The following is a 56,398-nucleotide window of genomic DNA, read 5'->3' on the forward strand; positions in this document are numbered from 1 at the left end:
CCAGACTTGTACTGACTCAGAATGAAGACTGCCATCCCTTGAAAGACAAACACAAAACTTTTCCAAGTATTCAAGGGTGTTGCTTAGGTTTTGGATGCGATATTATTTCTCATGTAATTTTAATTAGCCAGAACCAGGAAATTCTTACTTCCTGCAACAAAGATTTATCAAGTGATTCTTCACCTCAGACCATACTATTGGTTAAAGTTTACCCATCCCAACTTGTTAAACTAGTTTATTTTAAATCCTTAAGCATTCTTTCTTTAGTCAGCCTACAAGTCTGAAAGAAGGCCCAGGACGCTACTCAGTTGCCGAGAAATCAGAAAGCAGCACAGAGGTGGAGGAGTTCGCATTCTCAACAGTGTATAATGTATCAGTAAGTTTAATTTTATTTTGTTTGAAAGATTTACTTTAGATTGTGGTTTCCAATTCAGGAAATTATTCTGAATTGGGAATTCAATAGCTGATTTTTTTCTCTACTGTTGTTGGAGAAAATAATAACACAGTAATGTTAATACTTTTTATTTCAGGAAACCATGCTAACAATTTTATATTGAGGATCTGAAAAGTTTAACAGGTTGGATATTAATTGGAAAGTTTAATGTGAAGTGAAATAACCCCAGACAGAGGGAGGAAAAACAGAGAGCCTGAGGTAAAATTATTTAAGTTTGTAGGATTAGAAGGATGCAGCAAGGAAGAAAGTGTTTTCTCTCCCTGAGTCCAGAGTTTAGAATATCTAGTGCTACTCAAGATCTTTCTAAATTATGCATTTAATTGATACATTGAAAATAGAGGAAATATACAAGTGGAATAGGAAGTATTATGTTTTAACCTCATCTTAAAATTGATAAATACTATTAAATCTCAAAAAAAAATAAGAATTTAAATATCCTTTGAGAAATTCTTTGCCTTTTAAGATAAAAACTTAAAGAAGAATATAAAAAATTAGTACATAAGAATATAAAAAGTGAGAAGAAAATAAATAGTTCTAAGATTTTTATATTTTAATAATTTGGAAGGAAGTCTATAGAAAATAAATCTTAAATGCTTTTTAGCCCCCACTCCCCTGTCTGATCCATTCTGCATTTTTCTACATTTTGAATATTAATTCTTTCTGTACAAATATGATGTCAATTAGTACAAATTATTAAAGATAATGAGGGAATTACAAATGTCTTTTCTAATGATGTTTAACCAGAGTTTCAAGTTTGTTCAAAGGAACTCTTTGTTTCATTGGTAATAATTGGACATTGTGTATAAAACTCAATTAAACACACGCAGATTTCTAAACCACAATTCCCGCAACAGATTTAATTCTTTACAGTTGTTCAAAATGGTCCCCTTTTTACCTGCTCACCTTCCAGCCACAAATTGTTTAGGTTGTTAAAAGACAAAAGAAAATAAACAAAAAACCCAACTTTTCACAAACTTAGTGATATTATTTCTAGAACTGGCACACATTAGGATTTACTTTTTAAACGGAATGTAATGAAACAGGAAGACTATTATTAATATTATTTTTATTTTTACTTAAAAGTATCTCCATTCTGTATGGGAAAAAATGGTGATTCCAAATCCATAAAGATAGTCCAATTAATTCAATTTTTTTTGCTGTTCAATATCTGTACTAGTCACATAATTACTCAAGAACTATGTACCAATCACCATTTTTTGCATCAGAGGCATAGGGATGAATAAACATATAGTTTTAATTCAATTTCTTTTAAGGCTTATGTGAATGTCAATTCTGTATTATAGCTGGTTAAAAGCAAAAGAAATCAACCAGAACGGTAAAGAGAGAAACGAAAGTGACATAAAAGGAGAGAGAGGGGAAAAATACACTGAAATAAAAATCTGGGAAAAGCAAAAGACCTACATCTGGTCAATAGACCAAGAAACCATTTAAACTTCTCCATTTCTATTACTTTCTATTTTCAAGATTTTCAAAATTTTCCCCTCCAGGTCCGAAATCCTTAAAAATTCTATGGTCCCTTTCCCTCTTCAGATAAATCAGTATGCCTACTTTGTAGATTTTTGCTGTATTGCTTTGACTTTCCTTGGCTTTGTGGCTCAGAGGAACAGTAGGGGATGAGGGTGGTAGGAGGGGCGGGGTGGGTGGGTGTTGTTGAAAAGCTATTCCTGCTCTTCCCATTGATAACCCATGCCTCAGTGTAATTAAACCTCAGAGGGTTTTCTCCATTTGGAATACACAAATAAAACTTTATTAGTTCTTGCCACCAGTGAGTAATGTGAAGAAAACAGACTTTATTTTTTGTTGTATAAGCCAGCACCTAGTAGAATATTTGGGACGTCATATGTTAGTTGAACTGTTTAATTGTTCTTCAAATTTATTTGGGACTAACTAATTTCCAACTAACAACCTATCAGCTGCTGGTTGTTAGGTCACCTCCATTTGACTTAACCAAATTTCATACCACTTTTAAAGACTCTTTTTAACACAGAAATATTTTGTTAACTTTTCTAGAAAGCTGCTTTGTATTTAGATATAGCGATATAAATGAGTGTAAACACATTTATAATATTTAGTCCTTGATTTCTTACCTAAAAATGAATAAATATAAAATAAATTCATTGGATTATCTCATTCCTACAATAAGGTACAGATTAATTTTACATGTCTCTGCACCTCACACAGAAATATCTCTTTTTTTAATTGAGATATAATTGACATATAACATTATATTCATCTCAGGTGTACAATATCATGATTTGATATTAGTATATATTGTAAAATGAGCACCATAATAAGTCAAGTTATCTGTCACCATACATATTTACAAATTTTTTTCTTGTGATGAGAACTTTTAAGATCTACTTTCTTAGTAACTTTCAAACATACAATATTATTAACTGTAATCACTATACTGTACATTACATCCCCACAACTTATTTATTTTATAACTGGAAGTTTGTACCTTTTAACCACCTATACCCATTTCACCCCACTTCCCACCCCCGCTACCTCTAGCAATCGCCCAGAGTCTCTTTCCATGTAGAAACACTCATCAGTGGATTTTAATTTATTTCCCACATTGATTGTTAAAGTCAAATTTGGGTTTTATAACAATAGGCATAAAAGGACGTTATCAAGTGAAAACATATAAATGTAGAAAACAGGACCTAATGACTTTAATTTGGAAACCAAACTTGTCATTTGAATGAGAGGCTTCCTCCATCTTCTGGAATAGTGCCTTGGGGTCTAGGAGTGCAGCACTGTCAATGTAGGACTAGGACTAAATAGAAAAATATGAGAAGACGGAACGTCCCTAAACTGAATAAGTGTAATTAGTATCTCTGAAGTAGCATAATTCCAAGTTTAAAAATGCAATTAAAGCTTTATCAGAACATATACACACACATTATATACATACATATTCATAAATTCATGCTTTCTTTTTTATCATATTTTTTAAGTAAGACAGTAACACAAATGTATCTGTTTTATCCATGGCTAAGTATTTTTTTACAGGAAAATGTCATGATAGATCATCCTTAATCGAAACCTCTTCTATTTTTTTATTTTTCAATCTTGGTAAAATTGATGCACATATTGTAAACAACACTCTAATAATGAACATCCCTGTGGCTAATTTTTGCACACATTCAAAACTGTTTCCTTAGAATAAATTATCATCTGCATTTTCACAATTTCTGGAATGCCATCCCATGATGGCAAACTACTCTATATCCTAAACTTTTTTTGCTGAATACTCCCTAACCCCTGGACAATTGAAAGAGAGTTCTTCCCTCAGGACACAGTATTTTTTACAGCCATTTCCAATAAGGGTTTATTATTGAAGATTTAGTCTTTGTCCTCCTCACTTTCTAATGCTACCTTGAACCATTACTCTCCACATCCTTGTGAGTTACCTTATTTCTTTGAGGCTCACATAATTCTGCTCTCTACCCTCTTTCCTTCCTCTTTGCTGTCCTTATGATTATGCCCCTCGTTTATTGAAGACTGACTCTTGCTTCCCTATCTTCTCCTCTACTCTAAGTTTTACATTTACCCTAGGTAGTATCGGTGCCCATGTTGTTGATCTCCAGCATCCTAGTCATTTATTTCCTGATCTTCTCATCTCTATAATCTTCTCTTCAAATACTGCTCTCATGTCCACACCCTAGATTTTGTCATGACTTGAAATTACTCTCTCTGAATCATAACTTTGAACAACTATCACTATCCTAACCTTGTAAGGCATCAGGGTTTTTTAATTCATTGGCTCTTCTAATCTATGAATTAGTCATATCCATCAGTTTCCACCTCCACACACACACACAAACACACACATATTCATCTTTGTTTCTCTTGTGATCCTTATGTTTGTCATTTCAACAAATTTTTAAAAAATGTCTTAAACTCCACTAAATTCTCTTGTCCCATATTTCTTTTATCATTCTAGATAAATTCTAGAGAGAATATAACTATCTGAACAATGATTCACCTCTGCCCAGACCACTGAGGAGTGCTACAGAAAATCTCACAAATGTGCAGGAGGTGCCAATTCATCTGAGCCTTCAACTCTACCCACCATTCCTACTACACCTCCTTAGTCTATACTCTCATTTCCACAATGATTATTTCCAACTCCTCCAACTTCCTCAAATTTCCACTTCTCACCACCTGCTCTCTCATGTTTCCACTACTTCTAAGAGATAATGTGATTGATCAATTAGATGAGAATTCCTTCAACTTTCTGACATGGAACCAACAAACCTACTCATACCCATTCATGCTCTTAAGAGGATGTCTACAATTTGTCCAAGTTTTCCAATCTGTTAGGTTGTTCCATATGAAAACGTCAATATATGATGACTTTTGACCTACACAAATGGCAATTTCATATGTCTGAACCTAATAGTTTAGAATCCATGATCCTTCAAGTATGCTCTCTACCCAATCTTCATCCCAGTCTCAGGATCTCTGCTGGCTCATTCACACCACTGTAAGTATACTCAAAACTGTCTCTTTCACAAGAAAAAAAAATCCTCCATCAACCCCATACACCTTGATGACTCGTCTCTCTCTTGCCATCCATAGAGAAACTCATGAAAAAAATTATTGATATCCACTGTACTTCACCTCACTTCCAATTTTTCCTCAAACCCACTATAAGTACTCTAAATTTTTGTTGTACTTGATTTCTAAACAGCATTTGAAACTGTGCATGAATCCTTCCTTGAATATCCTTTATCCTTTGTTATCATATCACGCTTATTTTTCTCCTTATTTTCTTTCCTCTGGTTTTCAGGATACTTCATTCTTTGCCCATATCTTAAATGTTAGTCTTCTTTAGGGTTCTTCTCTGAGTCTTCCTCTCTTCCTATTATTTAAATAAAAAAGATTCTTGAGCATCTACCATATTTCATATGTTAAAAATACAATGATGAATTCGACACAGTACCAGGCTTGTTCACTGCTATAATTTCAGTGACTAGCCGCACTAGTATTAGTATAAACTTGGTAATCATCTTTGAATGATAAAGTAAAATTGCTAGATTAAAAAGAATGCATATTTAATGGTTTTTTAATTCACGTTGATAAGTTAACCTATCCCTTTTCATATTTGTAACATATAACTTCCAATTTGCTACTTAACTTCTATTTTATTTATGAAAATTTGATAAAAAGAAGATTTAATGCTATCATTAGTTTTTTTCCCCTCCTTTGTTTCATGTAATCAGTTTTTTAGTGTTTCCCTTGATAATTTCTGCCTCCATATGTCATTTTTAGGAAATGGATTATTCATTAGTAAATATGACGGCAAAAAGTGAAAATAAGCCAAGATCATATGGAACTGATTTATCTAATCTATTAGTTCCAAGAAGTTTGTAAGCAAAGGCAATAAATAACTTAAGAGTGAAAAATACACAATTAATACAACTAAGGCAGTTTTTAAAAGAAGAGTTCTTCTCCTTGTGTAGCATTTAAGTAAAACAGTGTTTTTTACTTTTTTTAAATAGTGTTAACATAGTAAAATATTTAAACGTCACTGTAGGAATAAGTAAAGTACAGTAATTATTTTATTTTATGGACTTATAAAAGAGTAGTTTGTAGCCTGAAATTACTATTGCCCAATCCATCCACAATTAATCTCATTTCACAAATTCATGGCACAGGCTATATTCTTTTCTCCAGCTTACTAGTCATCTAAGAGGAAATGCCTTCCAAATTTCCTAGGTATTGACATATTACTGACTTAAAATGCAATCTTGATCCTCAGGTTTGATAAATGAACCAGACAGATAATTTCAGGCTCATAAACAGTGGTCATAGTGAGTGAATACTGCGGATATTTCTTACGCCAGCCAAGAATCTAAATAACAATAAGATGAGCTCAATGTTATTTCAACAACAGCAACAACAAAACTTACTCAATTACTACCAAGGACAAGAGTTATAACTGGGCACATGGTAGAAGGATAAAGGAAACATGATCTCTAGTAAGAGGGAGAGAGACAGAACAATAATTAGTAACAAATGTAATACAACTTAGAGTTTAATCAAAGTTAAGCACAGATATAATCAATGTTCTTTATCAGCATTACGTAAAAGACCAGTACCCATACTGCTGGTGATATATGAGATGACTTTAGGTAGGATTTATTTTAATGCATATTAGAGAAAATAGAGCTAGTATAGCAAACTCAGTATTTGGTGGGTATTATTGTTTGGGGATTGGCTATATTAAAAATGAGTCCATTTTAAAAAGTTAAGGAAATTGGTTTAGTGGTATGAGTGGATATGGCAAAAAATGTGATGATTGCAACTGAAATTTACAAAACGCTAACAACTCAAAGAAAGAGCAATTTTAAGCAGGACAGAAAATGAATACTTCAAATAGAGCACTTGGGTGAGGTTTTAAAGATGAGTACATTTTTTATAAATAGAGAGGTAGGATAGGATAATTGTAGACTGGGATTATTAAACTAACAATGCAAGATGCCTCCTTCTTAATGTAATAGGTGTTTTGTTTTGTTTTGTACCAGGTTGACATCCTCAAGAAAAAATGCAAATTATAAGGCCTTCTTTTTAAAACAAATGCTCATTGTATGGGTTTATTATGAGGGTACTTATATGCTTCAGCAATCATAATAATATATCACAGACAAGGCAGGGAAAAATTCTATAAAAAATTTAATCAAGTTTTATTGTTATTAATTTTTTTTATAATTACTACAATTAAGTATAGCTTTGACAGTACTTACTGGAATTTGCCAATCCTTTGAAGTTTACACAAATGGAATCCTCTATAATTCTTGCAATTCAAGCTCAAATACCAATTCTTTGGCAAAATATTCATGTCTTCTCTAAAAATTCTCTATTTTATGAAAAACTAAGAAATTATAATCCAGATTACTGAAGTACTCTTATTACAAAATAAATAGCAGTTTAGAGCAAACAGCAAGGAAGAAGCATGGATCTGGGGTCAGAAGACCTGACTTTGAGTCAAGTCTCCACCAGTTACTAGCTATGTGTCATTAGACCACACCCAACATCTGTTTCTACTTCTGTAACGATATTTGAGATAAATGCCATGAAAACTACAAAAGACTGCAAATATAAAAGGTTATCATTACTAATGGGTTCAAGGGAGGTGCCACTGAGAAGAGAGTTCACTACATTAAAACAGGGTTTCACCATGACCCTCGTGCCAGAGGCACCTGTGTAACAAATGGCCAGATGACTTTCTGGGATTTATTATACTTTTTTGACTTAGATTCCTTTCCATGTTTCTGAGAACAGACCCTATAGAATGATTTATTGTGTTGCACTGGTAAGCAAACTAATTCTCTTCACCAAAGGATTTTAGGTCTTTTTAACAGGAATAATCATTTTCTGGCATCCACTTCTTTTGGGGGTGCCCTGAAGGTCACAGCCCAGACAGCTGGGGACTTCATCATCTTGAGACATACACCACATGACTCAGGCATGCCTCTCCCACATGGTCTGCTGGGCAGCTCCACAGTAAGGCCTCAGTTGCCATGACTGCTCCACATGGGACTAGAAGCTCTTAACTGTTGCCATGCTCTACTCTTATGAGGCTTGGAGCTCTTCTAGACCCCTGGATCTTGGCTGAAAATAAAATTATTTTTTAGTACAATTCTACTCAGAAAAATTTACCTCTCTGTTCCCAAGTTTCTATTTTTCTAACATGTCCCATTGGTCTTTGCTGCGATAATTTTGGATTAGAACCTGTGTTGTACAGATGAAAATGTTCATAAGTAGAAGACAGGGAACTCAGGTGGCCTCAACAAATTATGTACTTTCATGTTCTTGGACAAATCTCTTTAGCCTCAATTGAAAAGTGGGCATAATAATATTTACCATATGAATCTTATGTAGAAGTTGGCTGGATCAAGTGTCACAGGGTATGTTAAAGCTCTTCAGAAACTATAAAGCACTATATAAATGAAAGCTATTATCAACATTATTATTATTGTTAGGGTGACCTGTGCTTCACCCTTACACCCTGAAACCTCACCCTTTGGTCTCCCAAACCTGTTTGGAGTAAAGTGGGGCAACCTTGAGTAAAGGACCACTCCCTACCTTTTCAGGGGCTCTAAGGCTACCTAGAACCACCCTGGTGAGGCACTGATTACACTGCAAATTTATCAAACACAAGTAGAAAGAATTCTCCCAACAATTAAGATTGCTTATCAGAGATATATATATACCATTTATGTTTACCTGAAGTAATATAATCACCTCCTGGAGGGTATTTTGCCCCTGAAATGTAAAGGTGAGTAATAGGAAACTGGGGACAAGAGAACAATCTGGACTGAGATCCCTTGATTACCGAATCTCCAAAATGAGTGTGACTTCTACAGAGAGGCTCAACTGCCTTGGTCAGAGCAGTTATTAACTGTTTTATTTAACCAGGGTTGGAGTTTGCCAGATGATTATGACAAAGCAAGAAAGGATTACAGGAACTGAGGATATATGACAGAGAATGAGTATAATGAGGGACCATGGGATTTATGCTAGGTAAGAGAGCAATGCCAACATGAGGGTGATGGGAGACAGTGAAAAGATGGTAGGATCAGTGGATTACAGCTCCCAGTGGGAGTGAAGTTAGGTTACTAAGGCAGTGAGCTGGAAAGGTGAGTGGTGGTAGTTAAAGAGTTGGTTGATTAAAATTTAAACTATGGAGAAATCGAAGCTGTTGGTAATGAAAAGAGATAGAACATAAATATGAGAGTGGGCAGCTGAGGTAGGGAGAAGGATGAGGTCATTGGCACAAATAACCAGAACAGAAAATAGAACATGACCAAGACAAAAAAAATAGACAGCAACAAGCAGTATAGGAAACCTCAAGGTAGCTGCTAACTGGGTGGGATAGCTGTGAAAGGAACTGGCTCTTAAAGGAGGGAGAAGGCATTAGAGCAGCACATTGAAAAGTTTCTAGAAATGGAAATGGCAGCAGCTGGGGAAAAGGAGGCTAGAAATACAGAGGAAGAGAGGACATTTTAGGCAGACTGTGTGTTGTGAGCAAAACAGGTGTGGGTGAACGTAAAGAACAGAATAGTGCGTGTGAAAGGGAGAGCCCAAAAGTAAGTTAGACACAGCAAATGAAAGACTCTTATTTTAAAAATGTCCCTCACGTGTTTAGAATTGTCCAGTGGGTTCCTATAACCTTAGAATTAATAACACCTTGCCATGACCTGCAGGGGTCCTATGATTTGGTCCTCACCTGTCTCTCTTGTTGAACCTTGTCTACACTTTCCTGGGCCCACTGTGAGCCAGCACAGTGGCCTCATTTCTTTCAGAAACTCAACAAGCTCACTCCTGTTCCAGCTCTAGGTACTTGCTGCCACCTGGTTTCTCTTTTCCAAGTTCTTCTAGAAGCTGTTTCCTCACAAGTCAACTCTTGGTTCAAATGGCATCTCTTCAGGGATGACTCCCTGCTACCCAGTTAAGCATCCTCTCCCCCTAGCCTCCAGTAACTCTCTATTCATTACTATGTTTTACCTTCCCAAGTTGAAACTTATTAGTTGGCTTCTTTATTTTCAGTCTCCTTTCACTAGCCTGTGAGCTCCATAAGAACAGGGAACTTATCTGTCTTGTTCATCACAATTTTTCCAGCAACAGAATCAGTTTTGAGCATATTATGGGATCTCTATAAATATTTCTTGAATGAATGAATGGATACTAAGTTAAAGAGTTTACAGTCTATGTAATGAAAAACATCTGAGGATTTTTGAGCTAGAGAATCACATTATCAGAACTGCATATTTGGAAGATAATTCTGGCAGCAACATTGTAGAATATCTTTGAGGGGAAATTATCTGGAGATAAAGAGATCTATTAATGGCTACTGTGATTGTCTAGATGAAACACATTGAATGCCTGAGGTAGGATGGTATTAGGGAAATGCAAAAAAGGGGACAAATAGGAAAGGTAATTCAGAGGTAGCCTGAATAGGTGAAGGTGTTGTGGAGATGGAGATGTCCTATGATTTTAAGTTTCCGAGAGTGAGTAATCTAAAAATTGTGAATAATATTCTTAATATACGCATTTGTTTTTAAAAATATGATACAAAAAAGTGAAGGAAAAGGGGAATAAGAAATGAACAGAGTGAGGTGGAAAAAGTGATGTGATAAGAATGGGGCAGAAGAAACAAATAGATGGAAGAAAAGAGATAAAAACCACTTTGGGACAGCAAAGAAGAAAGAAGAAAACATTAGGGAACATGTGGTGAAATTTCAATATTTTTGCATTGTTGATGGGGAAATTACTTTGGGAAAACTTAGCAGTTCCTCTAAAGGTTAAACATAGAGTTATCATATGACCCAGAAGTTGTACTCTTAGATACACATGCAAAAGAAATGAAAACACACATCCATACGAAAATTTGAACGTGAATGTTCTTGGCAGCATTATTCATGGTAGCCAAAATAAAGCAGAAATTCAAATGTCCATCAGCTGATGAATGCATAAATAAAATATAGTATATCAATAAAATATAGTATATCCATAAAAATATTATTTGGCAGTAAAACAAAATGGTGTCTTACCTCCTACTATGGAAAAAGAGTATGGAGGCACTACATGCTATCACACTGATGAATTTTGAAAATATTATGCTAACTGAAAGAAGACAGATACAAAAGACCACATATTATGTGATCCTATTTATAAGAAATGTCCAGAACAAACAAATCCATAGAGACAGAAAGTAGATTTGTTGCCTAGGGTTAGGAGGTTAGGGGAAAATAGAGAGTGACTATTAATGGATTTGGGGTCTCTGGGGTGATGAAATGTTTGAAAATTGATTGTGGTCATGGTTTCACAACTTTGTGAATCTACTGAAAACCACTGAATTATACACTTTAAATGAGTGAACTGTATGGTATGTGAATTATATCTCAATAAAGCTGTTAAAGAAATAAAGAAAAGAGACAAGGAAGGAAGGCAGGAAGGAGGACATCAAAAGGCTCTAGAAGCTCAAAAATATGTTTTCATTTAATATAAAATGTCCTCACAGTTATTGTTCACTGAAGCTGTCAAAGTCACCTATCTATCATTATTCTTCCCTTTGGGCACTCATGTGACTTCTCCAGCAGCATCAAACAGTTCTTTCAATAGTTCTTTCTGATTCAAAAAAGGCCTTGATTTTCTTTTTTCACATTTCAAATTTTATTTTTTAAATAAAAACTATTTCCCAATGGTCAGATACAGTGACAGTAGGACTTGTTCATTAGAGATTTGTACCGAACACATTCTTTCATGTTTCAATGTTCAAAACAAGCCCCTCCTTCTTGTGGAGGTCAAAATTTGTTCTTAAATAGCAGTAGGAAGGAAGAGAGATTAATAATAAATGATGTTTAACTGAAAACATTAGTAAGAAAGCAGGAAAATGCACCAAGAAAACTGAAGCAGTATTGGCCTAAGTGGGTGGAAATACCTCTCTGGCCAATCACTTTATCTTCAATAGTCCAGGTCAATGACATACGTATTCTTTTTGGCCCTCATCAAGTTTTAGTTACCTCAATGCTCTAAAATTTCCTTCAAGAACTCATGGAACATCACCATGTAAATTTGCATTAATGAGCAGAGGTTTGAAGAGTAGCACTCTTTGACCTTGAATATTCTCTTTGAACTCTTATCAACTAAAACACCAATTATTTTAATTATATTTTAACTATGACATCATCTTTTCATTTACGTAACATGATGTCTATCTTATTTGCATAATGTGGGGTTATATAAACAAGACACACAGCTTGTCGGAACACAAAACATAAAAGGAAGCACAAATATTCATTTAACTTTTTTGCACAACTTTTAGCATTTCTACCCACATCACAGATTTAATGATCATCATCATCATCATCATCATTGCTAAGCCACTACTATTATGAATAACACCACTATTTCCTGATATTTGCTTAACAACAACTTTCTTCCAGAGTTATTCTGTCTTCCCTATTCAAAGGATTAAAACCCCAGCTAAAAGACTCACCCATCTTGTCTTGTCTTAAATTTTCCCATGTTCATTAATTTGGCCAGTAATTCTTTCCCTGTGGATGGTCCAAAAGTGCTCACCGCATAATGCCTGCTTCTGAACCCTGTGATTACCCTTGAAGGCTCTAGTGGTCTCTCTTCCCCCAAGCTTGGAATCTCCTACCTGCTGGAACTCTCCTGGGAGATAATCAGGGCTTTACTAAGCTCCTAAGCTTCTTTCCACCTTGTGCCCAGTGTTGCTACTCAGATTCCATGGTCCTGGGTACCAGTTCCCACCTCTTTACTTCAAGAGCAGCACATCTACCATCCAACACACACTTTCCACCAGCTCACTCCACTCAATCTATGTACAAACTTCTTAGTATTCTTTCTTAGTAGCATTTGATAATAAAAATAATAAAATAACCAAAACTCCTAAGTCCTCGCCATGTTTTAGTTACTATTCTAAGTGCTCTTACATATATTAACTCATTTAGTCTTTGCAATAACCCTACAGGTTTATTACCCCCATTTTACCAATAAAGAAGCTAAGGCACAAGAAGTTTACTGACTGTCTAAGGTCCCATGGTTGGGGAGCTGGGATAAGAACGCAGGTAGGTGGGCTGCAGAACCCACACTGTTAACCACTATGCTGAAGAACTTCTTTCAGAAACCATGAGCCCTTCAAATCACGTGGCCATTGCTGTGGCAGAAAGAAATCTCTTTATTTCTCATCTTTGAATCATTGAGTGACAGCATTTTGGTTATATAAAGCATTTGAAAAAACTCTAGGAAAAATAACAGATGCTAGGAGAACCATTTTAGGGGAAAGGACCTTGGTAAAAGATTGTAACATTGAAGGAAAATGGCTGACATTGAAATCGGCAAGACGATTTCATTCCCTTCTGCTGAGGTTCGGTTCAAGAAATACCTCCCCATGAGACAGTCTGGATAATGAGCCACTCAGAGTTTAAATGAAGATAGGAGAAGAATTAAAAGGAAGACACTTTTCAAAAATGCTTTGACTCTTTGTGAAAGGTTTTCTGGACTGATCTGCTGAATGGGTAGCTTTTGTCACTGCTCATCTTTGCTTTGGCATGAATGCCTCAAAGGTGAGGTCATTTATGTTTTTCTTTTGTTTGAATGTCAAAGATTTCTCTAAGGCTGGATTTTCCTGCACTGCAGTAAACCTGTTCAGTCATCTTGTGGGGATAGTTTGACCAAAGTTAAATTCTTTGAATTGGAAGGATTAAGGGAAGGGAGAAGTCAAGAAGGAAAGAGAAGGATAGATTTATCCCTTAGTGATTTTTAAGTACAAAATTTGTAATTGTATCTTGATTCCAGGTAAATGCTTAATCTCATTTCTCCTCCTGCTATCTGCGAAGCAATTTATCTCTAGCAAAACTCTGCTAAAAATAATTTTTGTGTTGCAAATGATTTAGGGCTGCCTACTACCTTATGACACATTCTTTCATTTAGTAGATAAATATTTACCAAGTACCCATGAGGTGTAAGCTCACCTTTGCATCTCACTGGTAGTCCAATCCGGAACAGCCATGGAAATTAGCCATTGAAATTAGTCGATGTTTAAGGTAAAATTAGATTAATACTAAAAGAAATCAGGAAGAGAAAATTATTTTACTTTTTTTAAACATCTAAAAATAAATATTTTAGGGCATATCTGCATGGTTAAGGAAATGAAGTCAAACAATCTTTCAGTTGTGATCCATACATAAGATTAATTCCATCACAATGATGTTTCTGGTGTTAGAACTGTTCAACAAGAAATGACAGCCTTTTGAAGATGAGCATTTTGTTGCAAAACAAGCTCACTCTTTATGAATTTTATTTTTATCTGACTCAGAGAGGAAGACAGTGAGAAAATGGGTCCAGCACTTTCAAGCTTTAAAAAATTATCATTATTTTTCAGCAATTATTTCCTCCAAAGAGAAACCATTAGTTCTTTGAAATTCTCTTAGAAATTCTCTGCAACTTTGGTAGCAATTTGTGTACACTGCGCTCCTCCTCTATAAGACTATTAGTTCCTTGAGAGGAAGATCTATTGAAGATTCTGCTTTTATTCCCCTGTGTTTCGTACAGAGTAATCCTTAATAAATATCTACTGGGTTAAGTAATAAATACATGCATTAATTAAGTTTACCTCTATTCTCATTCATAAACTCTACTTTCTCAAGTATGTCCTTGAGAAATCCCTGTCCTTGTCTCATCTCCTTGTCTTCATTTATGCTGTTTCCTCTGCCTGTGGCACATGTCATCCTTGCCAGATCCTCCTCCTCAGCCTTCAAGGCCCAGTTCAAAGGACAACTTCTCTAAGGCAAAACCATTTTTACCCACTCCTCTCTCACAGATTATTGGGCATAATTCCATTATGACATTTATCACTTATAGTAGTTACTTAACGTGTCCCTAGATTACACATCTTTGAAGATGGGAGACTATGTCTTATTCATGTTTAAATCTCAAGCTGAAAGTGTTTGGCACGCAGAAGAAACTCAGTAAATGTCAGCCCTACGAGTTCATGAGTGCCCATGATCTTCTATTAAAGAACATGATGAATGTTCATCAGCTTCTGCCTGTGACCCAACAAGATCCCAGCTCTCCTAAAAGATACTCCAGATGTTCGCAGATTGTAATGCTCATCTCTTGCCACTAACCAAAGAGCAGCAAGCCAGAGTCACTTTAGATTCTTCCAGAAACACAGCAGAACTCAGAATTCGCACTACCTAAGATATTTATCAGAGCTCAGGTTGATGGTTCTGGGATAGGGAAACTGCCTCTAGCTTCTTTGCTCGGATCCAAGCTATAATAGGGGCATCCGTACTCCTTCCAGATCATTGATGCCAAAAAGGGCATCTCAGTTGGATATCTTCAATTATTCAGTGGGGGCCTACTTTCCTCTTTACCACTACCAGCTACCAATCCCAGGGAAGGTAACTCCTTCTTCTTCTTTTCCATGTATGATTTAACAGAACAAAAACCAGTACCTTTAACTTTCAGAACCATATTCCCGTTCAGTTCTCTCATGGATTAGATCTCCCTGGACAACCCACGTTGGTCTCATTCTAGCCTGCCTTAATTGTTCACATTTGGTCTTTAGACTGCAAGCTCTGACACTGGGATGGGGACAGAGTTTTGTGACATGTCCCTGCTTCCACAAGTGTTTCCCAAATGTCAGTCATTTGCATACTATCTTCATGCTTTTTGCCATATTTGCATACTATTGGTACTATTATTGTCTTACTATTTTTCTTTAAATTGATTCATTATTTACTAAAATAAATATGGCTTTATCCTATGCAATATCATCTATAAAAATCACAGGTTTGAAATCTTATAATGCTATGAAATAGATATTCATCATATACCACCAGTGGTTCTCACGCCACAGAGTTCCTGGGTCCAAAGTCTTGAGCTATTCCTTTTTATTTGTTTGTTCATTACTATAGGAATGATCTCTTCTTGGATTGCTAATTATTTCTTCCTTATTGTTTTCTTCTATTCTCTTTTCTTCTACCTATCCTATTTTAGAAGTTCTTCATACGCATTTCAGATTACTTGTCTTATAAATGGGGATTATATGTTTAAGAATAGAAGTGTGAAAAGAGTCCTGACAGCCCAAGTTCTAGTTCTAGCTCCCAATATTAACTTTGAGGTCTTAGTAATCCCTCTGAGCCTCTGTCTGTTCATGCTGGAATGAGAGGAGTGACCCAGATTCGCTCACTCTTTGAGGCTTCTTGTGATTTGAAGCACATGAGCCAAATATATGGTATTAATTCATTTACAAAGAAAAAAATATTCAGAATATCTAGTTTAATGGACCAGGAAGTATATGAAACAGTAGTCAACTGTAGTATAATGCTGATTTTTAAAATCAAAATATAAAGTTAAATGTCAATGAGACATTTTTTTTATTGACCGTGTTTTTTCTAATGTTTTATAGTAAAATATATTCAAATGTTACTAAATGCAACACGAGCTAACCATGAATTTCAGAAAAAAGCATTGTATACTAAAACTATGTGAAACTGAGACTCTAGTGTTTAATTCCTGTTTATGTTTAATATACAACTCTCTCTCTAAAGGCCACCAATACTGGGTAGAAGAACAAGTTCACTGAAACCATGGATGATTGCCCTTATTATCACAGCTGTTGTGTTGGTTCTAGCAATAATCATCGGTCTCCTTGTTTATTTTTTGGAATTTGGTAAGAATCTATCTTACTGTATTATTTTGAAAATTTAAAGATCCACTCAATTATTTTAAAACGTTAATATTTTAGAATTCAATTTCAGTGCGATGATATTTGCATAAATGTAGGCATAATTTGCATAATGCAATGTTAATTTGCATAATTTTGTCTACATTTGGGAAATGATAATCCTTCATGTAAAAACATTACCTCTAGCATTTAAAATTTGACTTGGTTCAAATTAAGTTGTCTCTTGAACAATGCAATAAATTCACATCCTATGTTATTGTATGGTTTAATAATAGTTAATGTACTGAGTAAAAATTATTTTAGTAGCAATTCTAACTTTGAGGTCAACTTATGACAATATATTACATTCTAATATTATCTAATTAACAGCTTAAATTTATGAATTATCACTAACAGATGAAAATTGTGTCAGGACACAACTGACAACCACATGACTATGAGAATGTATATCTTAAAAAAGGGTTAGAGGGAGATATTGGTCACAGCTATCGAATGTTTAATTCCCAGGAGTTTATTATTTATAGGACTTTTTTGCTTGTCATCCTCTCTATTTCTGATATTTATACAACGCAAATGAATTAAAGAGAAACCATCCATTTTTGTTCTCCCTTCCAGATCAGAAGTCTCACTATTACCAAATCTCCTTCCAGATCCCTAGTATTGAATATAATCCTGCTTTTTCAGTAGAACACTCAAATATTAGGACTGACCTGAAACAAAAAATCAGTGATGAGGTAAGAATGAGTTTTGCTGGCATTATTCCTACCCCGACAATACAATTATAACGAAGGAGGTTAAAAAAAACTAAGAGGTGAGTTGAGAACACACCAAATTGCACATATTTTTGGGGTTGCCAGATAAAATACAGAATGCTCAGTTAAATTTTAAGTTCAGATCCTCCTGAAAATACACTTTATGCAATATTTTAAACATGTTTATACTAAAAAATCATTCACTGTTTATCTAACATTAAAACTTAACTATTTTTATTATTTTTATTTGCTACATCTGGCAATTCTAGCCAACATTATCTCAGGAAAGTTGGAAAAATATATTGGATGAAGGATAATTGCATTAGAGACTGAACAATATAAGTGCAACAGAAAAATAAATAGCTCAAACACACAAAAAAATTATTAGAGTTATCTGGAAACATAATAATTTAGGCAAAAACAACATTACCACACACCATTTATTAAGCACCTAGTATGTGTATGACCCTGATACATCTTCCATTAGGCAACTTATACCAAACACTTATTCCTGAACATAAACCATAGAAACACACAGACTAATTCTTCTGCTGAAGACTTCAGTTAAATACAGAGCTTCCACTCAGCCTAGCCTTGACCAAGCTGACAGATCATTCTTGCCAGGTTCAGAAATATTTCTTTAGCCATTTCCCAGCCAAAAGCAAAGCTGATGAAATCAGTTGAAGGATGCAACTAAGTGCAGTTGGCATGTCTTTTCAAAAAAACATCCTAAGGAAATTTTGATTAGGGGAAAAGAAAAATCAGGGTAGGGTATAGAATGTTTTGTTATAGGAAACAATACATCAAATTAGAAACAAGATAGGCTTAGAAGTCAGAACATCTAGATTCATATTCTAATTTTACCCACTGTGAGCTTAACAACTTTGGAAAAGCTACAAAATAGAGACAATTTCACCCAACTCCCTTAGTTATTCTGAGGATTAGTTTACGTTGTGAAACAAAGTATGAAAAGTAATGTCTGAATAAATGTTAGCATGTTTCCTCCACTCTCACAGAAGTTTTCATACACCTCTGCTAGAGCGCTTACTGTCTTGTTACATTATTTTTGTTTTGTAAGTCTATGCCCCTCTGGATTTGTGAGGAGCTATATCTACTTATTCTTATATTTCCGGTACCTCTCATGGTGTCTGCCACATGGTAGAACCATAAAAATACTCATCAAGCAGGTAACTAGTAAATACAGCCAGTTCACTAGTACTGGCCCTGTCCCCTGGAGCATAAGCGGAGATAACATAAAGAAGGAAAGTACAGTCATTTTGCCCAGGAGATGGCAAACTTTTTCTGTGAAAAGACAGATGGTAAATATTTTTGACTTTTCAGGCCATTCAGTCTCTCTGCAATTGTAGTGCAAAAGCAGCCATAGATAATAGGTCAACAAAGGAGTGTAGTTATGGTCCAATAAAACTTTATTATGAATGCTGAAAGTTGAACTTTGTAAACTATTTAGAAGTCACTAAACATTATCCATCTTTTGATTTTTGTTCAACTATTAAAATAATGTGAATACCATTCTCAGATGATCGACCATACAAAAACAAGCAGCTGGCTAGATTTGCCTACAGGCTATAATTTGCAGACTCCTGATTTAGACTACGAGCTACAGTTCCAGCAAACATTTTCCTAGAAGAAATGATTAAAACTAGTACCTAAGATGAGTTTTAGAGACTTCTTGTGGAGTTTAATAATCTCGACTGCTTATATACTCAGTTGCCTTGAATGATACATGGTTCACAAAGCTGTGATTTAAAGGAAAACAACAAAAAATCATGAAAGTGGAAACAGAACGGAAAGAGGCAGACAGAAAAATTATAATATATATAAATTATAAATATTATATAAAATATATATAAATGTATGTAGAAAATCTGGAAGTACATACCAAAATCATAAATAGCACATTCTCTATAAAGTGATTTAGAAATGATTTTAATCTCATTATACTTTGCTGTATTGCTTGCTTTTTATAACTTTTTATAATGAATATGTATTAGTTTTGTCATTTAAATGTGCATGTGCATATAAAACTATTTCCTTGAGAAAAAACTTACCTTCCCATCAGTTAGTAGGAAAACACATGGTCATTCATTTTTGAATAACTATTGATTTCTAAATAAACTTATGCTCACCAACCTATCCAATATGATATTACACACCACTTCAGCAGAGAAAATTTTATAAATTAAATCTGATGAGTGAAAAGCACTTGTTCAACATACACCTAGTTTCGCAACTTGGCAGCTCTTCTCTTCTGATTTGTGGAACTAATTATCAAGACTCAGGTTCACTTAAGCTTTGGCATATGATCAGTCTTTCTTTCTGAGAAGCCAGCTTGATGACTCAATGTTAATTATCAGGTTTGTGAAACCACAGATTCTATAACAAGCTGTGGTTTTGGTATGAAATAATTTCTTCTAGGAATTTATAACACAGACAAATTATCCCATATAAGAAGTCTAAAATGACACACAAATGACATATATAGTCTTACCTTATTGTAAATAATTATTTCATGCATTTTTCTTGATGGGTATATTCACTTTAAAGAAGTTCCCAATTAGCATACATTCTCCTCTCCTGCATTTACTACAGGATCAAAATGAGGTCTAAAAAGTTTCACTAAAGCCTAAAAAACTAATCCTTTAGTTACATCCATGAGAATGATAACTGAGCATGAATGATACTGGGTGATAAGTCCATATATATCAAGCTTTCAAAGAAACTCAGTCTCTACACCTCCACTCTGTATATTTTTAACTGGGTATTGAAATAACTAACTTAATTCAACTCTTTATATATCAGCCATCTTTGGCCATGAGACAAGTTGTTCAAATATCAACATGCTATTACAGAGATGATTTTATGACAATAGGATAATGCCCAAATGAGCTTTCTGGGCATAGCTGAAAACAAACTTAGAACTAACGGCTATTTGAATCACTGTAGGTTTTATCTAAGCATTTTTGTGATATATTGAAATGTGTGAAATTCGTATTTAACAAAATTCTTTACTATTGGTTTTTTCTTTTCTCAGATAGATAAGACATTTCAAAGATCCAGTTTAAATCGTCATTACATCAAGACTCATGTTGTCAACCTTAGGTAATCACAACTAATTAATTTGTATGATCAAAAGGCAGCTTTGCATTATTTAGTTATCCTTCAATTATTTGCTTTGTGGACAGCATCTAAAAATCTTATGTATATCAAGAGCAAAAGTAATCTAATATTATTACATTTAATTGTTATTTCTCCTGTACAGAGTACCTGTAGGGGGGGAGTTTCTTAACTTGGGTAGTGATGAAATATATTCTACTGGCTGTCCTTTTAAAGACTTGCATTCCAGTTAAAGATTCTTACAATCATTAACTACTCCTCTCAATTTTACTTACTTTCTTTTAAGAATAAAGAGATATTATGTTATAAAAAATCAAGCAAAAATATACATATATTTATAATAAATCAAATTGATGGATTTAACAAGTACTTTTGTTTTATTTTCCCAGAAAAAAAATTCTAGAACTCTCAAATACTCCTGAATGTGATCAAGTTTTACAAGCAGGGAATAATTCAGACATTAAAAACTACATTATACAGGAAGGGGAAAAAAACCATGGCAACAAAATGTATAAAATATTTATGTTGTATTTTCTTGAAGACACAGCTAATTTTTAAATAATAAGGTATAAAATAATAATCAATATGCTATGACCTCATTCATTTATTCTGGTGTTTTTGTTTTCCAGGTCAAGTAATGATGGTCTGAAAACAGATGTATTGCTCAAATTTCAGTTTGTGTCTAGCAATGCAGACACAATAAAAAGGCAAGCTGATAACATTTTGTGGCAGAAGTTGAAATTAAATGAAAGCTTCTTGAAGATAGACACTTCATTACCTTATCTTAGAGGCAAGAAATACCATTTTTCTTCCCTTGTTATAGTTTATCATTTTAACAATCTTCTTATCTACAGAAAAATCTTCTTTATTCCACCATAAAGTGAAACCACTTTTCATTTTTAAGTCTCTCATTTACGTGATAATAAATCCCTACACGATCAACTCCAAAGATTATCTTCCTTTGGTTACTATGGAAATAATCATGAAACAAAAATTATATGATAACTCAAATATAATAGTATATCTTCCTTTTTTAAAAGAGATCCTAGTGGAATTGTTTGAATTAATGAAGCACACATGTGATAAAACCTACTCTCTGTAACTGATATAGTAATCTACAATGCCTGGGTCTTTCTATTGCAGTGCTCTCTTATCTCTCCAATCTGAATCCAGAATGTAAGAGTGGTGTGGACACAGAAAGCACAATATGTGGGGCATAAACATAATTTCGGCTGCAGTGGAAGGAGGTCTGGCATTTTAGATTGCACTATCAAAACTCTTTCTACAATACACAGGATAGGACTGGCCCAGGGCGTGGAGGGGATGGAGGAGAAGAAAGATGCGGGACCCTGATAGTACCTGTCTCAGGCATAAGGACATCATCTCATTTGCAACACAGACCTAAAGAGCTGAATGATAAATGTTTGGCGTATAAGATAAAACAAAGCTCATTATAATTCCAAGACCATTGCTAGGCTTCTATAAATTAACTTTGAAGTTGTCATATTTTAGCAGAGCTTGTGTAAATTGTGAAATGAGATTATAAAGCTGACAGAAAATTACAAGTTACCAATGAGTCTTCCCTCGGCACTTTTTCCCCCAAACTGTTCCAGAGGGCTAGAGAAGGTATATTATAATATATTAATAGAGGAAATAATTGCATTATACGTTTGGCGAAATTCAGAATGAAGAGAAAATAGCTTGAAGACAAGAACTTGAAGTCTCTGTGAGTAATGCCCAACATTCAGTTCTATTAATCATGCAGGTAGAACAGAGCAGACTCTGAATCCAGTCCACTGGACTTTAGATAGCAGAGACAAGACCTCCTGAAGGAAATGCTTTGTTGAAGATATGTAAAAAGGTGTGTATGAAAGGTAACTTTATTTTTTAAAAAATTAATTTTGATTTTTAGCTCCCATTAAGCCAAATGTTAGAAACTTAAACTCCATCATTTCTGGATCTGTCCCCTACTCCACCCCCACACTCTGTGGTGTTAGGGGACTTAGGTCATTCATAGTGTTGCTGGATTAGAGTCGGGTATTTGGGTCTCAGTCATTACTGGGCCATGCAGGCATCTCCTGGTGCCCCATATATATTACCAGATCTTCAGTTGCCTGTCTAAGCAAGTTACTGGTGAGACATTCCTCATTCCCGTGGAAAGATCTCTTCAAATTAGTAATTCATCCTAATACTTCTGTGCTTCCCAAGGGTGCTTGGCAGTTACTTTGTTTTGTTTTATTTCATCTGTCTCTGCAAAAGACTGATAATTCCTTGAATGCACAAAATGTGTTTTCTGTAGTTACAAACACATCCCCAAGATTAGCATAGAACTCAGCACAGAGCAGGAACTTAGCATTTGCAAAATATTTTATCTTTAACTCCATAAACTAACTCAATCTCTTGAAAGTGTGCAGGAAACAAAAGCAGTCTTTTAAAATGAATAAATACCACAGAACATTGAGGAACCTGGAATCATTCCTTTTTCCGCATAGCGTTTTAGAACTGCACTTAAAAAATACGTAAAAGGCATTCATATCAGAGAGAAAGAAATAAAATTGTCTCTATTTGTAGACAAGACGATTGCATAGAATACTCCAAGGAACCTACAAAAAACTCCTAGAACCAATAAGTGAGTTTAGTAATGTTTCAGGACACAAGATCGATAGACAAAAATCAATTGCATTTCTATATACTGATGACAAATGAGTGGAAATTGAAGTTAAAAACCCACAACATTTACAATTTCTCCAAAGAAAATGAAATATTCAGTCATAAATATAACAAAAAAGTACAGGACTTATTTGTTGAAAGTTAGAAGATGCCGATACTCAACATAATAAAGATGTCAATTCTCCCCTAATTGATATAGAGGTTTAGCAAAATTTCTATCAAAATCTCAGCTAGTTTCAAGCCAGCCCTGATGGATTAGTGGTTAAAGTTCATCACACTCCACTTGCACAGCCTGGGTTTGCTTGCCAGGCACAGAACCACACCACTCATCCGTCAGTAGCCATACTGTGGCAGTGGTTCACAAAGAAGAACTGGAAGGACTTACAACTGGAATATACAACTATGTATTGGAACATTAGAGAGGGAAAAAAAAAAAGAGGAAGATTGGCCACAGATGTTAACTCAGTGCAAAATCTTTCCCAGCCAAAAAAAAAAAAAATCTCAGCTAGTTTCTTTGTAGACATAGACAAGATTATTCTAAAATTTATATAGAAAGGAATGAGAATATTAAAAATAATTTTGAGGGCCAGCCAGGTGGTGCAGCAGTTAAATTTGCACGTTCCACTTCTCGACGGCCCAGGGTTCACTGGTTTGGATCCCGGGTGCAGACACGGCACCGCTTGGCAAAAGCCGTGCTGTGGTAGACATCCCACATATAAAGTAGAGGAAGATGGGCACAGATGTTAGCTCAGGGCCAGTCTTCCTCAGCAAAAAGAGGAAGATTGGCAGTAGTTAGCTCAGGGCTAATCTTCCTCAAAAATAATAATAATAATTATTATTATTATTTTGATAAAGAAGAATACAGTGGGAAAAATCATTTTTCCCCATCTTAAGGCTTGCTGTATAGCTGTAGTAATCAAGAAAGTGTGCTTCTGGTGAAAAGACAGATATATAAATCAAAGGAACAGAATGAAGAATCTAAAATAGTTCCACAAAAAAAATGCCCAATTAATTTTTGACAAAGGAACAAAAGTAATTCACTGGAGGATGGATAGCCTTTTCATTAAACCAGTGGTAGGGCAACGGGCATCCTTTAGCCAAAAAAAATGAGCCTCTACTTAAACCTCACAGCTGATACAAAAATTAACTCAATATGGATCATAGATATAAATGTAAAACATAATGTAATGTGAAACTATAAAATATATGGAAATAGGTATAAATTGTATAAAAAGTATAAGTAAAATATGTAAAATTATAAGACTTATGGAAAAGAACATAGGAGAAAATTGTCAGGGACCCTAGACCAGGGCAAGAGTTAGACTTGTTACCAAGAGCATAATCCATAAGAGGAAAGTTTGATTAATTTGATCTCATCAAAATTAAAAACTTTCCCTCTGTGAAAGACTGTTTACAAGGAGTACAAGGTAAATTACATACTAGTTGGAAGTATTTGCAAATTACATATCCAACACAGGTCTCATATCTAGAATATACAAAGAATTCCCCAAATTCAACATTTTTAAAATAAACAATAGTTCAATTAGAAAAAACTTGCACAGACATTTCATCAAAGAGGATGTACAGATGACAAACACATAAAAAAGAGTTCTCAACCCTTATTTCTTTGAATACTTTTTCAGTCCCACACTCAGGAGAGTTCCCTTTTATTTCTAATGGACTAAGAGTTTTTTCATGAATGGGTGTTGGATTTTTTAATTGAAGTAAAATTCACAGAACATAAAATTAACCATTAACCATTTTAAAGTGCACAGGTTAGTGGAATTTATTATCCAGTGTTGTGCCACCATCATCTCTACCTAGTTTCAAGACATTTTCATCACCTCAAAAGAAAATCCTGTACCCATTAAGCAGTCGCTTCTCATTCCCTCTTCCCCCAGCTCTTCACAACCACTAATTAACTTTCTGTCTCTATGGATTTATCTATTCTGGATGTTTCATATAAACGGGATCATATAATATGTGACATTTTGTGTCTGGTTCCTTTCGCTTACCATAATATTTTCAACCATGCCGTAGGATGTATCAGTACCTCATTCCTTTTTTATGGCTGAATAATATTTCACTGTATGCATATACTACATTTTGTTATCTATTCATCAGTTGATGGACATTTGGGCTGTGTTTACCTTTTGGCTGTTGTGAATAGTACTGCTGTAAATATTGATGTAAAAGTATTTGTTTGAATACCTGTTTTCAATACTGTTGGATATATAGCTAGGAGTGGAATTGCTGGGAAATATGGTAATTCTATGTTTAACTTGTTAAGGAACCGCCAAATTGTTTTCCACACTGTATGCACCATTTTGCATTCCCACTAGCAACATATGAGGGTACAAATTTCTCCCAGTCCTCACCAACACTTGTTATTTACTGATTTTTTGATTATGGGTAACCTACTGGTTGTGACAGGTGTCAAATTTTGTTGAATGCATTTTCTGTGTCAATTGGCATGGTCACATTTTTCTTCTTGGGTTTGTTGATATGGTAGGTTACATTAACTTATTTTCAAATATTGAACCACCATACATGGAATAAAGCCCACTTTGTCATTGCTTATTATTCTTTTTATACACTATTGGATTCAATTGTCTAAAATTTTGCTGAGGATTTTACACATAAATTCATGACAGATATTAGTCTGCTGTTTTCTTTTCTTGTTGATCTAGTTTTAGTATCAGGGTAATACTAGCTTCATCAAATGAATTAGAAAATGTTCCCTTTTCTTCTAATTTTTGAAAGGAATTGTGTAAAATTGATGTTAATTCTTTTAATGCTTTGTAAAATTCTCCAGTCAAGCCATCTGGGCCTGAGGATTTCTTTTTTGATAAATTTTTGTTACAATTTAATTGCCTTAGTAGTAGCACTATTCAGATTATCTATATCATCTTTGCTGAGTTTTAGTAGTTTGCGGTTTTCAAGGAATTTGTCCATTTCTTCTAAGTTGCCAAGCATGTGAAAGTAAAGTTCATAATTTCCTTTGGTTAACCTTTAAGGGCTACAGGCTCTTTTGTGATATCCTGTCACTTCATTCCTGATAATGATGATTTATTTCTTCTCTACGTTTATCTTTGTCATCCTTTCCAGAAGTTTATTAATTTTATTTTTTCTTACAACTAGTGTTTTTTGGTTTCATTAATATTTCTGTTTTCGATTTCATTGATTGAAATTTTGATCTTGATTTCTCTTTATTATTTCTACCTCCTCCTTACTTTAGGCTTATCCTGCTCTTCTTTTTCTAGTTTTTTGAGTTGGGAACTTAGAGTATTTATTCGAAATTATTTCTCTTTTCTAATATAAGCATTTAGTGCTATAAATTGCCCTCTCCACAATGCTTTATCTGCATTCCACAGTATTTGCTATGTTGTATTTTTGCTTTGAAGTGTACTTTATCTGCTATTAATAGAGCCACTCCTGACTTTTTTTGGACTAATATTTGTATGATATCTTTTTCCATTCGTTTACTTTCAATTTACCTATGTAGAAAGCATATAGTTGTCAAGTTTTTTCAATCCACTCTGCCATTCTGTATTTTAATTGGTGTATTTAGACCATTCACATATTAAAGTTAATTCTTGATATGTTAGAGCTTAAGTCATTCATTCTTTTATTTCTTTTCATTTGTCCTGTGTCTTATTCTTCTGTTCTTTTTTCCCACTGTCCTATGGGTAACTTGAATGTTTGTTAGAGTTCCATTTTGATTTATTCATAATGTTTTTGAGGTTATTACTAAGTATAGCTGTCTTAGTAGCTGCTCTAGGTATTATCATATACTTATGTAACTAATCACAGCCTATAGATGTCAACATTTTATCACTTCAAATGAAGTGCGGAAACTTTACTTCCACACTTTGGTCTCTTTACCCTCCCTACTTTTTAGATATACTTTTCTTAAGTATTTCCTCTGTATACATTCATCACAACATCAGATGGTGTTATATCTTTTGCTTCAACCATAAAATATGTTCAAGGAAACTCAAGAAGTGAAAGACAGTCTACTATGTTTATTCATATTTTTACCCATCCTGTGTCTGTCTTTCCTTTCTGAAGGTTCTGGCCTTCTTCTGGTATCATTTGCTTTTTTTTTTGAGAGCTTTCTTTAGCCATTATCTAAGAGTAGGTTTGTTAGGAACAAATTCTTTTAGTTTCTCTTCAGCTAAGAATATCTTTATTTCCTCTTCATTAGTTTCACTGGATACAGGCTTCATGGTTGATAGTCTTTTCTTTCAGATTTTGAAAAATGCTATACCATTTCCTCTTAGCCTCCGAGGTTTCAGATGAGAAAACTGCTATTATTTGAATTGGTGTTACTTTATAGGCAATGTATCATTTGTCTCTATTTTTAATATTTTTTCTTTGTCGTTAGCTTTTAGTAGTTTAATTGTGATGGGTCTTGGTGTGGACTTTTTGAGTTTAATCCTATTTGAGATTTGCTCAGCTTCTTGAGTCTGTAGGTCTCTGTGGTTAGCCAAATTTGAGGAGGTCCCAACCATTAATTCTTTGAATACTTTTTCAGTTCCACACTCAAAAGAGTTCCTTCTCCTTCTGAGATTCTGATCACATAAATGTTAGATCTTTTCCTATTACCCCACAGATCTCAGAGGCTTTGTTCATTTTTTTCACTCTATTTTCTCTCTGTTCTTCAAACTGAGTAAATTCTATCGACGTGTCTTGAAGTTCACCGATTCTACCCTCCATCATCTCCACTCTACTATTAAGACCATCCAGCAGTTTTTAAAAAAATTATTGTTGCATTTTTCAGTCCTAAAATGTTCCACTTGATTCTTTTTTATAACTTCTATTTCTTTTCTTAGATTTTCTATTCTTTCACTTGTTTAAAGAGAATTTGTAATTGCTGAATTATTTTTCAGTCAACTGCTTTAAAATCTACAACATATACTCTCAAGATTTTATTCATCTCAGTATTGGCGTCAGTTGATTGTCTTTTCTCATTCAGGTTATTGTTTTCCCGGGTTTTGGTATGATGAGTAATTTTTATTTTATGAACATTTTAATTATTATGCTAGGAGACTCTCGATCTTGTTTCATTCTTCTATGTTAGCAGGTAGTTAACCTGTTCAGGTTTGGAGTGTAGATTCTCACCTACTTTTGTCATTTCAATAAAAATTTAGTTTTCGGAGTCTTTGCAGTACTATTTTAGTCTTCTGGGGCTTTTCTCAATTCCTGCTGCCAGCACCATCTGTGGGAGTAGAACATGCTTCTCTGGGCTACCTTGTAACCATAGGCCACCCTCTGTGAAGGGAAGCAGTGGGCCTGGGTCCACTTATGTCACTGAGTGAATACAGGTTGATATTGTCCCTATGGGTGTGTCAGTTTGCCAGCTGGTGCCCTGGGTGGAAAGTGGTTGGGATTGTCAAGGGCTTCCTGCTGTCACTGTTGCTGGCAGAATGGATTGCCAGCCCTAGTTGTTAAGCAGAAGGTTTGGGCTCCTCATCAGGTCTGTGTTGTGCTTCCCTTTTCCAGTATTTGGATGGAGAAAACAGACTTTTCTTGGGATTTTTTGTCTACCTCTATTAGTGTTGAACACTTATTAGTGTTGCAGACTGCAGGCATTTCTTGGTCCCCAGTTTAGGGAATATTTGAGATGAAAAAAAACCCCAGGAAACTCACCATGTTGTCCTTCCTCAAATCCTGAAGTCTAAAGCTATTCTGTCTTCTTCGTTCCAGCTTTCAGAGATCTTTTATTGTTATGCAATGGATAATTTTCAGAGTATTTAGTTGCATTTATAGGAGACGAGCAGAGAAAAGTGAGTTTATACAATTGTGTTCTAGAATTAGAGCTACTCAACATCTTTAATCCTGCAGAAGGAACACATCTATTGGATAATGTTCACATATCAGATATAGCACCATCATAGAAACTCTTCAATGATTTCTGCTTAGATAGATATAAACCTAGGCTAAAATTAGCTGTGAACTAACCATAATTCCACTGCTCTCCTACTGATCCATAACCTACAGAGGGTGACAATATACTATAACTGACCTTATGGTGAAATGGTTGCAGGAGAAGCATTTTGCCTCAAGGACTATTTAAATCATGTCCTTAATAGATTTGCCTCATATATGATATTATTGTGGGGTTATAAGTAAGTAATACGTAATGTTTGTCACACTCCCTGGTACATAGGACTCAGTAAATTATTAGTTATCATTACTATTCCTTTATTCAGCAAGTATTTATTGAGAACCTATTTGTGCCAGGAACTAAATTCTCTGTCCTCAAAACTAACATTCTAATTGAAGTAAGAAAGATAATGACCCAGGAAACAAGTAAATCAACAAGGTAATATCAAATAATATGAAGCTCCATGCAGAGAATAGAGAGTGGGAGGCTACTTCAGATTTGGTTGTTATGGAAGGCCTCTCTGAGGAGAGGATTTTAAACTGAGATGTGAATTACAATGGGGAATCAACCATAAAAATGCCAAGGAAAATCCATCCTGGCAGAAAGAAGCCAGAATAAGGACGGTAGGCAGAAACACCTTGTCACAATCAAGAAACAGGAAGGCCAAGGCGGCCATTGAGTAGTGGCTAAGAGCAAGAGCAATTCAACACGACACCAAAGACAAAAATAGGGACCATATCATGCCGATCCAGGTAGGAAGTCTGTGTTTATTCTAAAGGCCACAGAAGCCATTAGAGGATTATTATTGGTAAAACCCAATTTTAAGGGATTTACTCTAATAAACTCTCTGAGCATAGTTCCCTGCAGATGAACTCAAAGTTTCTCTTTAGAGTCTGACCTAAATTAAAGACTCATTAATCTGCAGGCTCACTAAAACTCCACTCTAGCTTTCATCTCAACAAAATGTGGGGCTGAATTTCTCATTATACTGACCGGCATAAAGAATAATTCATGTAATTTTGAGGGACAGTCATTAATCATGCTTCCTTCTATTTCACTTTATGAAAAAATGACTAACATGTTTTGAGCAATTGTTAGTATATTGGTGGATTTTGATTCCACTGGAAACCTCTGTGGAGATGCCAGGCATCTAAGATGCTTTGAATGCCTTTACCATAACACTACTGTGCAAATGAGGACAGAAAGAAAAGGTGTCCAAACATATGGCAGTACAAATGTAAAGGTGGCCCTAGAGCTCTTCTTTTCAATCTATATTTTAATAAATTGGTACAGTGTTAAGTAATTAGATGCGGCCTTCCTTCATGGCAAATGCTATCCTTCTCTATGCCAATGATTTTATAAACATGAACCAGGATTTTCTCAGAGTCCACATATAGTCAGAAGAAAAATTTAACTTATATCTAGGCCTCCCCTTTATGTAGAATTGTATTATATTACCTTAAATTAATAATTTCCTGACTAATTCAGTTCCTCCCAACCAGAAACATTCATGTCATGTAGGCATAGCATTTTAAATTATAATTGTTCCATTGGTGAGTAATCATCTTGTTTTTTTCCAGATATAAATGAAGCACAAGCAGAGCACATTCTGAATAGCTGTAAGTTCAAGAACATCATTGAGATGTTCATAAACAAAATCATAAAACTCGAAACACTTGGCATTTCTCTATTCCCATGTCTATTATTTCCCAAAAGCATCTATCTCTTTAATATGTGAACTTTGACATTTATGCTATAGTAGTGTGATGGTTGTGCTATTAGACAAGTATTTTAAAAGGAGTCAAATGGTATTTTTCTGCAATAAGTAGTATACATTTCACACTCAGAATTGTCAAATATCACTGGGATAAACTGCTGTACATAAGAACATGACCCAGAAAAATGTGAAAAAAAAATGTTAGGTGAAATTGCTTTAGATGAGAGAGGGTGTTATATATTATATTTTTTTTAATTTAATCATTTTTTCAATGTAAATAATCACTATTATGTCATATAATTTTGATTAAATTTTTAAGGCAAGGCAAGTTTATAAATGTTTCTATCTTTAATTATGTGCTAAATATACCTGCACACATTTATAACTCTGGAAATAAGCATCTTATTCCCTTTTGACAGGTTGTGGTTTAGGGAGGGAGCCCCCGTCCATGGAAAGAATTGCTGATGGTTATACTGCAAAGAAAGCTGATTGGCCATGGCAAGCCAGCCTGCAGATGGACGGCATACATTTCTGTGGAGCATCTTTGATCAGTGAGGAGTGGCTGCTGACTGCCGCTCACTGCTTTGACACGTAAGTCCTGAGTCTGTACCAACAGGATCACCAATTTCACCGCTTCTGCTCATGTTCACTTCCTCTAACTCTTATCCCTTTTTCATTAATCATGTTATGCCCCTCAATGGTACTCATGATTATCCATCAGGCTTAGAAGAAGTAACAACTACTGAAGAATAGTAGAAAAAATTAGAGACAGTATCTTCAGCTCCAATTGAATATATATATTCTCCAGCAATCTCAACTTTAACTAAGATCAAGCCAACACTGCCAAAACTTAAACACATTCAGTTTTCCTGAGCTATACTGTGGATTTTTTTAAAACCCTGCTAATAGTATCCCAACCCAGAAACTTACATCCAATTATCCCACGTGAATATCTCTGGTGCTGTGCTTTTTGTATGCCTTTTGAAGATTTAACATATGGGACACTTTGAGATAAAGAGACATAGTAACTCTAGTGAAATTCATACAAAATGGGAAAATATCCTGGATAAAATGTTAACTAAAGAGAAAGGATGAGAAAACAATATATAAAATGTGGCTCCAATTTTACACGTCTCTCTCTTTCTCTCTCCATAGCTATACCTGCATTTATATAACCGTGCATGGATATGAGTATATATGTGTGCATGTATGTGCATATATGTGGGTATATATGTCTAATTTTTACTTATTTATATTTTCTTCAACAAATCGGTATTACTTTCATAATCAAAAATAGCAATAATATATTGTTTCCTTTAAAAAAATACAAAGTCCCCCTCGAGGAGAGTAATTTAAGGTACCTTAGAACAGGGTATTTGATGTCAGCTAAAGGAAAGCCAAGCAGTCCTAGGGGAGAAGCCTCCAATAAGAAAGTGGGAGGATCAGAATCAACGATCACTTTAAACAATTTGCCCTTCTCACACACTTATGCCCCATGCTCACCCAGAGTCCTGGGCAACATCAGATCAGAAATGAACCAACCATAATCCTTTTAATCTGTAATCAGTTACAAAAACCCCAAACTCTGGACGGCTAGTTTTGGAACAACCCTGAACCCTCCACTGATGAGAAGAAATGTGCAGTCAATTATTGTTCATGAAAACTATGCTGCCCATAAGCATGACGATGACATCGCTGTGGTGAAGCTTTCCACCCCGGTAATGTTTTCTGAAGATGTGCGCAGAGTCTGTCTCCCGGATGCTACTTTTGAAGTCTTGCCTAACAGTAAAGTGTTTGTCACTGGATGGGGAGCATTAAAAGCAAATGGTGAGTATCAATAAACTCTCAAGCAAAATATGCAAATCCATCCTCCATTTGAATGGAGATATAAACTAAGATACAAAATCAAAATATATAAAATAGATGTAATCAAGATGTCCCATGAAAAATATGGCAAAAAGAACCCCAAAAAAACCGAGATATGGTGTATTATGGAAACTTTGGCTACTACCATTACAGTATCTATGTTTATCATCTTCTTTATGGCCTATTTTGGAAACTAGTTATAATTTTCTTTTCAAAAACTGTTAAAGCAGGGGCAGGCCCAGTGGCCTAGTGGTTAAGTTCTCATGCCCCACTTTGGAGGCTTGGGGTTCACAGGTTTGGACCCCAGGCATGGACTTACACATCACTTATCAAGCCATGCTGTGGTAGCGTCTCACATACAAAGCAGAGGAAGATGGCACAGACGTTAGCTCAGAGCCAATCTTTCTCAAAAAAAAAAAAAGTTAAAGCGTATTTTTTCACATCCTTTTTTTCTTTCTGTTGCTGTCTTTCATTTTTAGAGATTCTGCTATGCCTCCATGATGCTTAAAGTATGTGATTTCTGAGCAGTAGTAATGATAAACTTCTGTAATGTGTCATGCAACTAAACAAAAATACCCTTAAGTAAGCATTTTGAATGGCATGTGTGAGGCAAAACATAAATGAGCCCCCTCTGATCCTTGTATCTATGGAGTAGTTTTTGAGCCAGAGACTTTATTAAGTTGACAAATATGACATTTTACTACACTTAATAATACAAGATAAGCTGCAAAGATAGAACTTTAGATCCTGACATGAGTCTCTAGTTCCTGTGACTCTTGGTTGGACTTTTTATACATGGTTTAATCTGCCCTTGAATTTCTGATTCTTGTTCCAGGCTGTTAATATAAAGTCACAGTCTTATTTATACACTTGCTCAAAGTATAGCTTTTATCTCAAAGTACAGTCTTTATCAGTTGATTTTTATAGAATTCTGCTTCCCTTCAATATGCACTCCAAAATTCTGGCACTGAGTCCAGGTTGATACTCTGTTGTCATAACCTGAGCACTCTTTTCCTCATCTCTGGAGGACCCAGCTTGTTCTACAGGCAGTGGTGATAAGTATGGAAGGAAATTAAATCCTTTGGGATTAGACAAGCCACTTACTGATAGGAGTACAAGGAGATAGCATCTACCTCTAGGGAAGCACCATTCCACTTCCTCTAGAATCTAATTAAACCTGACACCACCTCTCCCAGAGTACTAGTTTGGGATGATTTGGGACTTCACCATGAATCATTCAATGCCCAAGAAAGTGCAGATTACTATGCATTGATCTATCTACTCTTACAGGTTGCACACTTTTCAGGAATAAGGTTATGAATTTGTTAGACATCAGGCTAAAGCTAATCTTTAGATATTTGATTATGGGTTTTTTTTTGGTATTCCGAAACTGAGACAAGGGCTACTCAGGTTTTCTTCTCTAACCTTCTAAGATTTATCTAATTATATCTAATTAGAATCTTAGTACCAGACAGCTTATAAAATGGAAACTTCATTCTGGATGGTTTCTTCCTTAAATAGTTGATAATGTAAAATAGCTTGTTATATTGTTAAAGCACTTGGATTGACTTTGTAAAAATTGAGATTAAAGAATTATAAGCATTTGAAATTTAAAACTAAGCATTCTAGATGAATTGGCTAAAATAAAAATAGGCACACAGAAATTATAAGTATTGGAATGCAATTGATTAAATCCTAGGACTACTTATAAATTTTAAATATCAACTAGAAACAGCAAAATAGATAGTATTGAATATTGCTGAGGCACCTACACAAATAAATAGTTAAAAAGTCTGTATGAAGAGCACATAGTGAGCAGATTCTCTCACTGGGAGCATTTCAAGCAGAATGAGAGATAAAGTAAAGAGAAAATGGTCATAGAATGACCCTCCCATGCTTAAAAATGATGACTGAGGTGAAGAAATTCACTAGAACCTAGATAATTTTAAATGACTGTTAAGGAGTTGGACTTAGTTTTTCAGAAAGATAGTCAATTCTAGGTAAGTGAATTTATTAGTTTTAAAACAGAGAATTAGACTTAGTTACAGTGAATGACAAAATCCCTAGAAACCTAGATCTTCTCTTATAAAAGCTCTAGCTCTTACCATCCATTAACATGGATGCACAGCTTCCAGACCATGAGAGTTTTAAATATATAATCCTAATCTCTACAATTCACTCCATCTTCCATTGATTGAAGTCTGAATATAGGACAAGGCACTATTCATAACTGATTATATTCGTTATTTTTTAACCCTCACAATAAACATATGAGATAGGTATTATTTTTTCCTTTTTATAGGTGACTAAAACGATGCTTAGTACGGTTAAGTAACGTGTCCAAGGCCACATAGCACATAAATTTTGCAAAGTGTTCAAACTTATATCTGCTGTCTCTAAGACCAGAGCCCTTAGCACAGAATTACCCTGACTTGTTGCTCAAATCAACAGCACTGCCCTTCTTCATCCTCTCAATTGTCTTTGAACCTGTTATAAATAAAGTATCCATCTTTATATGAAGGACTAACAATCTTTAAAACTGAAGCTGTTAAGGGAGAATAAGAAGAATACAATGGCTAAAACAGTACCATACACAACTAAATAATACTTTTCCTATAATAAAAAAAATTTAAAAATGTGTAGTTAATTAGTAAAGCATGATCTATTTCCTATCTTAGTATTTGTTACTTACATTGGTATTAGTTGTGGATAGCAATTTGAGCTATTATCAAAGTTGACGTGGTCTTTCTTATGAAGTAATAGGATTCCAACTATTCAGTATTAAAGTTACTTCCTGAGAGTGTAACTTTGTGCTCTACTGCTCTTGCTAAAGGATTTTCAATTCCCAATATAGCTGTGTCCTTTGTAAAGCGATGAGGCAGATTTCTGGCTAAGGCAAGGTAAACTGTCACAGATTATCCCAATTGGGGAGAAATGCCCTGGGTTTAAATCTAATGTTATCCTGCCTTTGGGTATGTGATCACAGCAAGACTCATAACCAGGTGAGTATTCGTTTTCTCATCTGAAAAAGAAAATGTTCATATCTACCTTTGGTGGTTGTTGCAAGGAAAATAAGATAGTGGAAGCAAATGTGCCAAGAATGGTACCTAGACATAGAAGGCACCCAAGAAATATAACTGGAATCTGACCACCATCATCAAGCCCAGAGTCCTACAGCTTTGAGAAATATATTTTATCACTGATCCATCCTTTGCAAGACACAACAATTAACTATCATAAGCAACAATGTGGAAATTCTTCATCTATTTATTTTCTTCTTCTTTAGGTCCCTTCCCCAACACTTTGCGACAAGTTGAAGTAGAGATCATAAGTAACGATGTATGTAATCAAGTTTATGTATATGGTGGTGCTGTATCATCAGGAATGATATGTGCTGGATTCTTGACAGGAAAACTAGATGCCTGTGAGGTAAGAATAGGCTCAAATCCACAAAAATAAATTTGTTGAATAGAGATGGCTTTACTGAACATAGACTAATGTCACTTCATGTGACTCCATACATTAAGTTGTGGATGAGAGAGGAGAGTGTAAAAAGAGGGACTGGAAGAACCATAAGACATACTCCTCATTTAACACCCTATTATTATCCAGAACTATATGTAAAAAATGATCACCAGACGCCAATTAGAAATCTGATTAGAGAAAAGGACTGGAAGCAGAGAGCAGAAACCAAGTCAGGAAGCCACACAATCATTGCTTCCAGCCATGATCATAACCAATGGTTAGGTATCTAATTTCTATCAATCATAAGGCAATGTGGGTTGGGATCTGCAGATGTCTCCAGGGCTAGTAGAACACATCTCACCAGTGCTTGAACCTTTGACCTTAAACAGTGTACATCCAGATAGAATTATACTAGTTAGGGAAAAAACCATGTTTATCTAAAATTATTCATATTAAAGTGTTACCTCACAAATCATGTATAGAAACTACTTAAATAAATAGCATTTTCCCATAGCCATCAAAACATTAATTTTAAGCATTAAACCTTTAAAGAGAATACCAGTTTTAAAGTCTGGCTATTTAAAGGACAAAAACTAAATACTGAAAATAATAAAGATTTTACCTATAGCATTTGAAACCAGGTCTAATAGTTTAACAATTCTTGAAGGATTAGGAATGGCTTTGAGAACTTGACACATCCGAGTGCTTTTATTATTTGCAAAGGTGCCACTAATCTGTCACTGGCTGTCTCTTATGTAATGTAACAAACATTCATTCACTTACTCATTCAAATTTTGTGAATTGTAAGGTACCATGGCAATTACAGAAGGAAACATTAAAAAAAACCACAATGAATTTACAATCTAATAACATAGCATACAAGTAACTAAAACAATGAATAAACAACTAGGATTTGAATAAACAACTAGAATAAATAGGATCTATTCTAGAATACGTCTCCTTTCATTCACTTTACTTCCTGAAAAGTAGAAACAACACGGGTGGTCCAAGATACAACTGGATCACATGACTTTTGAGGAAGAACATAAATAAATCCATATTTAGAATAGACTCAAACCCACAAAAATGAACCTGTTGAATAAAGAGTTCTATTTGAGTTTATTCTATTAAGGCAGCAGAGGTTCTCTTTCCATTGGTCCACTCCCCTTTGCTTCCTTCACCACTAGCATACTGAGGATGTAAATTAGGATGTGGGCCTATGAGAAAGGAGCTGAGAAGGATAGCTTTTGGTGGACCATAATTTTCACACTCTGTCCACTGTGCACTGGAGTGTACTAAGAAGCATGTGAAAGGAAGAGAGCTAAAGGCACAAGACTCTAGGACCCCACACCTGCTTCAAAGGGGATCATCTCTCCTATTAAAAAAAATGTCTGTAAGGGGTTTCCATATCATACCTCTTTTGAATAAATAGATTCACTGCTAAAAGATAAAATTAAAAATCATTTGTCTAAACCTTGGGTCAAAGATATCAGGGAAGTCTTCATGATTCACACACTTCAAACCAGGGGTTCCACCTTAGCTTGGGAGAAAAATCCTTTGTGTGGTAAATGGTGTACATTTGCCTGAAGTGCCCTTTGCATATCTTCCTCCTCTCAAACGTATCCCTGTGCAGTGACGCAGTGTCCAGGACATCTTCCTATCAGCTGGTGTGCGTGGAACAAGGTGAGATTCAAATTCAATGCAAGAGATTACTTCCACCTAACAGAGTTAGGAGAGGCTTCATGGAGAAGGTGACATTTAGCTGAGGCTTGAGATCATCATTTATGCAAAAATTGGATGCACAGACTTAGGTTCAGTTTGTGCTCTCTTTTTAGAGGAAGCAAAACTAAAAACTATACAAGGATAAAACTGAAACCTTAGCTGTATTCACACTATCTTCCAGATGAAGACATTAATAGAGATAAGCAGAGATCATAATATAGATAATAAGCTCAATTACCATATTAATACTAATGGTAAGTAAAAATAATTAGTTTTGCATACTTCAATTCAAAATATTAATTTATTAGACATTCAGATGCTGATTAACGCAGATTTCTGACATCCCTTTATTTATTCCATTGATGTTATTTTTTTCTTCTTCTTCTCCAGGGTGATTCTGGCGGACCTCTGGTTATAGCACGTGACAGAAACATCTGGTACCTTATTGGAATAGTAAGCTGGGGAATAGACTGTGGCAAAGAAAACAAGCCTGGAGTTTATACCAAAGTGACTCGTTATCGGGACTGGATCAAATCTAAAACTAACATTTAATGCAACATCTACCTCTACATCCAAAATGTAAATGTTATGTGTGGTCTGTAGCAAATTGTGTGTTTAGCATGTGTTGCCGTGTATATTGTCATCAGTTTCAGGATGCAAATAAGTGCGATCTGACAATTCTCCCCTTAAACATGAAGAAAGCAGGCTTTCTTCCACCTCACCTGAAGTGCTTTGCTGACCATGAGCATACAAGATACTGTCAACTCCACAGAGCTGCTGCTGCCATTGCTGCTAAGTGTCTCTGATTACCTCCTTGCTCATCTTTCTGTCCATACTACACACTTCTCATTTTAGAATAATCTAGCAGCTTTATCAGATAAGTAACAAGTGGCTAAGCATTCTCTATTTTCTCCCTGACAGAGCATGCTGCCCTTCCCTGACTCTGCAGTTTGTATCTTCCTCATCGAATAATCCTCATTAAGAATCTGTAGGTCCACTGTACTAGAAAAATCAAGGTAACTAGTTTTGGCCAATGCTAATACAAATGACGGAGGGGCACTAGACATGAAACTAAAACTTAGGGATGGCACCACTGTGAGTCCAATCCCTTTGCCCTCAGATGCACGTTTAACCTCTTTGAAACTTGAAAAAAGTTGACATTTACGTTTATGCCCAATAGTACAGATTTTAAGCTCTTTAAACTACTCTAATGTTTACTTTGAAACAATGAATGAATCCTTGGATCAGACACCAGGAGAATTGAAATATTGCCTAACAAAGGATTCTGTTCTAAACTATGCCATAATGCCTTTTGGTACTTAGAAAATAAAGACAAAGTTTCTTGGCCTTTTCGTGAGGTGGAAACAACAAGCAGCAAGGACTCAGTGAGAAGAAGCTACTTTCCATCTCTAAAAATTGGAGAAATTCCAATCCTGGTGTAAATTTACTTTTCACTTCTGTTTTACTATTTCTTAATGCATTTTATTTTGTAAACAGTTTTATTTTCAGTCAACTTCCAGAAAAATTAAAGGCCCTGCAGAATGAGAAGCCAATATAAATTAGATATTCTTAAATAACTTACATGAGAAGCCAATATCAAATTAGATAGTCATTTATACTTTGATGCGAGATTTTGGGGAAGATCTTAATGTATAACATTTAAATTTACTGTTAAAAAGTGGCCAGCACTCTTTGAAAATGGTATTTATGGAGAATATTCAAATAATCAGAAAGTATCTTTGGAAGGGTTTCATTACTATGATAAAACAGTTCATTTTTATATACACTTAAATACACATTCTGTGGCGTTATGTATGACTGTGCTCTAGTGTTCAGCAGAACTCAAACCTTTTCTGTGCATCCAAATCTTTATTCGCTTCCCCCCTTTCTGATTAATTAATGAAATGACTGCCACGTGATTTTCTTTTGAGTTTTATATCACGTAAAAGTCTCTCTTGTCCCTTGTAATGTTATATGGTATACATTAAAATATATTTATAATAATAAACTCAAACTCATTCTTTTTGAATAGTCGCCATACTACAGGGTTTCTCAACCTTGGCGCTACTGACTTTTTCTCAGAGAGAATTCTTTATTGTGGGGGGAGGGTGGCAGCTACCCTGTGAATCGTACAATGTTTGGCAATATTCTTTCCCCCTACACACTATTTGCCAGTAGTAATCCCCACTAAGTGGTAACAGCCAAAAATGTATCCAGACATTGCCAAATGTCCCTTGGGGGATAAAGACATCCCTGGTTGAGACCCACTGCCATGAGATCCATAATCAGAGGAAAAAAGTCACTGTTAAAAATCTTGCCCCCATAATTTCCTTACATGAGTTTGGGAATACCTTCCTTCTCCCCATTTTTATAATGCTGATTTATTGAGAATGCTAAATGACCATCTATCATGGACACACTCATATCTAAACAACCCTTGTCAAATTAAGATCATTTGGAAACTGAAGGTGGTTGGAGAAAGGAGGCTGTTAGAAGGCTGAGCTGCTACTGGCAAATAATTCATCTTGATAGATAGGTAGATAGATGGATAGATAGATAGATAGATAGATAGATAGATAGATAGATAGATAGATAGATAATCTCCATATAGATGTATTGAGATCTATAGACATACATCCATAGAGATCTACATCAAGAGATAAGAGAGATTGATTTGTCAAATACCCAAATCTTGCATAATCACACCACATATACTCTATTTAGTATTCTCAGAATGTATAAATACTGCTTGGAAAGAGATTTATGTATTCATCTGAGGCAGAATGGCTCAGTCCATCACCACTAACGCTGAAGAGTGGAGAATAGAAAATTACATAGCACCACTATGCACTAAAAGCTACACTGTTCAATATGGTGGCCACTAGCCAGATGGGGCTATTTAGATTTAAATTAATTAAAATTAAATACAATTAAAACTAATTTCCTCAGGCATGCTAATCACATCTCAAATACAAAATAGCCACTTGTGACTAGTGGCTACTACACTGGGCAGCACAGATATACACTATTTCCATCATGACAGAAAGTTCTATAGACATCACTGACCTAAAGCATTCAATGCAACTACTTATATAATCACTCACTCATCTAACAAATATTTCTTTAACCTCTCCGTGTCCGACTTTGGGTACTCTAGACACTGGGTACACAATTGTGTATAAAACCAAGTTCCATTCTCAAGACCACATAAAGAGGTAAAAGTATTTTTGATAACTGCTGTTGAAAGTAGCAAACCCTTTGGGGAGTGTGGTTGGCCAGGCATAGCATGACCACTTTTAAACTCTCCTTCCTCTAGCAGCACTGGTCCACTAGTAAAGAGGGGACTCTCTGTATGAGCTATCGCAGGCCCCCCCGGAGACAGATATGTAGACTAAAATGATCAGAAATGGGTTTTTCAACCTTCCTTAGACAAAGATCCCAGAACTTCCCCAGTTTACGGTACATTAAAGAATCAAAAAGAGTTTCCATTGTTTTTTAAGTCAACAGGGAATTTCTTATAACCCAGAAAGATATATTAATGGCAACCAAACAAAAGAATAGCAAATAATGGAGAAGCGTCAGAGTGATTTAGTCACAAAGATAAAAACTTTTAAATGGTATTTTAAGCAAGAAGTCAACCCAAATAAAACAAGGATTAGATTGTGCAATCTGTTAATGTCGTTTTGTTGTAAATGAATCCAGGCAATGCAGAAACCACAGATCACTGTGACCCACACCTATGTTCATTAAAACGCTCCAAGAAAGACACTAAGAAACTTTGACCAAACGTATTACTATGCTGCCATCTCCTGGTCCATGTTATTTTTAAAGTATATTGTAATTTTATTTCAAGCTATAGAGTTACTTGAGCTGTTTTCCAACATAGCGTAGTATAAAGAGAAATCTGGCAATCTCTCCCTAATTTTCTCCTAAAGTAATGAAAGTTTCAAGTTTTGTATACCCTTTCATATTGTTCTCTCTGTTTATACAAACATAAACAAATACATCTGTTCAGTTATACAGCATTAACCTATCTTTTTCTTTCAAAAATGGTATCATTTTATATGCACACACATACGTATATGCATATATATCTGGGCTTTCCTTTCTGCCAATATGGTGAACTAGTGTAGAATACTTACTCCCTCCCCCAAGTCAACCAAATCAGATAAACTACAGAATAAAGAGGTAAACATGGATTCTAGGCCAGGAAATTATAATAAAAGTGAGAGACTGTGAGACTAGGGCTGTCTTGAACTGGAATACATAGGGAGGGTAGATGGCTGAAGCCTGAAATGGAATGAAACAATAGTTGAAAGAAAGCTTTTAAGTTTTACTCTTGTGTCCTCCAACACCTTGCCTTGCCCTGTGTTGCCCTGAGAAAATGTTTACCTGCTTTTCATAACAGAAGCTAGTCTCAGCAATCCAGACCACCAATTTTGGGAGTATCAGGGTAAATGCCAATGAAGGAGAAGAGTTTCTAGCAAGGGTGGCAATGAATCAGCTGCTTTCAGGGCTTTGCTGCTTCACCCTCACTCCTCCAGACCTCCAGGGCTGGTGCATTAAAATTTAGGGAGACTGTTTCCTCCCAGCACTGCTTCACTCAAAGAGCCCAGCTCTGTAGCTGCTCCTCCTAGGTTCAGCCTTCACCTGCAGTGGAGTGTCACCACTGAACTTCTTAACTATGCTCAAGCCCCTCTCACCAGCTCATTTCTAGTGGCTTTGGTAAATGGCGTGTCCTCTGGGCCCTCCCATGGAACATATCCCTTAGTGTGTCTTCTGGCTTCACATAATATATGCATTCCAGCATGCTCATTTCCCTCAGCCTCTTTATTTCTTCCTCCACTGTCTACCAGGGCAGTTAGGGCATTTCTGCTTCACTCAGCCTTGGCTATTGCTTTCTCCAGGGTGTCAAGAGCTACCCTCACAGCAAACTTGACCAATCTCCTTGGGTCCTTGCCAGGGTGTTTAATTCCATATCTCAACAAATTCTTACTTATTCAGTCTTCCATTCAGCTCTCCTTCATCAAGCACCCTCAAAATCCAATGCCAAGAACAGAAGTACTCCTCTATTGGTACATACTCACTAATTCCTACAATTCTTATAGTGCAGTCTCTTTCCTCCCTTCTCAGTCCCAATCCATGCCCAGATGAGCTATGGGCCTGGTTGTTAATTTAGCCTGTGGGAATATCCCTTGAGGAGGCATCCGTTGCCTTGTAGGGGAAAGGAGTCTGTAGCATCATTCAGCGAGTGAGTTCTGGCCCTTACTAAGGAGTCAGGGACTGCTTCTGAAAATTCTGAGAGTTCAGGGGATCTGCAGAACTAGCATCTTCAAGGATATCCATCCACTTGTCTCCATCTTACATTTCAAGGTCCTAGGTTTTCCCAACCGGGAACCTGATCTAAGCAAAGAAGATCTGCTTTGACTAAACATTCAAACTCTGGGAATCTAACTATTAGATCTTCAGCCCATTGCTTGGCTGTGTCTACTCTTGCTCTGTAGGAGATTATAGCCTCTCTGTAACTGGCTCTCACACTTAGCCTTTAACTGATTGTAAGTGAATCTCAGTTTCTCTATCCCTTTGCAGGGCAACAATGCAATTTAGCAGTCACCAGCCAATTCCACTATCTTCGTAGGCACTCCTCCTTCTCATCTTTCAATTGCCCACACCATTATCCTTGTAATGCTATTTCCTCTACCAGGAAGTTTTCCCAGGTCACTGCTGGTGAAATTTTTAGTAATTCAGATATCACTTTATGCCAAGGATTATCTGTTCACCACATGCCACTCAGGAAGTTATCTTCTTTACCTAATATGCAGTGAAGTGAATTAGCTGGTCCTAAATTTTCTCATTTCACGCAATCAGACCCCAAGGTGGGATTTGAGTCACACGAGATTTATTGGGGAAATATCTGTAAAGAAAATGGGATACATGTTGAAGAGTCAAAGAGATCTTACAGAATGCAGGTCAGTAGAGAGAGTAGGAAGAGAGAGAAGGAGAAGAGTTGGATAGGAAGAGTCTCACATGGCAGTGCAGTTCCAAGAAAATTTAGCCAAGCCTCTGGGGCATCCTCAAGTCAGTCACCCATCAGAGGAGTCTCACATTTCCCAGGAATGGGCCTGCCCTAACAGCCCTGCTGTGCTTGATCGTAGGCTGGGAGAAGCCTGTAGGAGCACGGCCTCATTGTGAGTGCAGTGGTGAGGTCACAGCACTGCAGCTGGGGCCATCTGTCCATTATATTCTCCAAAGCTGGAGATCTGGGAGGCACATTTCCATGATCACCACAACCATGGATCCCTGCCTAAGAAGTATGCACAACAGTAGACTCCAGAAATAGATTAGAGACATAGATGAGAAGGGAAAAAGTGATAATGTCAATACAAAAAAAAAAAAAAAAAAGGAAGAATGTCTTTGCAACCCAGGATAAGGAATAGATTGTTAAAACAAAGCATAAAGAATATTAACTGTGAGGCAAAAAATATATATAATACTTTTGACTATTCACTGCTTCCGTTAGGTAAATAATACTATGGATAGAATGGAGAAAGATATTTTAAATGCCTTTAACTGAAACGGTAGTGACACTAGAAAGTACTACTGCAAATCAAGAAGGAAAAGCACAATCTCACTAGAAATATGGGTAAAGGATATGCAAGGCAATTTACAGAAAAGAAATCCAAAAACCTAGCAAGTATATAAAACAAATTCTCAAGTAATTAATACTGAGAGAAATGCAATTAAAATAAAAGTAGGGCATCACTTTACACCTAGTGACAAATGGAATAATGGCAAGTATGGGTCAGGTCACAGACTTGGACTACTGGTGTTAGTAGCCAATCATGGTCTTCAGAATTAATGACCCACCTCTATTCAATTGTTGAAGGAAGGAGAGAGCATTTTCTCACTTTGCATAAACTTCTAAGGTTGTTAGAGTAAGCGGTAAATAATTACTCTGGCTTTCTGTGCGAAATAACCAACACAGATTTCATCCTCAGAGGTGCAGGCAGTAGAAAGTAGTAATGTTTGTACATTAATGTTTAACTTAAATAGATTCTTATATTTATAATTGATACTTGTAACAAACTGCCCTAACTGGTAACTTTGATTAAAATAAGTACATTAACACAGCCCCTTCTTTTTGTTCTACTTAGTTAAAAGTGTGGACAGTATGATAACATAGGGGAGAAAGAAATATTCCTCTACACTTCTAGGTTCTTCTGGCTAGTCCAAGAATTAATTGATATGAGACAGATTAACAGGAGAAAAACAAATGAAAGTTTAACAACATGTATACATGAGAGAGCCCCAGGAAAATCGAGGAACATGCCAAAATGGCAGAAGCCCTCACCTTAAAGGCCATCTTCAGCGAAAGACAAAGGGGGATGTTGAGGGTAGTACCTTGAGACTTTGAAGAGGAGGAAGGCAATACGCACGGGGATAGAAAAGCAAATGTATGGTAAACAAATGTTTGCTATGCCTTGCAGAGACAATGGGACATGGAGAGGACTCTAATCTCTAGGCCCCGCCCAGTCTCCCTTGCCGCACCTAACCCATATTTTTTGTAGATATCTCTAGTGATAGCTCTGTTCCTGTTACTGGCCATTTACCCAAATTCTTTTTGGCAGTTAAGGGGGAGGTAAAAGAAAACTTCCTGAGTCTTCTGTTTCTTGAAAAATAATCAATCTAAAAAAATCAATATCCCTAAGAGGCATATTTTGGGGTGGCAAACTCTGTTCCCCTTCAACAGCTATGCCAGTGATATTCCTAAATCATTATCCAAGCCATGGCCTTTCTTTTGCGTGGAATAGGATAAACCGTCTCCTCCAAAACCTCTAGGACAATAGCCTACACAGAACCATCTCTCAGGAGAACAGAGTTGCCGAGTGTGTGGGATTCAGGTTTGCCCTGCTCACTTCAATCAGAACTGCTTTAGTGTGATCTGTTTCATGTATTTATCTTCAGCACAAAATTCAGTTAGAACAAATGGTTCCACTGCTTCATCCTCCCCCCCACCCAAAAATAAATCTTGTAATTCATTGTTTTAGGAGGACATTTGTTATATTTTGTCACTCAGTTCAATAGGAAATGGAAGAGAGGTCAGGTATAGATTCTTGTGTAAATGGGAGAGAGATTTTGAAGAGAATAAATGCAGGTCATGACAAGTCAATGAATGCAGGAGACCCAAAAATGGATGGAGCAGAATTAGAGAACAATATCTTGTTTGAGTATATTGAATTTGAGATGTAAGAAACAGGTTCATATAGAATTACTCCAGAAGGCAGAACTTTAATGCAGAAATATAACAAACATTTAAAGACATTTGTGGGTTCAATGCATACAGATGACATTTGAATCAGTGGCAGTGGATTAGCTCACCAGATGATAAAGAATGTTCAGGAAAACCAGAGTGAAATGGAAGTTAAAATGGTCTCAAGAGAAACAGAAAGAAGAACCAGGAATGTCACGTGTCATGGAAACCAAGGGAGGAGAGATCTCATAAGGACTGAGTGATCAACAATATAGAATACTGCAAGAAGATCAAGAAGGGCAAGGAATGAAAAAGAGGCCTATAAATTTGACATTAGAAAAATTGTCTGGCTTTTAAGAAAACTTCTGAAGGGGAACAAAAATTTCCAACCCCAAAATGTGTCTCTTTAATTTGAGGATTATTTTGGGCTGATTATTTTCACAAACAAAAGACTTGTGAAGAAACTTTGACTTTCCCCCTAACTGCCTAAAAGAATTTAAGATAGAAGACCATTCTAGGAAGGAGCTATTACCATAGATAACTATAAATATAATTGCAACTAGGTGTGGCAGACAGAGAAACCTAGCCAGGCCATTTGATCAAAGTTCTCTCTGTGTCCCATTGTCTCTAGATGGCCCAACAAACATTTGTTTACCAAACATTAACTCTTTTCATTTTCTGTAAATTCCCTTCTTTCTCTTTGAAGGCCGAGACCCCTGTCCCCTTCTTCTTAGTCCAGAATGACATACATATCTCATTTTCCTGTCTTTGGAATTTTTCATGCTTCTGTGAATTCCCCATGTGCATGTATTAAACTTTGTTTGATTCTCTACTGTTAACTTCCCTTACACCATTTTAATTATTTGATCAATGATAAGAACCAAGAGGGGAAGGGGGGATATTCCCCCTGCCTTATACATCAATAATGTATTGTGGATGGATTTTTTTTTAAGCAGAGATTTAGAGTTAGAAGAAATAATGCAGGTCTTCTATTGTAACCATCCCTCCAATGACTGTTTTCTCAGATCATCACCCCTTCCAAGAGGTGATCCAGCCTAGCCTTGCCAGGGACAAGGGTCTCACCACATGCCTTGTCAATGCATTCCATCTGTTGATAGTTCTGTTAAAAAGTCACTAATAGTGTGTTCACAATAGTTCTAAATTCTCTCTCATTTGTCACTTTACCAGATATTTGAAGACAGCTATTGTTTCTCTCAAGCTATTGATAATGCTGGAATTATTACGTTAGATGTCTAGTTCATAGAGATTTGTCCTATTGTTTCAATGAATAAGTTACACATATTTCCCATATGTAAATACATAAATATACACACAATATTAAAAAATAAAAAAGTTTTTGGAAACAGAATTTTGTTGAAATAGATATGTGACTGACAATAAAGTTTTAACAGTCATTGAATTTTTGAGTATCAGTCATCTCTCTTTACAGTTGAGCAGTTTTGCAAGCTATTATACCTATTTAATAGTATATTTTTCATAATTTCTAATTTACGCTTAGCCAAATTCTTCATGGTTTATAATAGCAAAAAGCTGTAAACAACCTAAGAGTCTAACAATAGGAAATGCAAGCAGAAAAGATTCTTAGAACATTCCTTAATCTTTAGCACTGGCTGACAAGAAAGAATATGAATGTTATTTTGTTTTGTTTCATTACTATACATTATGAATTTCTGGTAATGCATACATAACAAGAAAAAATAGACAAAAGACATTAAAAATAAATCAAACAGGGGCCAGCCTCATGGCCTAGTGCTTAAGATTGGTGTGTTGCACTTTGGCAATCTGGGTTCAGTTCCTGGCCATGGACCTACACTACTCATCAGCAGCCATGCTGTGGTGGAAACTCATATACAAAATAGAGGAAGACTGGCACAGATGTTAGCTCAGGGTGAATCTTCCTCAGCAAAAATAAATAAATAGAGAAATAAATAAATCAAACAAAAAAGGAAAATGAGCTGAGGGAGTGATGGACATCAAAGAAAATGGCAGAGTAGGGAACTCCAGGGAATCATCTATCCCAGAAAAAAAAATAAGTGGCAAAAGCTGCCAAAATCAACGTCATTAGAATCCTGGAATATAGTCAAAGATTTACTGCAACCAATTGAATGCCTAATCAGGAGAAAGGCCACTGAAACAGGGCAGAACTCTGTGGTGTTTTAGCCTACCCTTGCCTCAACAAACTCCTGGGCAGGGTGGTAGTCTTGAAGAAAGCAGCCCCCATTCTTGTTGTGGGTTTCTGATTCCAGAATAATCAGAGCAGACCTTGTTCTCAAGGAATTGTGTTTGTCTCTTTTGACCTATCTGGGGGCTCCCTTAGAAACTAAATCAAGAGACTTGACTTTGTTTCTCCTCCCTGAAACTTTCTCAGGGCAGAGAAGCAGCTATGTGGAAGATGTTGCTTGAAAACACTGAAAGACCAATGAACAATGTGGGGCTGCCTGGGAAAAAAGATAATAGTTGGAGCAAACAATAGACACTGAATCCTGGAAGGAAAAATAGAGAGTAAGATGCTTTGGGAAATAAGGGCTTTGAAGAACTCCTGCAAATACTGGGGAATCTAGAAAGCAACATGTATCTCCAGGGAAGGATACACGTTCAGAAAATACCTGAAAAGACCATAAGCTTTCATCTCTGGCTGTTATTTAGGTTCAGAGAAAGCAGAATATAAAGACTAATGAAGAGTGATAAATGACCTGGTTAAGTGTTGAGTTGTTGAAGGAATTCCTTCAACACAGAGCCAATTTGAAAAGTCTGGAGAATTTTTGTTGGGCTTCTTTTTCGTTTTGTTTTTTCTGGGTGGTTGTTTTTTTTGGTTCCAAGCATTAAAGGAAATCCATTAGCTGACCACTAAGCTAAAGGAACAGAGACTTCAGAGAACACAGCAAAGAATGACTCTTTACAAAAATAGTTTAGAGAAGTCACTAAACACAGTAACAAGTACAACCCACAGCAAGCAACAATAACAAATTGTGGGGAGGGGAATAATCTGATTTCCAGAGTTACCCCATCATAATATTCAGTGCCCAATTTTCAACAAAAAATTATGAAGCATGCAAAGAAAAGAATGGCCCATTCACATGAAAAATAGAAATTAACAGAAATTCTCCCAAAGGAAGTATAAACATGAGGTTTAATAGAAAGACTTTCAATTATCCCAATGACATTTTTTGTAGAAATAGAAAAATTCACTCTCAAATTCATACAGAATCTCAAGGGACTCCAATTTAGACAAAAGCATCTTGAAAAAGAACAAAGTTATAGCTAGCCTTGATGGCCTAGTGGTTAAAGTTCAGCACACTCTGCTTCCGCGGTTTGGGTTTGATTCCCACGAGTGGAACCATGCCACTTGTCTGTCAGTAGCCATACTGTGGTGGCAGCTCACGTAGAAGAACTAGAAGGACCTACAACCATACAACTATGTAGTGGGACTTTGGGGAGGAAAAAAAAAAAGAGGAAGATTGGCAATAGATGTTAACTCAGGGCCAATCTCTAAGAAAAAAAGAACAAAGTTGGAATACTCACAATTCCTAATTTCAAATCTTACCACAAAACTACAAAAGAGTCTGGTACTGACAGAAAGATAGATATACAGACTAATAGAATAGAATAGAAAGTCCAGAAACAAACTCTCACATAAATGGTCAAATTATTTTTGACAAAGTTGCCAAGACCATTCAATGAAGAAAGGACAATATTTTCAACAAACAGTGGTGTGAAAACTGAATATCCACGTGCAAAAGAATGAAGTTGCACCCTTACCTTACATCATATATAAAAATTAACTCAAAAGGGATCAAACACCTAAATGTAATAGCTAAAGATATAAAACTCTTAAAAGAAAACATAAGGTACAAGCTTCATGATATTGAATTTGTCAATGATTTCTTGGATATGATACCAAAAAAAACAAACAACAAAATTAAAAAATGGTAAATTCGACTACATCAAAATTTAAACATTTTATGCATCAGAAAATACTATCAACAGAGTGAAAAGGTAATCCATGGAATGGAAGAAAATATTTGCAAATCATATATCTAATAAGGAATTAAGAGCCAGAATATATCAAGAACTTCAACAACTCAACAGCTAAGAAACAAACAGCCAAATTAAAAAGTGAGCAAAGTACTTGAATAGATACTTCTCTACAGAAGATATACAAATGGTAAGAAGCACATGATACGATGCTCAACATCACTAATCATTAGGGAAATGCAAATCAAAACCACAATGAGCTATCACTTCACACTCATTAGGATGGAAGAAAAAAAACAGAAAATAACAAGTGTTGACAAAGATGTGGAGAAATTGGAACCCTTTTGTGTTGCTAGTGGGAATGTAAAATGGTACAGTTGTGGAAAATGAAAGGTGCTGTCTTAGGCATTATTGCTATAATAAGAATGTCATGAACTGAGTGGCTTCAACAACAAACATTTATTTCTTAGAATTATGAAGGCTGAGAAATCCAAGATCAAGGTGCCAGTAGATTCTGTGTTAGGGGAGGGTCCCCTTCCTGGTTCATAGATAGCCATCTTCCAGCTGAGTCCTCACATGGCAAAAGAGGTAAGAGAGCTCTCCACCAGGGTCTCTTCTATTAGGACACAAATCCCATTCATGGGGTTCCACCCTCATGACTTAATCACCTCCCGAAAAACCTACCTCTTAATACCATCACATTGGGGGTTAGGATTTTAACATATGAATTTTGAGGGGACACAAACATTCAGTCCATAACAGGTGGTTCCTCAAAAAATTAAATATAAATTACCATATAAGCCAGCAATTTTACCTATGGATATATATGCAAAAGAATTGAAAGCATGACAAACACATATTTGTAAATTCATGTTCATAGTAGCATTATTCTCAATACCCAAAAGGTGGAAGCAACTCAAGAGTCCATTGGCAGATGAATGGACAAACAAAATGTGGTATATACATACAATGGAATATCATTCTGCCTTTAAAAAGGTGAGAATTCTTGGCTGGCCCTGTGGCTGAGTGGTTAAAGTTCCACACACTCCTCTTTGGGAGGCTGGGTTCACAGGTTTAGATCCTGGCGCAGACCTGCTTCACTTGCCAGCCATGCTATGGAGGCATCCCACATACAAAACAGAGGAGGACCGACATGGATGTTAGCTCAGGGCTAATCTTCCTTAAGAAAAAAAAGAGGAAGATTGGCAACAGATGTTAGTTCAGGGCAAATCTTCCTCACCAAAAAAAAAAAAGAAGAAGAAGAAGAAGGAAATGCTGATACATGCTACAACATGGATGAACCTTGAGGAAATTATGCTAAGTACAATAAGCCAATCACAAAAAGACATACTGTATGATTACACTTATAATATAATATACCTAGAATATTCAAATTAATAGAGACAAAAAGTAGAATCATGGTTACCAGGGACTGCAGGAAGGGGAGTCAGGGTGTAATGGGTACAAAGTTTCACTTTGGGAAGATGAAAAGTTCTGGAGATGGATGATGGTGATGGTTGCAGAACAATGTGAATGGACTTAATGCCAAAGAACTGTACATTTAAAAATGGTTAAAACGGTAAATTTTGTGATATGTATATTTTATCAGAATTTAAAAAAACGGAAATAGAGAAACTTAAAAGGAGGGAATATAGAACAGAAAAGATGACCATGTCAAAACTGAGGCAGAGATCAGGGTTTTCAGATACAAGCCAAAGAACTCCCGGAGCCACCAGAACTAGAAGAGGCAAAGGAAGGATTCTCCCTAGAGCCTTTGGAGTGAGTGTAGCCCTGCTGATGCCTTAATTTCAAACTTCTAGTCTTCTGAACCTTGACAGATTACATTTCTGTGTTTTAAACCACCAGATTTGTGGTAATTTGTTACAGCAGCTTAGGAACCTAACACAGTGATGTAAGAAGCAAGGTCATCAGCTAAGAGTGAGAATGAAAAAGTAAGTGAAGGGGTTCGAGGAGAGAGGGGAGGTGAGAAGTTTGTTGTCCAGCAGTGTGGGAAGGTGAATGGCCTAGGGACGTACAAAATGACCACCTGCAGTATTAGGAGCTCATTTTTGGATCATGAACAGGAATTTAAAATTAGATTAATCAGTTTGTGTGTTTTTCTACAGGCCTGTTTATCTGCACACAGGTACACGTGAAGAATCAAGAAAACCTGGATTTGTCCAAGATTATCTCTTCATCAAGAGAGTACAAAGTGAAAGAGGAGTAAAGGACTTGACAACATATGTAAAGAAGTGACTTTAATGATGGTCTTTTTTTTAATTGCTCTAATTTCCAACTACCTGAGACATACCCTAACATATCACTGGAACTGAGAAAATGTCTGTTTAACTGGTTACTGAATGGCATGATGTTTAACGTATCAGCCTTCTCTGAAAGAACCATAACACAATAGATTCCGGGCTACTATGTGCAATGACTCCTAAGCTATATGATGCTTCCCACCTGTTCATTTCCAACATGAGGACATTGATTTGTCATCTGGTATCGGTTTTGTAATCTCCCTTTAGCAGAGAGAGGACAAAAATATCAGTTGAAGAGGGGCCAGTCTGGCGGCATAGTGGTTAAGTTCACGTGCTCAGCTTCAGCAGCCAGCGGTTCGCCATTTCGGATCCCAGGCATGGACCTACACACTGCTCATCAGGCCATGCTGAGGCAGCATCCCACATAGAAGAACTAGAAGGACTTACAACTAGGATATACAACTATGTACTGGGGCTTTGGGGAGCAAAAGAAAGAGAGGAATATTGGCAACGCTCAGGGCCAATCTTTCTAAAAAGAAAAAAAATGAATTAAAAAACGTATGTCAATTGGAGAAAAATATCATTCAGAGAAATATCTTACATCTCACTCAAGGAAGGTATATTGCTGTTGCCTCATGATATAACCCTTATGTACTATAATAGTTTCCATGATAATGGCACATTAATATGAGGCAATAGCAAAGCAGTAACACGTCAATTTAAATTACATCAACAAATTTTTTTCAGTACTTAAAAGTATTTTCTGGGAGAAATTCCAAATTTAAAAGTATAGGTTTAGGCATGAACAACTTCATGCAATTTTTCGATACAGTGAATTATTGAGATCTACCCAAGTAGATGCCTAAAGTGAAACAAAAAATCATTTCATTTATATTAAAACTGTGATTCCAGACAATCATAGTAGTTTACATCTTTGTTCCCATCACACTATGGAAATTAGGTTGGAATACTGTAGCTGTTCGAGGTGGTACAAAGTAAAAGACAGACTAGAATAATGGCCAAGGACTGCTACTTCTCACTTGCAACTTCAGTAGTTAGCTAGTGATGGGGAAAAAAGCAAAACCATTTTTTGAGGGCCAGCTTTGTGTCAAGAACCATTCCTAAAGCAGATCTAATTGACAAAGATCAGGGCCTTTGGAGTCAGACACCTAGGGGTAAAATGCCATCTCTACTACTTTCAGTTGTGAAAGTAGGCAAATTATTTAACATCTGTGAGCTTCAGTTTCCATTTCTGAAGGCTGGGGTTAATTTCTACCTCAAAGGGCTGTTGTGAAGTATTAAGACAGTGCATGCACAGCATTAATTGTAATGTCAGGCATTTGATAAGTACTTTATTTACAATTATTATAATTTATTGTTTAATTGTTTTTCTATTTTGGTTATGTTTGTGCCGAGGCAAAATTCACTCTTTTTAGTGAATAGTTCTATGAGGTTTTTTTTTTTTTTTAAAATATTGGCACCTGAGCTAACAACTGTTGTCAATCTTCTTTTCTTTTTTCTGCTTTTTTTCTCCCCAAATCCCCCCAGTACATAATTGCATATTTTAATTGTGGGTCCTTCTAGTTGTGGCATGTGGGGTGCCACCTCAGCGTGGCCTGACAAGCAGTGCCATATCCATGCCGAGGATCCGAACCAGTGAAACCCTGGGCTGCTGAAGCAGAGCGTGCAACCTTAACCACTTGGCCACAGGGCCGGCCCCAATTCTATGAGTTTTGACAAACACATACAGCCTTATAGCCACCACCAGAAAATATAGAACACCTTCCTCATCCCCAAAACTCCCTTGTAGGGACCACTTCCCCACCACCACCAGACTCTGGCAACTCTGATGTATTTTTGTCCTTATAAGCTTTGCCTTTTCTAGAATGTCATATTTATGGAATCGTGCAATAGATAGGCTTTTGGGTCTGGATTCTTTTACTCGGCATAATGCCTTTGAGGTAATCTCATTTAACGTGCACATACATTATTATGCTCAGAGAAGGAAAATTACACTCAGAAAGTCAAGAATTTACTCAAAGCTGTAGTTAATGAAAGCCAGAAATTTGGTTTCGGTTATGTTTCTTGGTCACTATGCCGTATCACCTTCTGTTCGACTATAGCTTATTACACTCCCACTATCAGTTCTGGAGTTTACCTTCACATTCAGCCATTTAGTCCTCTACCCTCCTGCAGACAAAGACCCAGAAAGCTAAGAAGCCAGATGTCAGGGCTAATAGAGAAGTTCTAAGCAAACTGCTTGCCATGTTCTGCCATGCTGATGATGTACAGTGCGGCCACCATTTTATCTTAATACAGTTCAGGATTCCATTCTTATAAATACCAGTTAGTGTGGGGAGCATTTCACATTACTCTCTCATTTAATTCCTACAAAGTTATTAATTACATTTAGAGCTGAAGAAGCTAAGGTGCAGAGGGCCAAGCAGCAGCCGTGTGGGAACCAGGATTTACAGAAAGGTGTATTTCCCTCCAAAGTCTGGGCTCTGTCTACCAGCCTTCCGCCACCCGCAGTGGAAGCTGCCATTTATTGTGCTAGGCAGTTTCACATACATATGTCATTTAATTCTAACAAAAGTCCTGCACATAAATGGTTATCAGCGCATTTCATACAGGAGGAAACTGATGCTAAAAGGGTTTAAGTAGCTTGTCCAAGTTCACATACCTATTAGGGAGTCAGAATTCCCTTCTACATCTAGCTGCTTTTCAGTACTCCATGAAGCACTGTGTCAGGGGAAAAAGGAGGGAAAAGAAGGGAAGAAACAAAAGGGAAGGGAAAGAAAGACTGTAACCATGTGTGCTCCTTGTATAGTTCAATAGAACGAGCTTCACTAAGTATTTCTCTGTTAGATAGTAGGTAAGAAAATACATGCAAATAAACTGTCCTACTAATTATAGTTAATATTTCTGTAGCACTTCCATTGGCACTACAGTAGCATTTCTAAGCATTTTAAGGCACTATTCTAAGCATTTTACATATATTAACACATTTACATTTCAAAAAACTCTATGAGGTAATCACTAGTATTACTGCTGTTTTACAGACACAAAAAGTGCTAAGATGTGAACCCTGGAACTCTGATTCTAGAGAGTCTATTCACTTAAAGCACTATGCAGTACTGTCCAGGGTTATTTCAAATGTACTTTCCCTAAGTGTTAGAAGCAATGACTGCTGAAAACCTTTATTTAAAGTAGTGTTTCCCTTTAAATGGATATCATTTGGTTGTGATATAATAATCAAAGCTAAACACTAATTATATTCATACTTCATATAGCTGTTAAAAAAACAAGGTAGAGGGGCCAGCCCAGTGGCGCAGCAGTTAAGGTCTCACGTTCTGCTTCAGCGACCCGGGGTTTGCTGGTTCGGATCCCCGGTGTGGACATGGCACCGCTTGGCAAGCCATGCTGTGGCAGGCATCCGACATAGAAAGCAGAGGAAGATGAGCACGTATGTTAGCTCAGGGCCAGTCTTCCTCAGCGAAAAGAGTAGGATTGGCGACAGATGTTATCTCAGGGCTAATCTTCCTCACACAAAAAAAAGGTAGATCTATGTCCCCCAACATAGAAAGATCTCCAAAATATTAAATGAAGAAAAATAAAATTGCACAAGGATGGGTATAATATGACATTGTCTAATTAATATCCAAATGTTTTTCTATGGATTTAAGTGTGTGTGTGTCTGCATGTGTGTCGAAGTGCTTAGTATGTTCTAGCAAAAGATGGCCCCTAATAACACGAGTTGCTTCTGAGGAGAAGGGAAGGAATGAAAATGAGGACAGGGTCCCACAGAGCTTCAGCCTCATTTCCAATGTTTCGGTATTCACAAAGAGCAGATATGCATGCTGTCTAATTGGAAAATTATTTAGAATATTGTTTCCTTGATCTTTTTTTCTTTTCTTCATTCTGATAAACGTCTCTTTCTCTCTCTCTCATCATATATATGTAT

General features: G+C 36.0%; 1 protein-coding gene across 1 annotated transcript; it reads left to right on the plus strand.

The window, feature by feature from the left end:
- The first annotated feature begins 254 nt into the window (after window positions 1-254).
- Window positions 255-39,934, plus strand: LOC103552785 (transmembrane protease serine 11G-like). Its single transcript, XM_008523001.2, has 10 exons — window positions 255-376; window positions 16,573-16,694; window positions 17,325-17,443; window positions 20,514-20,581; window positions 21,226-21,386; window positions 30,737-30,775; window positions 31,293-31,464; window positions 32,441-32,700; window positions 36,026-36,168; window positions 38,317-39,934. Exons 1-10 carry the CDS (start codon window positions 369-371, stop codon window positions 38,476-38,478), a joined length of 1,254 nt encoding a protein of 417 aa, XP_008521223.1. The 5' UTR covers window positions 255-368; the 3' UTR covers window positions 38,479-39,934.
- Window positions 39,935-56,398: the final 16,464 nt, after the last annotated feature.

Source organism: Equus przewalskii, chromosome 3, assembly GCF_037783145.1.
Source record: "Equus przewalskii isolate Varuska chromosome 3, EquPr2, whole genome shotgun sequence".
NCBI classification, from domain to species: domain Eukaryota; kingdom Metazoa; phylum Chordata; class Mammalia; order Perissodactyla; family Equidae; genus Equus; species Equus przewalskii.

Coding starts and splice junctions, on each gene's coding strand:
- LOC103552785 (XM_008523001.2), top strand. Junction 21,387..30,736: donor TTCATTACCTTATCTTAGAG/GCAAGAAATACC, acceptor GTTTTTTTCCAG/ATATAAATGAAGCACAAGCA. Junction 30,776..31,292: donor AGAGCACATTCTGAATAGCT/GTAAGTTCAAGA, acceptor CCCTTTTGACAG/GTTGTGGTTTAGGGAGGGAG.